Source organism: Erinaceus europaeus, chromosome 2 (assembly GCF_950295315.1).
Source record: "Erinaceus europaeus chromosome 2, mEriEur2.1, whole genome shotgun sequence".
In the NCBI taxonomy this organism is placed as follows: Eukaryota; Metazoa; Chordata; class Mammalia; order Eulipotyphla; family Erinaceidae; genus Erinaceus; species Erinaceus europaeus.
Window position 1 is genome coordinate 9,146,942 of NC_080163.1, and position 71,635 is coordinate 9,218,576.

A 71,635-nucleotide genomic window follows, 5' to 3' on the forward strand; every position below is an offset into this window, starting at 1 on the left:
CTGACCATTGGGAAACTTCCTGCAGGGCCGGCCCCTGGCCCCCACACAAAGGACAAACCCTGGGGCTATCAGGTTTGTCCCTCGGGCTCCAGCCCAACCGCTTCAGCCGCTTCCCCCTTCCCAGCCAACTCCCAATGCCACCACAGATTGGTCTCTAGTCTCTGGAGAGCCACCGCTTGCAGCTCAGGACTGGACCTCTGTGCCACCTCCCGCACAGTATTAACCCCTGACACAGGCCCTCAGACCATAAATACTGGAGTTTTTGGCCCTCTCCCTCCAAATTTGTTTGGCCTCATACTAGGAAGAGCTAGTTCCACCCTCCGAGGTCTACATGTGGTCCCCGGAATTGTTGACAATGACTTCACTGGAGAAATTAAAGTTATTGCCTCCACTCAAGGAGGCACACAGGTCATTCCACCCGGTGAGCATTTAGCACAGTTAATATTACTTCCCTTACAACACCTTAATAATAATTTACATAAACAGTCCCGTCTCAATGACCCCCCTGGGTCTTCAGACGTATATTGGGTCCAACAGGTTTCTCTCAAAGATTGTTTCTTCACTATTCCCTTACACCCTGATGACAGGCCCCATTTTGCCTTCAGCATACCCCAAATGAATTTTCAGGGCCCTACGCCTCATTATCAGTGGAAAGTATTACCACAAGGTATGGCCAATAGCCCTACCCTTTGTCAAAAATTTGTTGATCAGGCTGTTGCTCCAATTAGATAAAAATGGCTTTCCATATATATCCTACATTATATGGATGGCATACTTTTGGCTGCTCCCCAAAAAGACAGCCTGTTTCAATGTCTAGAAGACCTGACAGCCAGCCTTTCAAATAGAGGACTTCAAGTCCTCTATTTGAAAGTACAAATAGCTGACCCTTATACTTATTTAGCATATGAATTGCTTCACCACCATGTGCTAACCCCTCGAATTCAACTACGCACCTCCCATCTACAGACCTTAAATGACTTCCAAAAACTTTTAGGTGATATTCAATAGCTTAGACCATATTTAAAATTGCCCACTCATGCCCTGCTCCCCCTAAATGAAATCCTTAATGGTGACCCAAACCCATTGTCTCCCAGAAAACTTTCCCCTGAAGCCCAAGCTTCCTTAACTCTTATAAACCGCTCTATACAAGAACAGACTGTCTTTCAAATTGACTATAATACACCCCTGCTGTTTGTTATCTGTTCCACTTCTCATACACCCACTGGTGTTTTCTGGCAAAACTCACTTAAAGCCAAAGATATGGGGTACTCCCTACTATGGGTTCATCTGCCAGCTTCCCCTCAAAAAGTGCTTGCCACATATCCATTTCTGGTTGCACAGCTGATTATAAAAGCATGAAAATTGAGCCATCAATATTTTGGGAAAGATCCTGACTCTCTTATCTTATCCTACACTAAAGATCAGCTTGAGTGGTTGCTCCAAGCCTCTGATGACTGGCCTATTGCATGTGCCTCCTTCTCAGGCACCACTGATAATCATTATCCCAACAATCCCCTGCTACAATTTGCTGCTGTGCATCCCTTTGTGTTCCTCAAAGTAACAGCCACCCAGCCTCTTGATAAGGCCTCCTTGGTATTTACTGATGGCTCTGCTAATGGAATTGCAGCCTACATGATTGATGGGAACCCTGCCTCCTGCCTCTCCCCTTACACCTCAGCTCAGCTTGTTGAGCTTTATGCTATCATCAAAGTATTTCAAGAACTGCATTCCCAGCCCTTCAACCTATATACAGACAGTGCCTATGCTGCTCATTCAGTGCCCTTGTTAGAGACTGTTCCTTTTATCAAATCCTTCACCAATGCTTCTCCCTTATTTCTAACATTGCGCTCCCTAATTGTTGCTTGAACCTGCCCTTTTTTCATAGGCCATTTGCGTGCACACACACTGTTACCTGGTCCCCTCTCTGAAGGAAACGCACTGGCAGTTGCTGCCACTCAGCTAACTTTCCCTGTACTTACTGATCCCGTTTCCCTAGCACAACAGGCCCATTCTCTCCAGCACCTTAACTCTCAGACCCTTCGCCTTGCAAACAAGGTTACCCGTGACCAAGCTCGTGAAATTGTTAAAAATAGCCCTGACTGTTCTGTCTCACTCCCAGTCCCTCACATTGGAGTTAATCCACGTGGACTGGTCCCGAGTGAAATTTGGCAAACGGATGTTACTCATTTTAATGAATTTGGAAAGCTTAAATACATTCATGTTACTGTTGATACCTTTAGTGGCTTTATCTTTGCCTCCCTTCATACAAGAGAGGCCTCAAAAAATGTTATTGCTCATGTCCTTGAATGCCTTTCAGTCATAGGCAAACATAAAATTATCAAAACAGACAATTGTCCGAGATATACTGGGAAAAACTTTCAGTCCTTCTGCCAGAACCTCTGTATTAAACATATCACTGGCATCCCCTATAACCCTCAGGGCCAAGGCATTGTAAAACGAGCTCACCAAACGCTTAAGGCAACTCAAAAAGACTTCCCTCTATGAAACTCGTGGAGCGTCACGTAATATCCTCAACCATGTTCTTTTTGTTCTTAATTTTCTCAATCTCGATGCACAAGAAAGATCTGCTGCTGACCGTCTCTGGCATCCTGAGACCCATAATAGACAAGCCAGGGTCAGGTGGCGTTACCCTCCCTGACCTCACAATGGAAGGGGCCCGACCCTGTCCTCATCTGGGGACTTGGCTCAGCCTGCATATATGAAGGAGCTCCTAGGTGGCTTCCTGAAAGACCTGTTAGACAAGTCAATGGAATCTCACCCTCAAGGGGAGATTGACCTGATCTTCTTAAAAACAGTGTTGATACACTTCCCTAAAGCCCCAAGAATTACTAATGTATTCCGTGCCCAAGAACGTAAGTTCCTGAGGCCTTTTTTCTCCTCTTTTGTTTTTCAGGAAAACACTAAAATCTGAAGATGGTTCTAAAGAAGTCCAGCCATGTGATACTTCCTTGTCTTCTCTACATGCCCCTAATATTGGCCATTCCCACCTGCACAGCTCTTGTTTATCAGTGGGAACTCTGGGTTAGAGAGACACAAACTAAAGACTCACACACTACAGTTCAAAACATTGGCACAGCACGCTATTCTCCTAAAGGTTCCTGGGAGACTGTTGTTATTAATATTTATCCCAAGACTATATCTAGCACCCATCGGCCTTATGCCTGCTTTCCCTTTGATAATAAACACAGGAGCGGATGCCTTACTGATGTTTCCACTTGTGGAGGCCGCCGCTATTGGTCCTGCATTCTTCATGATGCCCACTCACCAAAAACCAAAACAGGAAAGCCCAGTATTCTCAGATTACAAGGGTCCCAGTTTACTATTCAGATTTCTGATCCCTGGGAGACCCGTTGGCAAGAGGGAGTTACAGGTAAATTATATAATGATGGATACTCCACATATCCTACAAGAACTATACATATCTCCCGACAATTGGCGTTGGCTGAACATAGAGAACAAGTAAATCAAGTCATTATAGAAACAGAAAATAAGCTCCATTCGGCTTTCCAAACAAATTCGGCCATGGAAGTCACTAAAAAATGGGCTACCTGGCCCCTATATCTCCAATATGCAATTAATCTTTTAAATTATTCTCAGATTGTTCTCAACACTTCCCGTTGCTTGCTGTGTGCATCCCTTTCATGACCCATTCTTGCAGCAGCACCTTTAAATAACACGCCTCCAGCTTTCCAGGAGGCCACCACAAAAAAAACCCTATGGGGAGTCGGGCTGTAGTGCAGCGGGTTAAGCGCAGGTGGCGCAAAGCACAAGGACCGGCGTAAGGATCCCGGTTCGAACCCTGGCTCCCCACCTGCAGGGGAGTCGCTTCACAAGCGGTGAAGCAGGTCTGCAGCTGTCTGTCTTTCTCTCCTCCTCTCTGTCTTCCCCTCCTCTCTCCATTTCTCCCTGTCCTATCCAACAACAACAACAACAATAATAACTACAACACTAAAACAACAAGGGCAACAAAAGGGAATAAATAAAATTAAAAAATTTTAAAAAAATTTTTAAAAAACCCTATGGGGCCCCATCCCTCCGTCCCCTCAATCCTGCTTTTTCTAGAACACACAGGCAATTCATTCATACTGATGTGCCTTTATACCAGCAACTCTGGCTCTGTTAATTTCACTTGCACCCGTAATGTCTCTGTAAGCACTGTCCATACAGCCGCCCCCCATTAGCTTACTTCTGGTGCTTTGGGACACTTCTGACTAGCATAAATACCACTACCCCTGGACCCTGACTCATAGTAGCTATAGTCCCCCAACTCACTTTATATGAACCTGACGAGTTTGCATGGCTCTTACACTCCACTCATAAAAGAGCTGTTTTCCTCCCATTGATAATTGGCATAGGCTTAGCTACCTCTACCGGCATAGCTGGTGGGGCACTAGGACATTCTATTTACTTCTCCCATGACTTTTCTAACAAATTACAGCAAGTCATAGACTCCACCACAAATAGTCTAGAGTCATTACAGAGACAGATCACGTCACTGGCAAAGGTTACTTTACAGAACGGGGAGCTCTTGACCTTTTGATGGCAGAAAAGGGAGGAACCTGCCTAGCTTTACAAGAAGAATGTTGTTTTTACATTAATGAATCAGGAGTTATAGAAGAAAATGTCAAAAACCTACAAACACTTAGTCGAGATTTGAGAAATAGATATGACCCTTCCTTTACACAATCATGGATGAATTCCCCCTTCTTTACTTGGCTGCCCTCAATCGTAGGACCCTTGATTAGTCTTTTGTTAATGATTACCTTAGGACCCTTTATTTTCAATAAGATTACTGATTTTATAAAATGGGAGATTGACTCCTTGGCATCAAAACCTTTGCATATACATTATCACAGACTTGATTTGGCTGATAGAGGCCTGGCTGAACCTGAGGATGACAGACCTCCCTTTCAGATGGCATAAAACTCAGAACTATGCACTGAGACATCCAACCTTGGCAGGGCAAGGATACCAGTAAGGCAAAAGCACTGCAGGGGGAGGACCCTATAGTCCGCCTCTGAGTCCCCCGTGAAGCAAACCTGATTTGCATGGAGGTTGGTGTCAGCACCAAAAATTGTTTCCCTGGAAATTGTGGCTCTGCCTCCCCTCCCCAAAAAGACACCAAGAGCCTTATAAGATGCGGGAAGATTGGTTTCACATTTACTCTGTGGGAGGAATCGGGTCAATGCATCTTCCCTCTGGTTAATGCCCACCAAAACTGCTGTCAAGGTCTCCACCCCTCACCCCTGATTTCCTGCCTCAGTTAAATTATAATGAAAGGAGGAGATGCCAGGAGACTTTTCTCTGCTTGATAGAAGATAAGCTTTGAAACAATGGAAGCCCTCGAGACAAGTTTCCAATTTCCCCCTGGGCAGGCCATTTCCCCTCAGGTAGACCATTTATCAGAAATCAAGTGACACAACACATAGTTGTGGTAACAAACATGGTTTCGGCCATTGTATGTTGCAAGGAACATTCCACTTTAAAGATTGCTCCCCCTCCTCCTCCTCCAGCACTTCCCCCTTTCCCCAAAGCCTTATAATGCTTGTGAACACAATAAAATTTTGCAGCTTGATCAGAATCCTGTCTTGCTGTCGTTCTTTCGCGTCTCTTTTCCCAGTCATTCCAGGTCCCGAGGTTCCTAGGCCCTGTTCACCACCCCGCTGGCCGGGGCATCAACTCTGAGTTCTTTATACTTCACAGTGCACTGTGTTCTGTGAGGGATTTATACAAAGTGTTATTGAGAGGTCACTAATATCAGTGGTTAAAACTTTACCAGGAACCAGTAAAATAGTTCATTTAGACATCTGCTTTGCCATGTTGTGATCTAACTTTGAGCCTGGCCCCTGCTTCAGTGCAGGAAACATCAGTGCTGTGACACCTTTCCCTCTTCCATGTCTGTTTCGGTCCCTTGCTTTGTATCTGTAAAAGCCTGGAGCTTGATTTGGGCTGCAAACTTTTATTCTACCTTCACAGGGTCGGCAGGGGGGTTTCCATGGACACCACCTGCCCTTGAGTGTGTGTCAGATGGTCACTATCAGCCGCTGGACCTCCAGGTGGGCCCAGCACAAAGACAGGGCTGCATACAACACTGAGCAATACACTGTCCTGACATGGATACTCAGCCTTTCTCTCAATCTTGTGACTACTCTAAGAATTTGCAGGAGTTCAAACAGTGAAAATATCACAAATAAAATTTCTTGATTATTGCTCTGTGACATTTCAAGATGGATTGTCAACCCCACTCATTAAAGCACTGTTCTCAGTCTCTGACGTGCTGTCTCTGGGCCTCATGACCTGGGCCAGTGGCTCCATGGTCTCCATGCTCCACAGGCACAAGCAGCAGGTCCAGCACCTTCACAGAGCTCATGTCACCCACAGAACTTCCCCTGATACCAGGGCCTCCAAGAGCATCTGGTTCTGGTCAGCACCTTTGTCACCTGCTATGCCCTCTCCTCCACCTGTCACCTCTGCATTGCTCTGTCAAAGCATCCCAGCTGGCTGGTGTTGAACTTCTCTGCTCTACTGACTGCATCTTTCCCCACTGTCAGCCCCTTCCTCCTCATGAGCTGTCGCTCCAGGCTGTATGGGCCCTGCCATGTCTGTGTGAAGAACACTAACCCCCAGTATAGTTAGGAAAGCATCACTGATGTGCTTTGGTGCAACAATGCTTCTTTCTCCTCTTCCTCAGAACTGTCAAGATGAGCACTGATTGCGACACAGTCAAGCAGTGAAGAAGCAGCTTTGCTCCCACTAGAAAGCATTGAAGAGTAAGAGTGACAGCAAGGGGGACAGTTCATTCTTGTGTCAACATAGCTGAAGTTTAACAAGCTCGATTGTAAAACGGGCCTACCTCTGGTTTAAGAAGACAGGTCGTCATAAAATATTCTCGGCGTGATGATCTGTGTGGGCTGCAATGTAACAAACTGAATCTTGGCATGTCCTCTCTCATGGACATTGTGGAATGGAGGGGAGCCTGTGCAGTGGTTGTCCAAGGTGCTGTAGAGAGACTGAGCCCTCAGAGCAAGGAGGAGTCCTGGGGCAGCATGGGAGTCACTTCACAGGTGGTGCAGCAGGTCTGCATGTGTCGGTCTTTCTCTCCCCCTCTCTGTCTTCTCCTCCTCTCTCAATTTCTCTCTGCCCTATCTGTCAACAATAATAACTACAACAATAAAAAATAAAGAGCAACAAAAAAGAATAAATAAATATTAAACAAAAGAAGAAGTTTGACCCAGACTACAGCAGACACTGCAAGGCAGCTTTCCAATTAAATGCATCAGGTTCACTGTAAAAACTGTGAGTTGTTTGGCTCACATGTGCTTTGTTTTCAGGTCTGTAGATGATTCCTTTTTTTCTTTATTTTTATTTATTAAAAGGAAGCATTGAGAAAAACATAGGATAAGAGGGGTACAACTGCACACAATAACCACCACCAGATCTCGATATCCCATCCCCTCCCCTGATAGTTTTCCTATTCTTTATCCCTCTGGGAGTATGGGACACAGGGTCATTGTGGGGTACAGAAGGTGGAGGGTCTGGCTTCTGTAATTTCTTTCCCCCTGAACATGGGTGTTGGCAAGCCCAACCAAAAAGATATGTGTACATCTATGTTCATAGCATCACAGTTCACAATAGCTAAAACCTGGAAGCAACCCAGGTGCCCAACAGCAAATGAGTGGCTAAGAAAGCTGTGGTACATATACACAATGGAATACTATGCAGCTATTAAGAACAATGAGTCCACCTTATCTGACCCATCTTGGACAGAGCTAGAAGTAATTATGTTAAGTCTGCTAAGTCAGAAAGATAAAGATGAGTATGGGATGTCCCCACTCATCAACAGAAGTTGAGAAAGAAGAACAGAAAAGGAAACTAAAAGCAGGATCTGATTAAACTGAGAGCAGGGCACCAATGTAAAAACCCTGTGGTGAAGGGGAGGGTGGCCATTGGGCTTCCTGGTGTGACAGGGGTTGGGAGGAGGGGGTGGGTGGGTATGGGACACAGTCTTCTGGTGGTGGGAATGGTGTTTATGTACATTCCTTTTAAGGTGTAAACACATAAACCACTATTTAATTCATATGAGACGGGAAAAATTGATCATATGTCTTGAACTTTCCTAGCTCACAGGACACCATTTTGGGTGGTGCACTTCCTGACAAAGTTACAGAACCTGGATATAGTCTTGTCAATACTTCCATTTTATATATCTAAAAAAAAAGATCAACAGAAAAATAGATTCCTGGGGGTAACACTTGTTCTGCACAGGCTGGGGGTATGGATTTACCTGCCACCACCCATGCCAGAACTCCCTACTTCTGCAGCCCACCCCCCAAAAAAAATTTTTGGTCCCTACACCTAAAGGGGGAGAAATGTGAGGGGAAATTGAGCAGAGGGCTCTGAAACCCAATTCCATCAGGACCCAGAGAGAGGAAAGGAAAAGATGAAGGACATTCAGAAGTATCATTAGGTGCAGCTGTGACTTAGGAAGAGAAGGAGGGGGGGAAGACAGATCATGGTTCTGCAAGAGACTCTTCTGCTGAGGCTATGAGGTCCCAGGGTCAATCCTCAGCACCACCAGAAGCCAAAGCTGAGCAGGGCCCTGGGAAAAGAAAAGGGGTGGAGGGCCAGTCCGGGTGGTGTTGGTGCACCTGGTGGAACCAACAGATCATAAGCGCTAGGACCTGGGTTCAAGCCCACACCAACCCCCACACTTCAGGGAGGAAGCATGGAGCAGGGCTGACAGGGAAACAACACACCATCTCGGCAGAAACACTTGGTGAGGGTGAGTGCACGGAGAAAAGCACAAAACGCCGGGAGAGCTTCAGAGAGACAGCAGTTTATTGAGTGCACAGCTGAGCAGATACACTGTCAAGCAGGAGGGTGGGCTGAGGCCTCGCACCAACCCCAAACAAACACGAGAGGTGGCGAGTCCAGTGCAGACTGGAGAGGGCACCATAGAAGGTGTGGCCGTGGGAGTCTGGCGGTAGCACAGCGAGTTAAACGCACATGGCACAAAGCAGGAGCACCAGCATCAGGATCCTGGTTCCAGCCCCGGGCTCCCCATCTACAGGGTAGTCGCGTCACAGGCAGTGAAGCAGGTCTGCAGGTGTCTCTCTTTCTCTGTCCCTCTCTCAATAATAACTACAACAATAAAACAATGAGGACAACAAAACAGAAAATAAATAAATTATATATATATGAAGGTATGGTCACCCGTGTGTCAAAGGCAAGAGGTGGGAAGTGAAGGGTCATGGCTTCTATCCCTATGTGGTGGGGCAGCTATGAGGAAGTTGGGGAAGGGCCATTGGCAGGGTTGGAATGAGGAAGCTGGGGGAGAAGCCTTGGCTTGGAAATACTAGGGGCCACTTTAGGTCCACGGGGCAAGAGAGGACTCTCCTACCTCCCTCCAGAGGAGGGGACTCGGGGTCGGCTCACTCAGGCCATCGGGGAGTCCAGTGGGGTAGTTTCTTCCAGACCATGGTCCCTCCCCAGAAAGTTATTACTACTACTAATTCTACTTCTAACAATAAAAATATTGTTAACTAGCAGGTGAAGCAGGTCTGCAGATGTCTCTTTGTCTCCCTCTCTATCTCCTCTTCCTTCTCTGTATCTCTCTTTCCTGTCAAATAGAAAGAAAAACATGTCAAAGTGTTTTCCAGGAGTTGTGGATTCACAGTGCTGGCACAGAGCCCCAGCAATAACCCTGGAGGCAATTTAAAAAATTAGAGAGAAGATGGAATCATTTGGTAAAAGCTATAAAACAGTCAAGAAAGGGTTGATACCCATAATTTTTTCAGTCGTAGTTGGCAGTTGTAATTTTTTAATTTTTATTTATAAAAAGGAAACACTGACAAAAACCATAGGATAAGAGGGGCACAACTCCACACAATTCCCACCACTGAAACTCTGTATCCCATCCCATCCCATACCCTGATAGCTTTCCTATTTTTTATCGCTCCGGGAGCATGGGATAGAGGCTTATTGTGGGATGCAGAAGGTGGAAGGTCTGGCTTCTGTAATTTCTTCCCCGCTGAACATGGGCGATGACAGGTGGATCCATATTACCAGCCTGCCTCTCTCTTTCCCTAGTGTGGTGGGGCTCTGGAAAAGCAGGGATCCAGGACACATTGGTGGGGTCATCAGCTCTGAGAGGTTGTTGGCATCATGGTAGCATCTGGAACCTGGTGGCTGTAAAAAGAGTTAACACATTGATCCAGACAAATTGTTGACTAATCATATTCATAAAGGATGGAAGAGTTTATATGAAGAATAGTTTATATGAAGGTAGTTAGTAATTTTAAATTTTTTACTAGTGATTTATTGTTAATTTACAAGATTGTAAGATTACTGTGGTATAATTCCATACATTTTGCACCATAAGAGTTCCTTTCTTTATTGTTATATTTTTTAAGAGTGGTTCAACTCCACACAATTCCCACCACCAGAACTCCATATCCCATCCCCTCCCCTGATAGCTTTCCTAATGTTTAACATTCCTGAAGCATGGACCCAGGGTCATTATGGGTTGCAGAAGGTGGATGGTCTGGCTTCTGTAGTTTCTTTCCCCCTGAACATGGGCATTAGCAGGTTGTTCCATACTTCCAACCTGTCCACCCTGAGAGTTCTGGGCCCCATCCTGTACATTGGATATTTCTCTGTTCTTTATAACTCTGGGGTATGGACCAAAATTATTTTTAGTGGTGCAGAAGGTGGGAGTCTGCATCTGTAATTGCTTCTCCACTGGATGTAGCAACTGGAAGTTCTATTTGATACATACCCTTAACTTTTTTTTTCACTTTTTAAAATATTATTATACTAGTGATTTACTAATGATCAACAATATTGTGAGATTAGAGAGGTATAACTCTAGGGCCAGGTGGTGGCACACCTGGTTAAGTACACACATTACAGTGCGCAAGGACACAGGTCCAAGGCCCTGGACCCCAACTGTGTGGGTGGTGGGAAGCTTCACGAGTGGTGAAGTAGGACTATGGGTGTCTCTCTTTCTCTTTCCCTCCCTACCCCCCTCACTCTCAATTTCTCTGTGTCTCTATCCAACAATAAATAAAATACATTTTAAAAGAGGGATATAGTTCCCACCACCAGAGTTCTGTCTCCTAGCCCCTTCTGTATCCTGTCCCCTGCCTGGAAGTGTCCCTACTCTTTACCCCTCTGGGAGTATGGACCAAAGATCTTTATGAGACGCAGAAGGTGGGAGGTCTGCCTTCTGTAATTGCCTCTCAGCTGGCCATGGGTGTTGAACAGCCAATCACTACTTCCAGTCTCTGTCATTTTCTTTTTCTTTCCTATTTTGTTAAAAGGGAGAAACTGCCAGTGAAGCCTGATGATGATGACGATGATGATGATGATGATGATGATGGCCCCTATCTACTTATTTCATTTCCCCTGCAGGTTCATGGGCTCTGAGCTGTGTAAAGAACCAAATGATTGTAAAGATCTTCAGTGATGACTGTTCATCCCATGACTTGTAGCACAGAAAACACCTTATCTAGCCTGGCAGGTTCCAAATACCTGCTCATCACCTAAGAGTTGGACTCACTCAATGGGACACAGATCACTAAGGTTCTCAGCAGAAGACAAGTCAGCCCAGCAGAGAAACCAGAGCCGAGGAGCCATCAGCTCCTGTCAGAGCCCAGCCCTTTCTGCTCCTCTGAGGAGCCCCTGCTGCTCCAGGGAAACTGGGAGGACAGAGCCCCTCTCCCCTGGGCAGTGGTCTCTGTGGGGGCCATTGTGCAAAGTGTGTCACTGTCCTCACAGCCAGCACCTGGGCTCTTTGCATCAGCGTCCCCAGTCCCCAAAGCTGCCCTGTCACTGCCATTCCTGGTGACATGCTCACTGGGGCTCAGCAGGGAGATGAGGTCACTGATCACAAGGCCATATCTCAGGGTCTGGCGGCATCTGCTCACACAGGCAGAGGCCGTGGCCCCTTTCCACTGAGTCCCCTGTCCCTGCAGCTGCAGAGAGTCGGGACCTCCTGTGCCAGCTCAGGGCAGAGTCTGTAAGGAAGGAGGTACAGCAGGAGTCTGGTGAGTGACTGTCAGATAAGGGTTTCTGTGGGGCTGGGGCTCCAGTTCCAGAGACCCAGGGTGGGAGGTTCCTAAGACTGGAGCTGGGCTGGGAGGAGAAATGGGGCTGCAGACTACACAGCTTGTCCCAGCTGCAGACCATGCTGGCAGGAACTGCTGCCATTATTTCAAACACAAATAACACGTGAATGGCTGGCAAGGTGACACAGGGGATAAACCTTGGACTCTCCAGCATGAGGCCCTCAGCTGGACCCTGGCATCATATGTGCCCAGTGATCACCAGTTCTCTTTCCCTCTCTAATTCTCTCATAAGTATGTAAACACATTTGAAAAAACAAATGATGTTTGACTTTCAGATATTTAGTATTTACTGTTTGAAAATCTAACTTCAGTAATTCTTACAGAAACTGAACATCCCTTTTCAATTTGAGAGGAGGTTCCTCTTAGTCCCCCTGTAAAGAGCAGGAAGGACCTACTGCCTTCCAGCAGCAGCTAGTTCAGTCTATAGTGGGAGCATTCATGTCTGAGGAGGAAGATGAGACTGTTTGCTTTCTGCAACTACAAGGTAGGACATTTTGAAAATATATTTCAGAAAGTAATTTCAAGCAACAATATACCTGATGGTAACTTGTTGTTGTTTATATCCATCTCAATTTTACCTGGCATTTCTATACATGTCCCTTTCCCACCTGTGAAAGCTGTCGTGTTTACCTCCATTCTGCCTCTCTTAAACTAGGGAGGAATTAATACACTCCAAAGAGTGTGGTAATCTGAAGTCTTCACTGCTGCATTTGATCTAAGACTTGTGTGTGTTGTCACATAGTCAGTGTGTCACTAGGCTGCATGAGAACAGGATATTCCTCTCAGATCCGCACCCTGTGACGTGGCCCCTGGGGTTTTGGTAGAAGAGCCAGTGGGGCTTTTCAAACATGTATCAGCACGTGGACATTCAGCTGACCATGGTCAGAGGAAGCTGCCTTTGCAGTTGACAGCAGCAGCTCAGCTGGGCTCACCAGGGATTTTCAGCTCAATTCAGAATTGACTGATGAAAAACTTGATGCACTATAAGAACAGAATCTGGAAGCTGTCAAAACTGTCAGGAAGTCCTGTCAAGTCACATGGAATGTATAAGAGACAGTGAGATCACAGCCTAGCACTCCTGGTGCCCCAGCTGTCCTGACTGAGGAGTGTGGAGAGGGGCTGAACGTCCTGCCTTTGCCACAAGCTGCCCCATTCTTCCCTGAACCATGTGTTTCTGACAGAGGCTTCCTCATCCATGTCTCATCTCTGTCCCTCTGCCCAGAGAAGTGACAGGAGAGCCCATGTCTCAGCTCTGAGTTCTTTATACTACACAGTGCACTGTGTTCTGTGAGGGGTTTATACAAAGTGTTATTGAAAGGTCACTAACATCACTGGTTAAAACTTTACCAGGAACCAGCAGAATAGTTCACTTAGACTATACACCTGCCTTGCCACGTTGTGATCTAGATTTGAGCCTGGCCCCTGCTTCAGTGCAGGAAACATCAGTGCTGTGATATCTTTCCCTTTTCCATGTCTGTCTCTGTCCCTTGCTTTATATCTGAAAAAGCCTGGAGCCTGAAGTCCCAGCAGCATATTAGTGGCTTCCAGCGCCCATGCTGCCTGCACAGCCTGTCTCCCTGCTGCTCTGAGCATGAAGGGGAACGGCCATCATCTGGAAACCAGAATGTCCTCTGGGCATGTGGCAGTGGGACTCGTCTTTGCATTCCAGACCTTAGTGGGGTCTCTGGGGAACTGCTGTCTGCTTTTCCACTACCTCTCCCTCCACTTCTCTGAGCTCAGGGAGAGGCCCACAGACGTGATTCTCAGACACCTGACCATCGCCAACTCCATGGTCATTCTCTCCAAAGGAGTCACACAGACCATGGCAGCTTTGGGGGTGACAGACTTCCTCAGTGATTTGGGCTGCAAACTTGTCTTCTATCTTCACAGGGTGGCCAAGGGGGGTTCCATGGGCACCACCTGCCTCCTGAGTGATGTCAGATGGTCACCATCAGCCCCTGGACCTCCAGGTGGGCCCAGCACAAAGACAGGGCTGCCCAGAACACTGAGCACTACACGGTCCTGACCTGGATCCTCAGCCTGTCTCTCAATCTTTTGACTATTCTAAGAATGAGCAGGAGTTCAAACAGTGAAAATATCACAAATAGAATATTTCTTGATTATTGCTCTGTGACATTTCAAGATGGATTGTCAACCCCACTCACTGCAGCACTGTTCTCAGTCCCTGACACGCTGTCTCTGGGCCTCATGACCTGGGCCAGTGGCTCCATGGTCTCCATGCTCCACAGGCACAAGCAGCAGGTCCAGCACCTTCACAGAGCTCGTGTCACCCCCAGAGCTGCCCCTGAGACCAGGGCCACCCAGAGCATCCTGGTGCTAGTCAGCACCTTTGTTACCTGCTACGCCCTCTCCTCCACTTGTCACCTCTGCATTGCTCTGTCAAAACATCCCAGCTGGCTGTTGTTGAACTTCTCTGCTCTACTGACTGCATCTTTCCCCACTGTCAGCCCATTCCTCCTCATGAGCTGGCGCTCCAGGCTGTGTGGGCCCTGCTGTGTCTGTGTGACAAACACTAGCCGCCCAGTATAATCAGGAAAGCATCACTAATATGCTTTGGTTCAACCCTGCTTCTTCCTCCTCTTCCTCAGAACCCTCAAGATGAGCACTGACCACGACACAGTTGAGCAGAGAAGAAGCAGCTTTGCTCCCGTTAGAAAGCATTCAAGAGTAAGAGCAACAGCAAGGAAGGGGGACAGTTCATTCTTGTGTCATCACATCAATGAATTTTAAAAAGCTCGACAGTGGAAATGGCCTACGTCTGGTTTAGTAAGATAGGTTGTCATAAAATATTCTGGGCGTGATATTCTGTGTGGGCTGCAATGTGACAAATTGAATCTCTGGCATGTCCTCTCTCATGGACTCCCTGGAATGGAGGGGAGTCTGTGAGATGGTTGCCCACTGCGCTGAAGTGAGACTGAGCCCTCAGAGTAAGGAGGTGTCCTGGGGCAGCTAGAGGGCAGCCTCACTGCGGGGCAGCAGAGATGTTGTGGTGAAAATGCAGAATGTGTGCAGCTAAGTGTGCAGTGTGGAGGGACTAGAGTGTTATCTGACGGTCATGTGGAGATGACCACAGAAGTTAGACCCGGGGGTAGTTGGTCGGTAGTGCAGCAGGTTAAGTGCAGGTGGCGCAAAGCCCAAGGATCCTGGTTGGAACCCCCGGCTCCTCACCTGCAGGGGAGTTGCTTCACAGGTAGTGAAGCAGGTCTGCAGGTGTCGATCTTTCTCTCCCTGGCTCCATCTTCTCCTCATCTCTCGATTTCTCTCTGCCCTATCTGTCAATAGCAATAACTACAACAATAAAAAAAAAAAGAGCCACAAAAGAGAATAAATAAATATTAAAAAAGAAGAAGAAGAAGTTTGGCCCAGACTACAGCAGACACTGCAAGGCAGGCTTTCTGATTAAATGTATCAGGTTCACAGTAAAAACGATCAGGTGTTTGGCTCACATAAGCTGTGTTTTCAGGTCTGTAGATGATTTTCTTTTTTTTTATAAAAAGGAAGCACTGACAAAACCATAGGAGAAGAGGGGTACAGCTGCACACAATAACCACCACCAGATCCATATCCCATTCCCTCCCTTGAAATCTTTCCTATTCATTATCCCTCTGGGAGTATGGACCTAAGGTCATTGTGGGGTGCAGAAGGTGGAAGACCTGGCTTCTGTAATTGCTTCCCTCTGCCGAACATGGGCATTGACAGGTTGATCCATACTCCCAGTCTGCCTCTCTCTTTCCCTAGTGTGGTGGGACTCTGGGGAAGCAGAGCTCCAGGACACATTGGTGGGGTCGTCTCCCCAGGGAAGTCTGGTGGGTATTTTTTTTTACTCCTTTTGGGATTGACTCTTAGCCATGTCGGTAAACTGAGTGTCTGGGGGCATTCTTGATCTTCAGCATGAAGGAGCTTTATGAAGTGCATTCCCTCAAATTGAGGACATATTACTTGTAGCTGTGTCTCAAGCAACATTACCTGACTTGCAATACTGAGCCCTCAGGACAGAGAAACATTCAATTCTCCTAATTGCATGTGATGTTTGTTACTGCACATAGGATGTAAGGATGCACATAAAAGAGACACATCTTCAGAAAGATCTCCTGTGAAATAGGAGCACTTGTTATGGGCCAGCAAGTATAAAAATTGGGAAGGGATCTGGTTTGTTCGGTTTTTTTTTTTAATCTTCCCCCTTTATTGGAGGAATAATGTTTTATATTCAACAGTAAATACAATAGTTCGTACAGCATAATATTTCTCAGTTTTCCACATAACGAAATAATCCCCACAAGATCTTCTGCCAGCCTTTTCCTGGACCCATACTCTCCCACACACACCCCAGAGTCTTTTACTTTGATCCAAAACACCATCTCCAGTGTAGGTTCTGCTTAGTGTCTTCTCCTCTCATCTTGTTTTTCAACTTCTGCCTGTGTGGAAATTGTGAGGAGCCTCACAAAGCACCCTGCATTCTGATACTATGGCCTATCTACATAACCATCGTTTTGCATCACAGATCCCCACCCATTCCATTCCTTTGATCTATCTTCTTTCTACCCTCAAGACCCTCCCTGCATGCAGGCTAATATTAATCCTACCAGTTAAAACCCTTGCTAAGGAAGTTTCTACTTTCCCAGCCCCTTTTGCCTTTCTCTGCCCCTTTCTTTTCCAACTTGCCACTTCGAGGTCTGCCCTTTAAAAGCCTTGGCTCTCTGGTCAATAAAGATATTGCATTAGCTTATCTCCATGTGTTTGATTCCTGAGTCATCTTCCTGACTGAGGAGTGTGGAGAGGGGCTGAAAGTCCAGCCTTTGCCACAAGCCGCACCCCCACACACACTCTGCTCCTGAACCATGTGTGTCTGACAAAGGCTTCCTCATCCGTGTCTCATTTCTGGCCTCTGCACAGAGAGATGACAGGAGAACCCATGTCTCAGCTCTGAGTTCTTCACACTACACAGTGCACTGTGTTCTGTGAGGGGTTTATACAAAGTGTTATTGAAAGGTCACTAACATCACTGGTTAAAACTTTACCAGGAACCAGCAGAATAGTTCACTTAGACTGTACACCTGCCTTGCCACGTTGTGATCTAACTTTGAGCCTGGCCCCTGCTTCAGTGCAGGAAACATCAGTGCTGTGATATCTTTCCCTTTTCCATGTCTGTCTCTGTCCCTTGCTTTATATCAGAAAAAGCCCGGAGCTTGAAGTCCCAGCAGCATATCAGCGGCTTCCAGCTCCCATGCTGCCTGCACAGCCTGTCTCCCTGCTGCTCTGAGCATGAAGGGGAACGGCCGTCATCTGGAAACCAGAATGTCCTCTGGGCATGTGACAGTGGGACTCGTCTTTGCATTCCAGACCTTCGTGGGGTCTCTGGGGAACTGCTGTCTGCTTTTCCACTTCATCTCCCTCCACTTCTCTGAGCTCAGGGAGAGGCCCACAGACGTGATTCTCAGACACCTGACCATCGCCAACTCCGTGGTCATTCTCTCCAAAGGAGTCACACAGACCATGGCAGCTTTTGGGGTGACAGACTTCCTCAGTGATTTGGGCTGCAAACTTGTCTTCTACCTTCACAGGGTCAGCAGGGGTGTTTCCATGGGCACCACCTGCCTCCTGAGTGTGTGTCAGATGGTCACCATCAGCCCCTGGACCTCCAGGTGGGCCCAGCACAAAGACAGGGCTGCCCAGAACACTGAGCGCTACACAGTCCTCATCTGGATACTGCACCTGTCAGTCAACTATGTTATTTTAGCATGTATGACTAGTACACTGAGAAGCAAAAACATGACACAAAAACAGGATTTTGGATATTGTTCTGGCATATTTAAAGTTGGAATCGAAGGTTCACTCTACAGAGTACTGCTTTTAGTACCTGATGTGCTGTCTCTGGGCCTCATGACCTGGGCCAGTGGCTCCATGGTCTCCATGCTCCACAGGCACAAGCAGCAGGTCCAGCACCTTCACAGATCTCATGTCACCCCCAGAGCTGCCCCTGAGACCAGGGCCACCCAGAGCATCCTGGTGCTAGTCAGCACCTTTGTCACCTGCTACACCATCTCCTCCACCTGTCACCTCTGCATTGCTCTGTCAAAGAATCCCAGCTGGCTGTTGGTGAACCTCTCTGCTCTACTGGCTGCATCTTTCCCCACTGTCAGCCCCTTCCTCCTCATGAGCTGGCGCTCCAAGCTGTGTGGGCCCTGCCGTGTCTGTGTGAATAACACTAACCCCCCAGTATAGTCAGGAAAGCATCACTGATTTGCTTTTGTGCAACCCTGCTTCTTCCTCCTCTTCCTCAGAGCCCTCAAGATGAGCACTGATCGCAACACAGCCAAGCAGTGAAGAAGCAGCTTTGCTCCCATTAGAAAGCATTCAAGAGTAAGAGTGACAGCAAGGGAGGGACAGTTCATTCTTGTGTTGTCACATAAATGAATTTTAACAAGCTCACAGTGGAAACGGCCTACGTCTGATTTAATAAGACAGGTTGTCATAAAATATTTTTTGCATGATGATCTGTGTGGGTTGCAATGTAACAAATTTAATGTCGGCATGTCCTCTCTCATGAACACTGTGGAATGGAGGGGAGTCTGTTAGATGGTCGCCCACGGTGCTGGAGACTGACCCCTCAGAGCAAGGAGGTGTCTTGCGGCCGCTAGAGGGAAGCCTCACTGTGGGCAGCAGAGATGTTGTGGTCAAAATGCAGAATGTGTGCAGCTAAGTGTGCAGTGTGGTGGGACTGAGTGTGTTATCTGACAGTCATGTGGAGATGACCACAGAAGTTTGACCCAGACTATAGCAGACACAGCAAGGCAGACTTTCTGATTAAATGGATCAGGCTTACAGTGAAAATAAACTGGTGTTTGTCTCACATGAGCTGTGGTTTCAGGTCTGTAGAAAATTTCATGTATTCCTTCTAGGATTGACTCTTAGCCATGTTGGTAAACTGAGTGTCCTGGGCATTCTTGATCTTCAGCTTGAAGGAGCTTTTATGAAGTGCATTCTCTCACACTGAGGATCTACTAGTTGTAGTTCTGTCTCAAGCAATATTGTCTGACTTGCAATACTGAGCCCTCAGAACAGAGAAACATTCAATTCTCCTAATTACATGTTACGTTTGTTACTGCACATGTAAGGATGCACATAAAAGAGACACATCTGGGCAGGGGTAGATAGCATAATGGTTATGCAAACAGATACTCATGCCTGAAGCCGTGAAGTCCCAGGTTTAATCCCCTGCACCACTATAAGCCATAGCTGAGCAGAGCTCTGGTAAAAAAAAAAAAAAAGAGAGAGAGAGAGAGACATCTTCAGGATTATCTTCTGTGAAATAGGACCACTATTATGGGCCAGCAAGTTCCCCAAACTGGGAAGGGATCTGGTTTGTCCAGTCCTTGAATCAGGTCTCAAGCCCTCCCTCAGTGCCCTGGCAGAAGCTTCGGCACTGGCCGACATCTGTCCCTCTCTACTTCCCTCCCTTTCAGTCCTTTGCTTCTGATACAGCCAATCAGGTTTTCACTGGTCTGTTTCATCCCTCCCCTTTTTTCCTTCCTTCCACCTTCCTTCTTTATGACTGTATGGTTTCACCAGGAGCAGTGACCAATTTTTCTGTTTTATGTCATTGGACAGAGAGTAAAAGACAGAGAGAGGGGGGGAGGGAGAGTGCTAGGTACAGGGACTGAGAGGAAAGACACAAAATGGATGGAAGCAAAGTTCCTTCCATTGTGAACCTTCCTCTCGATACTGGGTCTTCATACACGGTGATGTGTCTTCTACCTGGTGAGCCACCACCAGGTCCTTAAATCTTTCAGTCTGAAGAAGTTGTCTCAGAAAAGTGAAGTCCCAGCAACCGCAAAGAAAAAAATAGGTAGGAAGAGAAGACTAAAGGATGAAATGAAAATAGTAATTTATATTTGGCTTAGTTCCACAATGAAAATCCAAATTCTTTTGGAAAATATGAATATATGGTGGAAATTAAAATATAACATTTATTCCAACTGTTACCAAATATCTAGCTAAATGTTTTGTTGATTTTTGTTTGCTTGTTTTGTTCTGTTTTCCTTGACCAGAACACTGCTTGATTCTGGCTTATGGTGGTGCTGGGGATTGAACCTGAGACCTCAAAGCCTCAGGCTTGAAAGGCCTTTGCATAACCATTATGCTGTCTCCACAGCCCTATCACAGGAATTCTAAACAAGGTAATGTCTACATAAGACAGAGAGCAGTGCGCAAGGTAAGGAACCTCCCGTCAGGAGATGATAGATTTGATGAATGATCTGACTCAGCTCTATCTGTGCCTATGAGATGATCTAACATCATGTAGTTCAAGAACGTTAGTCAGCAGCCAGAGCAACATCTTGATTGACAGACAATTGAAGTCTGATGCCTATGTCTATCTCTGGGAAGAGATGAGCCTGCTGGGCAGGTGTCAGGGAGAGGAAGTTGCTTAAGGATTCTGCCTCAAAGTTGTACAGACCATCTGGCAGGTGACCCACTGCTCATGACAGGATCCTGCTGTGACTAAAATAAAAAGGCCTTTGGCTGCGTCACATCAAGGACTCCGCTGTGGGGTGGCTAGGAGTGGGTTTAAACTATCAAAGCTCTATTATGGTGGTGCAGTAGTACAGAATATTATTATTTTAGGTGTGGCATGATAAGCAATAAATCGACAGGCTTAAGATTCAGCTAGTCACATAAATCCATGAATTCGTTTCCCAGAATTCAGCCCCACATGTTCATATTATTCTAGTTAGCAGCAGGGTGGACAGTCCTGGGAAGCCTCAGCTGAAAACACTAGGAAATAAAAAGAGGACAGGCCCCTTCTGAAAGGTTAATTCCCAGGGTGTAAAATCACGTGTGTCCAAGCCCCAGGAAGAAACTGCCACCTGCTGTGACCATCTCTCTCTCTGGGGTTCACACCAACCATTTCCAGGCACCGCCCTCCACCCCAACGTCCAGTCACACTGTGTGTTCAGGCAGAGGCTGGAATTCCGGCCACTTGTGAGTTCAGTCACTTTTACTTCAGTCTGTCAGGCTGACATTGGCTCTAGCCAAGTATGTTCCAATGCCATGCTATGACACAAAAGGATCCCTCACAGCTGTACAGTCTTGAGACAGCAGCCAGAGGCCCTCTGATGAATTGAGAAATGAGTTTTGTTGATCCTTATTAATTAACTTTTTAAAATATTTTATTTATTTATGAATGAGAAAGATAGGAAGAGAGATGCTGGAGCTTACGCAGGGTGACTCTCAGCCAGGAAAGTAAGCTACCAGTTCTCCCTCACTAGCTCGATGACTCAACAATATAGACAAGAGACACCGGGGAGAATTGGAACACTCATTTATTGGCAGGTGGGCTTGGGTTTAAATAGGGATTCAGACAAAGGACATTTTTCAAATACGTCAGAAATTACAGGTTTCTTAAAGGTCAGCTTGCCCCTATGGTAGGGGGCTGGTATGACAAGAATTGATGCAGATACATAAAGGTCAAGACAATTATTCTCCATGATGCAAATAGGTTAATTATCTAAAGGCATTTGAGAAGCATAGGGGTTAAACCAGCAGAGTGAGATGGAGAGAAGATAAACAAGCTTGATGTAAATCAAAAGATATAAGGAAATAGTGTTTTGGGGGCTTCACTTACTGATGTCAGGGTGGTGTTTGATGGAGTTTGTTCTCTTTAGTGATCAAAAGTGAGGTGGTATATATATCACAACTTGCTCAGCCACTCATCTGTTGTTGGACACCTAGGTTGCTTCCAGGTTTTGGCTATTACAAATTGTGCTGCCAAGAACATATGTGTACATAGATCTTTTTGGATAGATGTGCTGGGTTCCTTAGGATATATCCCCAGGAGAGGAATTGCAGGGTCATAGGGTAGGTCCATTTCTAGCCTACTGAGAGTTCTCCAGACTGTTCTCCACAGAGGTTGGAACAATTGACATTCCCACCAGCAGCACAGGAGGGTTCCTTTGACCCCACACCCTCTGCAGCATTTGCTGCTGTTCCCTTTTCTGATGTATGACATTCTCACAGGAGTGAAGTGATATCTCAGTGTTGTCTTGATTTGCATTTCTCTGACAATCAGAGACTTGGAGCATTTTTTCATGTGTGTCTCGGCCTTTTGGATCTCTTCTGTGGTGAATATTCTGTCCAAGTCCTCCCCCCATTTTTGGATGGGGTTATTTGTTGTCTTGTTGTTGAGTCTGGCAAGCTCTTTATATATGTTGGTTATTAAACTCTTATCTGATGTATGGTATGTAAAGATCTTCTCCCATTCTGTGAGGGGTCTCTTGGTTTGGGTAGTGGTTTCTTTTGCTGTTAAGAAGCTTTTTAATTTTATGTAATCCCATAGGTTTATACTTGCTTTAGTCTTCTTTGTAATTGGATTCGTTTCATTGAAAATGTCTTTAAAATTTATGCAGAAAAGAGTCCTGCCAATATTTTCCTCTAAGTATTTGATAGTTTGTAGTCTAACATCCAAGTCCTTGATCCACTTGGAATTTACTTTTGTATTTGGTGAAATACAGTGGTTCAGTTTCATTCTTCTGCATGTTTCAACCCATTGTTTCCAACACCATTTGTTGAAGAGACTCTGCTTTCCCCATTTAATAGTCTGGGCCCCTTTGTCAAAGATTAGATGTCCATAGGTGTGGGGCCTCATTTCTGGGCTCTCAATTCTATTCCACTGGTCAGTGTGTCTGTTCATGTTCCAGCACCAAGCAGTTTTGATGACAATGGCCCTATAATACAGTTTGAGATCTGGGAGTGTGATGCCTCCAGTTCTGTTCTTTTTTTCTCAAGATTGTTTTGGGAATTCTAGGTCTTTTCTGGTTCCAGATAAACATTTGTAGCATTTTTCTATTCTCCTAATAAAAGTGCTTGGGATCTTGATGGGGATAGCATTAAATTTGTAGATGGCTCTGGGTAATATATTCATTTTGATGATGTTAATTCTACCAACCCATGAACATGGAATATCTTTCCACTTCTTTGTGTCTTTTTCAATTTATTTGAGTAGTGACTCATAATTTTCAGTATACAAGTCTTTCACTTCTTTGGTTAGGTTTACTCATAGATATTTTATTGTTTTTGTTGCTATAGTAAAAGGAATTTATTTCTAGATTTCAATTTCTTCTAACTTAGTGTTTGCATAGAGGAATGCCACTGACTTTTGAATGTTAATTTTGTGGCCTGACACCTTACTGTATTGCCTAATGACTTCCAAAAGCTTCTTGCTGGATTCCTTAGGTTTTTCTGTGTATACTATCATGTCATCTGCAAATAAGGAGAGTTTGACTTCTTCTCTTCTAATCTGTATCCCTTTAATTCCTTGCTCCTGCCTGATTGCTATGGCAAGAACTGCCAACACTATGGTGAATAGTAATGGTGATAGTGGGCAGCCCTGTCTAGTACCTGATCTCAGTGGAAATGCTTCCAGTTTTTCACCAGTGAGTATGATGTTGGCTGTAGGTTTACTATATATAGACTCCACTGTCTTCAGGAATTTACCATCTATTCCCATTTTTTGTAGTGTTATGATCATAAAGGGATGTTGTATTTGTCAAAGGCTTTCTCTGCATCTATTGATATGACCATGTGGTTTTTGGTCTTGCTTTTGTTGATGTGGTGGATCACATTGATTGATTTACGTATATTAAACTAACCTTGCATGTCTGGGATAAACCCCACTTGGTCATGATGAACAATCTTTTTGATATACTGCTGTATCCGGTTGGCTAGAATTTTGTTCAATATTTTCGCATCTATGTTCATCAGAGATATTGGTCTGTAGTTTTCTTTTTTGGTTGTGTCCCTGTCTGCTTTTGGTATCAGAGTGATGTTGGCTTCATAGAAGCTGGCAGGGAGTATTCCAGTGTATTCAATCTTCTGGAAGACTTTTAAAAGTAAAGGTATTAGTTCTCCTTTGAAAGTTTTGTAGAATTCATTTGTAAAACCATCTGGTCCAGGACTTTTATTTTTGGGGTGATTTTTGATAACTGATTCAATTTCATTAGCTGTGATGGGCCTGTTCATGTTATCCACTTCCTCTTTACTTAGTTTTGGAATTTGGTAGGTATCTAGGAAATCGTCCATGTCTTCAAGGTTCTCTAGCTTGGTGACATATAGTTGTTCATAGAAGCCTTGCATGATATGTTGAATTTCTGCAGTGTCTGTTGTGATATCTCCTCTTTAATTTACTACCCGATTTATTTGGGTCTTCTCCCTTTTTTGTTTTGTGAGTCTGGCTAAAGGTTTGTCGATTTTGTTCACTCTTTCAAAGAACCAACATTTACTTTCATTGATCTTCTGTATGGTTTTCTTATTCTCAGTGTTATTTATTTCTGCCCTAACTTTAGTGATTTCTGTCCTTCTGGTTGTTTTTGGGTTCCTTTGTTCTTCTTCTTCTAGGTCTTTATGATGTGCAATCAGGCTGTTTATTTGTGCTTTTTCTTGTTTCCTAATGTGAACTTGTATAGCTATGAACTTCCCTCCTAGGACTGCTTTAGCTGTGTCCCAAATATTTTGATAGCTTGTGTCTTCATTTTCATTGAACTCTCGAAACATTTTGATTTCTTCCTTGATTTCCTCTTTGACCCAGAAGTTGTTAAGAAGTGTACTGTTGAGCTTCCACATTTTGGCACTGTTACTAATCTTTTGTTGATTGTTAAGTGTTAGTTTCATTCTACTGTGGTCTGAGAAGATGCTTGGGATGATTTCAGTGCTCTTGAATTGGCTGATGCTGTCTTTGTGGCCTAACATATGGTCTATCCTTGAGAATGGTCCATGTGGATTTGAGTAAAATGTGTATTCCAGTTTCTTGGGATGAATGACTCTGAAAATGTCCAATAGTTCTAGTTTATCTATCTCTTCATTTAGCTCCCTTATGTATTTGTTGATTTTCTACCTGGATGATATGTCAAGTTGAGAGAGTGGGGTGTTGAAGTCCCCTACTATGATTGTGTTACTGTTAATATATTGCTGTAGCTCTTTCAGTAGAAGTTTGATGTATTTAGATGGCTTCTCATTGGGTGCATAGATATTAATAATTGTTAAGTCCTCTTGATTGACTGATCCTCTGAGCATTAAGTAGTGTCCATTCCTATCTTTTTTAATCTTATCTATTTTAAAGTCTATCATGTCAGATATGAGAATAGCTGCTGCTACCCTTTTTTATGAGCCATTGGCTTGTATGAGTTTTCCATCCTTTCACTTTAAGTCTGTGTCTGTCTTGTTGAGTTAGGTGGGTTTCCTGTAGACAGCATATTGTTGGGTTGTGTTTTCTGATCTATCTTCCTACTCTGTGTCTTTTAATAGGTGAATTCAGGCCATTGGCATTTATTGATATCAAAGATTGAAGATATTTTAACGCCATTCTTGTAGAGTTTTAGAGTTTTTTGATATATGTCCTATTTGTGGTGGTCTGGTTGTTTATAGGAGACCTTTCAGAACTTCTTTCAGGGCAGGCTTGGTGATGGTTGATTCCTTCAACTGTTGCTTGTCTGAGAAGGTTTTGATGCTTCCATCTAGTCTGAATGACAGTCTAGCAGGATATAGTATTCTTGGCTGAAAGCCTTTCTCTTGAGCACTCTAGAGATATCTTGCCATTCTCTTCTGGCCTGTAGTGTTTGTATGGAGAAGTCTGCTGCTAATCTTATGGGTTTTCCTTTGTAGGTGACTCTTTGTTTTTCTCTTGCAGCCTTCAGGATCCTTTCTTTATCCTTATTCCTTTCCATTCTAAGTATGATATGTCTTGGTGTCTTTAGGCCTGGGTTAATTCTGTTTGGGACCCTCTGTGCTTCTTGAATTTTTATATCTTTGATGTTGTCTAGACTAGAGAAGTTTTCAGCTATTATGGCCTGGAAAATGCTTTCTTCCTCTCCTTCTCTTTCTTCCTCTGGTATGCCAATAATGCGTATATTGTTTCTTTTGAAGTCATCCCATAGGACTGTTGTTGTTTTCAGCATCTCTTTATCTCTTTTTGAGATCTCTTACTTCTTTTTCAGTTGTCTCTAATTCATCCTCAATCTTGCTAATTCTGTCTTCAGCCTCATTGATTCTATTCTCTCTGCCCTCTACTGATTTTCGGAGTTCATCTATTTTGTTGCCCTGCTCTGATACTGTTTTAGCTTGTTCAGCTAGTTGCATTCTTAGCTCAGTGATTTCAGCTTTCAGCTCTCTAATAACCATGAGATAATTAGTATTTTCTTCCATATTCTCATTTGCTGTTCCTGCATATCTGATTACAATTTTTTCAAATTCTTTACTCACTCCTATGATTATTTCCTTAGCTAATGTTTGGATGTTGAACTCATTATTTTGTGCTTCACCCACTGGAGGACTTCTAGCTGGACTCTTGTCCTGGTTCGATTCTCCAATATTTTTTCTTGTTGTTTTAACCATTTTATATATTATGTTATGAGTTCCCTTTATCAGTACTTTTCAAATTATTGATCACTATTGCCTGGATTGACTTGTGTCTAAGTAAGTTAATTAACGGGTTCACAGTGGTGGAAGTTAACAGTTGTTTCAATAGTATTTTAATCCCTGAGTTGGAGCTCAGTGGTTTAAAAGCCTCTTTTTTTTTCTTCCCTGTAGGCTATGGGAGCCTGAGGGCTTTTAAACTATCAACAGGCTTCTTAGCTTAATCACTGACTCCTGACCAAGAGATAAAGCAGGGTGTAGCAGAGATAATCCAGTGGTTATGCAAAGAGACTTTCACAGACCCTCAGCCATGCCACTGAGGTATAGGTCTTCTGAGTTTCCTGGTTAGATCTCTGTCCCCTGGTGTCCCTTCCTGTCGCTGCTCCAGATTGAGGGTAGTAGCAATGGAGACTCAGAGTTGCACTTGGTGAGTCTCTGGGGAGTCCTCTCCTCCCTTGCTGTCCCCTTGTTGGTGGAGCAGACTGGAGGTGGTGTCTCAACTGATAAACTGCTGAACTGTTAGCAGTCACTTAATCTCTCCTTAGGCCCCTCTCTCCTCTCTGTCACCAGCCACACGTGTTTGTACTCAATGGTTATTTACTGGGTTTCTCCCCGCAGAAAACCTGTTGTCAAGGGTCAGACCAGTGGCCACAGGATCTGGTGAGAAACACCACTTTATCACTAAATGGCTGAGCCACCCATGGCACAGAGAACACACATCACAGAGATGTTGGTTGTTCTACATCAGATGCTACCATACACTATCCTGACTTCCCTGGGCAGACCACCTCACCAATGTGTCCAGGAACCTCACCTCCCCAGAGTCCTGCCCCACTAAGGAAAGATAGAAACAGGCTCGGGGTGTGGATCCACCTGTCAACACCCATGTCCAGTGGAGAAGCAATTATAGAAGCCAGAATTCCAACCTTTTGCTCCCCATAAAGATATTTGGTCCATAATCCCAGAGGGATAAAGAATGGAAAACTTCCAGTGAAGGGGATGAGATATAGAACTCTGGTAGTAGGAATTGTATGGAATAGTACACCTCTTATCCCACAATCTTGTTGACCATTATTAAATCACAAATAATAAAAATAGATAATGATTAGCATGTTCCCATGTTCCCCAAGAACAGTTTCTCACCATCCTGTCACATTTTAGCTTTCACTGAGGTTCATTCCTACATTTATGAATATATTTGAGGAATCAAAATGTTTACAAAAACCTTTACTCATACTCTATACAAAAAGTTTCTTTTGGAACTCAATTTATATGAATAATGTGAAATGAGGTGGCATCTTTAATGAAGAGGGGCATAACTTTAAAGTTTAATCCTATGACCATATGACGTGAGTGCATTTATTTTGTAGTTTCTTGTGTTCTGATACAAATTGGTACATGTTCCATCTTGAACACCAGTGATAGATCTGAAATTCACAACTGTCTAAAAGTCACTTTTTTCTTTAATAAGTAAAGACTACATATACTTTAAATCACATACCAGTGAAATCACACTTGTACTCATGTATACTTACTTCACATCTATTACTCCACAACCCTAAGAATAATTATGATTGATGATATGCTCTCTCCCCTGACTACTTTTTTTTCATATGATAATGGTGTTGTTGACATAACCAACTTCCATCTCCACTGAATTTAATGAATGTAGAAAAATATATTGTGCCGAGAAACACATGAAAAAATGCTCCAAGTCTCTGATTCTCAGAGAAATGCAAATAAAGACAACACTGAGATATCACTTCACTCCTGTGAGAATGTCATACATCAGAAAAGGGAACAGCAGCAAATGCTGGAGAGGGTGTGGGGTCAAAGGAACCCTCCTGCACTGCTGGTGGGAATGTCAATTGTCCCAACCTCTGTGGAGAACAGTCTGGAGAACTCTCAGTAGGCTAGAAATGGACCTACCCTATGACCCTGCAATTCCTCTCCTGGGGATATATCCTAAGGAACTCAACACATCCATCCAAAAAGATATGTGTACATATATGTTCTTGGCAGCACAATTTGTAATAGCCAAAACCTGGAAGCAACCCAGGTGTCCAACAACAGATGAGTGGCTGAGCAAGTTGTGGTATATATACACAATGGAATACTACTCAGCTGTAAAAAATGGTGACTTCACCGTTTTCAGCCGATCTTGGATGGACCTTGAAAAAATCATGTTGAGTGAAATAAGTCAGAAACAGAAGGATAAATATGGGATGATCTCACTCTCAGGCAGAAGTTGAAAAACAAGATCAGAAAAGAAAACCCAAGTAGAACCTGAAATGGAATTGGCATATTGCCCTGAAGTAAGACTCTGGGCTGGGTGGGTGGGGAGAATACAGGTCCATGAAGGATGATGTGACATAGTGGGGGTTGTATTGTTAAATGGGAAACTGGGGAATGTTATGCATGTACAAACTATTGTATTTACTGTTGAATGTAAAACATTAATTCCCCAATAAAGAAATAATTTTAAAAAAATAAATAAGGACTTCCGGAGGCGGAGCTACGAGCAGCAGATCGCTTTCTCTCCTCTCCTCTCCTCTCCCGGATCAACTAGGAATACCAAAGGAGACCACCCGGACCGAAACAAGACAGGACTAGAATGACCACAGAAACCCAGTAAATCACCCGTGAGTACAAACACGCGTGCCTGGTGACAGAGAGGAGAGAGGGGCCTAAGGAGAGATTAAGTGACTGCTAACAGTTCGACAGTTTGTAAGTGGAGACACCACCTCCAGTCTGCTCCACCAACAAGGGGACAGCTGAAGGGAGGAAAGGACTCCCCAGAGACTCACCAAGTACAACTCTGAGTCTCCATTGCTACTACCCTCAGAATCTGGAGCAGCAACAGGGAGGGCACAGAGATCTAACCGGGAAACTCAGGAGAAGACCTATACCTCAGAGGCATAGCTGAAGGGCTGTGAAAGTCTCTTTGCATAACCACTGGATTATCTCTGCCACACCCTGCTTTATCTCTTGGTCAGGAGTCATTGATTAAGCCAAGAAGCCTATTGATAGTTTAAAAGCCCTCAGGCTACCATAGCCTACAGGGGAAAAAAAAAGGGCTTTTACACCACTGAACTCCAACTCAGGGATTGAAAAAACTGTTAACTTATATAAAATGGTTAAAACAACAAGAAAAAATAATGGAGACTCGAACCAGGACAAGAGTCCAACTAAAAGTCCTCCAGAGGGCGAAGCACAAAACAACGAGTTCAACATCCAAACATTAGCTAAGGAAATAATAACAGGAGTGAGTAAAGAATTTGAAAAAATTGTAATCAGAACTGCAGGAACAACAAATGAGAATATGGAAGAAAATTCTAATAATCTCATGGTTATTAGAGAGCTGAAAGCTGAAATTGCTGAGCTAAGAATGCAACTAGCTGAACAAGCTAAAACAGTATCAGAGCAGGGCAACAAAATAGATGAACTCCAGAAAGCAGTAGAGGGCAGAGAGAATAGAATCAATGAGGCTGAAGACAGAATTAGCAAGATTGAGGATGAATTAGAGACAACTAAAGAAGAAGTAAGAGACCTCAAAAAGAGATTAAGAGATGCTGAAAACAACAACAGAGTCCTATGGGATGACTTCAAAAGAAACAATATACGCATTATTGGCTTACCAGAGGAAGAAAGAGAAGGGGAGGAAGAAAGCGTTCTCCAGGCCATAATAGCTGAAAATTTCTCTAGTCTAGACAACACCAAAGACATAAAGATTCAAGAAGCCCAGAGGGTCCCAAACAGAATTAACCCAGACCTAAAGACACCAAGACATGTCATACTTAGATTGGAAAGGAATAAGGATAAAAAAAAAAAGGATCCTCAAGGTTGCAAGAGAAAAACAAAGAGTCACCTACAAAGGAAAACCCATAAGATTAGCAGCAGACTTCTCCATAGAAACACTACAGGCCAGAAGAGAATGGCAAGATATCTATCGAGTGCTCAATGAGAAAGGCTTTCAGCCAAGAATACTATATCCTGCTAGATTGTCATTCAGACTAGATGGAAGCATCAAAACCTTCTCAGACAAGCAACAGTTGAAGGAAGCAACCATCACCAAGCCTGCCCTGAAAGAAGTTCTGAAGGTTTCCTATAAACAACCAGACCACCACAAATAGAACATATATCAAAACACTCTAAAACTCTACAAGAATGGCGTTAAAATATCTTCAATCTTTGATATCAATAAATGCCAATGGCCTGAATTCACCTATTAAAAGACACAGAGTAGGAAGATGGATCAGAAAACACAACCCAACAATATGTTGTCTACAGGAAACTCACCTAACGCAACAAGACAGACACAGACTTAAAGTGAAAGGATGGAAAACTATCATACAAGCCAATGGCCCACAAGAAAGGGCAGGAACAGCTATTCTCATATCTGACATGATAGACTTTAAAATACATAAGATTAAAAAAGATAGGAATGGACACTACTTAATGCTCAGAGGATCAGTCAATCAAGAGGACTTAACAATTATTAATATCTATGCACCCAATGAGAAGCCATCTAAATACATCAAACTTCTACTGAAAGAGCTACAGCAATATATTAACAGTAACACAATCATAGTAGGGGACTTCAACACCCCACTCTCTCAACTTGACAGATCATCCAGGAAGAAAATCAGTAAAGACATAAGGGAGCTAAATGAAGAGATAGATAAACTAGAACTATTGGACATTTTCAGAGTCATTCATCCCAAGAAACTGGAATACACATTTTACTCAAATCCACATGGATCATTCTCAAGGATAGACCATATGTTAGGCCACAAAGACAGCATCAGCCTATTCAAGAGCACTGAAATCATCCCAAGCATCTTCTCAGACCACAGTGGAATTAAACTAACACTTAACAATCAACAAAAGATTAGTAACAGTGCCAAAATGTGGAAGCTCAACAGTACACTTCTTAACAACTTCTGGGTCAAAGAGGAAATTAAGGAAGAAATCAAAATGTTTCGAGAGTTCAATGAAAATGAAGACACAAGCTATCAAAATATTTGGGACACAGCTAAAGCAGTCCTAAGAGGGAAGTTCATAGCTATACAAGCACACATTAGGAAACAAGAAAAGGCACAAATAAACAGCCTGATTGCACATCTTAAAGACCTAGAAGAAGAACAACAAAGGAACCCTAAAGCAACCAGAAGGACAGAAATTACTAAAGTTAGGGCAGAAATAAATAACATTGAGAATAGGAAAACCATACAAAAGATCAATGAAAGTAAATGTTGGTTGTTCAAAAGAGTAAACAAAATCAACAAACCTTTAGCCAGACTCACAAAACAAAAAAGGGAGAAGACCCAAATAAATCAGGTAGTAAATTAAAGAGGAGATATCACAACAGACACTGCAGAAATTCAACATATCATGTGAGGCTTCTATGAACAACTATATGCCACCAAGTTAGAGAACATGGAAGAAATGAATGATTTCCTAGATACCTACCAACTTCCAAAACTAAGTAAAGAGGAAGTGGATAACATGAACAGGCCCATCACAGCTAATGAAATTGAAACAGTTATCAAAAATCTTCCCAAAAATAGAAGTCCTGGACCAGATGGTTTTACAAATGAATTTTACAAAACTTTCAAAGAAGAACTAATACCTCTACTTTTAAAAGTCTTCCAGAAGATTGAAGACACTGGAATACTCCCTGCCAGCTTCTATGAAGCCAACATCACCCTGATACCAAAAGCAGACAGGGACACAACCAGAAAAGAAAACTACAGACCAATATCTCTGATGAACATAGATGCGAAAATATTGAACAAAATTCTAGCCAACCGGATACAGCAGTATATCAAAAAGATTGTTCATCATGACCAAGTGGGGTTTATCCCAGGCATGCAAGGTTGGTTTAATATACGTAAATCAATCAATGTGATCCACCACATCAACAAAAGCAAGACCAAAAACCACATGGTCATATCAATAGATGCAGAGAAAGCCTTTGACAAATACAACATCCCTTTATAATCAAAACACTACAAAAAATAGGAATAGATGGAAAATTCCTGAAGATAGTGGAGTCTATATATAGCAAACCTACAGCCAACATCATACTCAATGGTGAAAAACTGGAAGCATTTCCCCTCAGATCAGGTACTAGACAGGGCTGCCCACTATCACCATTACTATTCAACATAGTGTTGGAAGTTCTTGCCATAGCAATCAGGCAGGAGCAAGGAATTAAAGGAATACAGATTGGAAGAGAAGAAGTCAAACTCTCCTTATTTGCAGATGATATGATAGTATACATGGAAAAACCTAAGGAATCTAGCAAGAAGTTTTTGGAAATCATCAGGCAATACAGTAATGTGTCAGGCTATAAAATTAACATTCAAAAGTCAGTGGCATTCCTCTATGCAAACACTAAGTTAGAAGAAATTGAAATCCAGAAATCAGTTCCTTTTTCTATAGCAACAAAAACAATAAAATATCTAGGAATAAGCCTAACCAAAGAAGTGAAAGACTTGTATACTGAAAATTATGAGTCACTACTCAAAGAAATTGAAAAAGACACAAAGAAGTGGAAAGATATTCCATGCTCATGGGATGGAAGAATTAACATCATCAAAATGAATATATTACCCAGAGTCATCTACAAATTTAATGCTATCCCCATCAAGATCCCAAGCACACTTTTTAGGAGAATAGAACAAATGCTACAAATGTTTATCTGGAACCAGAAAAGACCTAGAATTGCCAAAACAATCTTGAGAAAAAAGAACAGAACTGGAGGCATCACACTGCCAGATCTCAAACTATATTATAGGGCCATTGTCATCAAAACTGCTTGGTACTGGAACATGAACAGACACACTGACCTGTGGAATAGAATTGAGAGCCCAGAAATGAGGTCCCACACCTATGGACATCTAATCTTTGACAAAGGGGCTCAGACTATTACATGGGGAAAGCAGAGTCTCTTCAACAAATGGTGTTGGAAACAATGGGTTGAAACATGCAGAAGAATGAAGCTGAATCACTGTATTTCACCAAATACAAAAGTAAATTCCAAGTGGATCAAGGACTTGGATGTTAGACCAGAAACTATCAGATACTTAGAGGAAAATATTGGAAGAACTTTTTTCCGCATAAATTTTAAAGACATTTTCAATGAAACTAATCCAATTACAAGGAAGACTAAGGCAAGTATAAACCTATGGGACTACATCAAATTAAAAAGCTTCTTCACAGCAAAAGAAACCACTACCCAAATCAAGAGACCCCTCACAGAATGGGAGAAGATCTTTACATGCCATACATCAGATAAGAGTTTAATAACCAACATATATAAAGAGCTTACCAGACTCAACAACAAGACAACAAATAACCCCATCCAAAAATGGGGGGTGGAATTGGACAGAATATTCACCACAGAAGAGATCCAAAAGGCCGAGAAACACATGAAAAAATGCTCCAAGTCTCTGATTGTCAGACAAATGCAAATCAAGACAACAATTAGATATCACTTCTCTCCTGTGAGAATGTCACACATCAGAAAAGGTAACAACAGCAAATGCTGGAGAGGATGTGGGGTCAAAGGAACCCTCCTGCACTGCTGGTGGGAATGTCAATTGGTCCAACCTCTGTGGAGAACAGTCTGGAGAACTCTCAGTAGGCTAGAAATGGACCTACCCTATGACCCTGCAATTCCCCTCCTGGGGATATATCCTAAGGAACCCAACACATCCATCCAAAAAGATCTGTGTACACATATGTTCTTGGCAGCACAATTTGTAATAGCCAAAACCTGGAAGCAACCCAGGTGTCCAACAACAGATGAGTGGCTGAGCAAGTTGTGGTATATATACACAATGGAATACTACTCAGCTGTAAAAAATGGTGACTTCACCGTTTTCAGCCGATCTTGGATGGACCTTGAAAAAATCATGTTGAGTGAAATAAGTCAGAAACAGAAGGATGAATATGGGATGATCTCACTCTCAGGCCGAAGTTGAAAAACAAGATTAGAAAAGAAAACACAAGTCGAACCTGAAATGGAATTGGAGTATTACACCAAATCACCAGGTTCCAGGTGTTATCAGGATGCCGGCCAGACTTCCCTGGATTGAAGACACCACCAATGTGTCCTGGAGCTCAGCTTCCCCAGAGACCCATCCTACTAGGGAAAGAGAGAGGCAGTCTGGGAGTATGGACCGACCAGTCAACGCCCATGTTCAGTGAGGAAGCAATTACAGAAGCCAGACCTTCTACCTTCTGCAACCCTCAATGACCCTGGGTCCATGCTCCCAGAGGGATAGAGAATGGGAAAGCTATCGGGGGAGGGGGTGGGATATGGAGATTGGGCGGTGGGAATTGTGTGGAGTTGTACCCCTCCTACCCTATGGTTTTGTTAATTAATCCTTTCTTAAATAAAAATAAATAAATAAATAAATAAAAATAAAACTTCTGAAAAAAATAAAATAAAATAAACAAGTAAATAAACAAAAAAAGAAAAATATATTGTGTGAGTGGTGCACGATCTATTCCAACAACCTTTTTACAACTCAATAAACACTGTATTTAAAGTATGAAAATGCATTATCAAAATTCAGAAAGTATCTTTCATTAAGCAGATACATCAGGTCAGAAGGCAACACATATTTCTATCTCAAATGTTTCTGGTATAGTAAATTGATGGGCAAGTCAATTTGGTAATGATAATTATCTTCTTCAATAAGACAGAGTAGTGGATCTGGGACACTTTTCACTCCTTTACAACTTCACTTTGCTTATCTGATACAAATTGAGATCATAGATTATATTCTGAACAGCCTTGGTCACATTTGATTCTTTATCCTAGAGCTATCCTGCAAACAATGGCAGCTTTATATTAAAACATTTTTTGAGTAATGTTAAATACAAACTTGTCTTCAGTTTACAGAGTGGTCAAAGAGATTTCCTTGAGTGGCTCTCATGGCATTTAAATGACCCAGGATCTCTGTGTGGTTGTTCAGATTTTAGTCACCAAAATGCATTAGCTTCTATGATTTTCTGGACCCTTCAAATCTTGCTAAATGACTATAATCCTTTGAAAATAAATGACACAAGAATCAGCAAAACTACATATGCAAAAAGGAATTATAAATACTATTCCCTAATATGGTAGACAGATAACTCAGTTTATTACTTGCAGCTATATAATCTACCATTGATGTTATGTGTGGGGTTCCTGATATTCATTAGTGTGTACATGACCTTGTGTTTAGATAGGACAAGCATGTTCAACGCATTCATAACATGTTATTTCCCCTGCCAGCAGACCTTTTTAGGAAATTAGAACCAAATACAACCTCTTGATGCCAGTGAAATCCACCATTTGCTTTAATGGCTCTACTCCATTTTTATGCTTTGTGTTGTAACTGTAAATCCAGAACAGTGACTGATAGATGCACTTGTGCTAATTGTTTTATGTTTCCCATCAGCAGTGACACCCATGTCTCTCTTTGATTTATGCACCAGTAACAATCAAATCGCAAGGCTGGGGTAGATAGCATAATGGTTATGCAAAGAGACTCTCAAACCTAAGGTTGCATATTCCCAGGTTCAATCCCCTGCACCACTTATAAGCCAGAGTTTAGCAGTAATCTGATAAAAAAATTTTAATTGCAGTTAATCTTTTATTTTATTTTTATTTTTATTTTACCCGGATGGAATTCTTAGGTCCCTAACTCATACATTCAACAAACTTTTTTTATAATTTATTTCTTTATTGGGGAATTAATGTTTTACATTCAACAGTAAATACAATAGTTTGTACATGCATAACATCCCCCAGATTCCCATTTAACAATACAACCCCCACTATGTCATTCATCATCTTTCATGGACTTGTATTCTCCCCACCCACCCACCCACCCCACAGTCTTTTACTTTGGTGTAATACTCCAATTCCATTTCAGGTTCGACTTGTGTTTTCTTTTCTAATCTTGTTTTTCAACTTCGGCCTGAGAGTGAGATCATCCCATATTCATCCTTCTGTTTCTGACTTATTTCACTCAACATGATTTTTTCAAGGTCCATCCAAGATCGGCTGAAAACGGTGAAGTCACCATTTTTTACAGCTGAGTAGTATTCCATTGTGTATATATACCACAACTTGCTCAGCCACTCATCTGATGAGCAGCCAACAACAGATGAGCAGTTAATCTTTTATGATCTGCAGACAGATCAACCATTGTTGTTGCATTACAATTCCTGAGATGATACTCATTTGTTGTACAGTACTTCTGTTTGCTGATGCTGCTTTACAACTAAAATTTGCTACAGACTACTCATGGGGAAAAACAATCTGGACCACTTCACAAATCTGCATGTCATTCTCATTCATAGGGTCATGTTAATCTTCTTCTTCAACATTAGTACATGTGCTGCAAAGCTGAGAACACAGTTATTACCCTTCTCTATAAAATTAGGAGATTGTTAGGTCCATAATATTCTACAAGGAGTCTGGTAAACAATGATGAGGATAAATATGTAAATGGGAAAGAAAAATGTTCACAAATTATACTGAACTCACTCAACCTAACTATACTTCATTATCTTGTGGAGAGTCCTGAGAAAACTTTCAGTAAAGAAAAAAAAATAAAATTGGAGATTTAAAAAATTATGTCACAATGAACTTTGTTTCGTATATGGACACCTAGAAGACACTGTGATTTTTTCAACTGCATTCAGAACCAACACTTTCTGCTGGGGGAAAAAAACTACCCACTAAGATTCCTATAGTTTTATGATATAAAGATATTCACTCTTTGAGAGTTAGAAGAGGACAAATTACAGTGTGTAATGGGAGTACACATTAATGATAGTTATAGATATGGAAACATTTGTAGATAAAATTAAAAGAGGCATATTTCACCTAATTTGCTGCAGTCTTCAAAACAAACCTGCATGATCTTGGTTTACACATTTTTTTCTTTTAGATTTTTTTCCACTTTATTGGGGAAGCAATGGTTTACAGTACAGTGGTTGACACATGGGTACATCAAGACCCTATATACCATTTTTTATTTTAATTTTATTATTGGGGAATTAATGCTTTACATTCAACAGTAAATACAATAGTTTGTACATGCATAACATTTCTCAGTTTTCCATATAACAATACAACCCCCACTAGATCTTCTGTCATCCTTATTGAACCTGTATTCTTCCCCCACAACCCAGAGTCTTTTACTTTGGTGCAATATGCCTCAAGCCCCTATATACCATTTAAAATTCCCCTGAAGCCTACAATCTTGCATCCAGTAACATGATTCTGCTGAATTCTGGCTACCGCAGCAAAAGAATTTTTTGTCAGATGTGAAGTAGAAATTCCACAAAGAAGTTTTCAACACTATGAGAAGTAAAACAATTCATCTTGTCCCCAGAAAAACTGGAAGATGTCATAACTTCATGCATTCTTAGGGTGTCTTCAAAGGCCGCACAACATCCTGGCATCCAGTTTGCAATTAAGGACCACAAAGCTCCATAGAGTTCCCTAGCAGAGCTTGGCTAGTAACACAAACCTGCACAAATCTGAACAGAGCATGATTTTCTGATCTCAAACCACACCCTCTATGAAGAACAAATAGAGGAACTCTTACAAAAGATTTTCACCCCTCATATGGGGAGAGCCCATCCTACTATCAAACTCTCTTACATAACAGAATGTCCAAAATCGAAAGTGAAGTAAGAAGATATACTATCATATAAGCCAGTTAGTTGTGCACCAGGTAATTTGATGGAAAATGAAAAAGCACATCAAAGGCTGGGGAGACAGCATAATGGTTTTGCAAAAGACTTTCATGCCCAAGGTTTCAAGGTCCCAGGTTTAATCCCTAGTTCATCATAAAGCAGAGCTGAGCAGTGCTCTGGACATTATCTCTGTATTTCCCTCTCTCATTTAAAAAAAAGAGAATCATGAGACTAACCAAATTTCAAAAATGCTAGTTTTTCTGTGCAACCCAGAAGAAGTATGATAGAATTCTCTAAGTAAAAACAGGTTCTTCTCCATACTGCAACTAGTCATGAGGGTGGGAGGGTTTAGGTTCTGGAAGACAAAGGAGGACCTAGTGGGGTGTGAATTGCTATATAGAAAACTGAGAAATGTGTGGTCTGGGAGGTAGCTCAGTGGATAAAGCATTGGATTCTCAGCCATGAGGTCCCGAGTTCAATCCCCAGCAGCACATGTACCAGAGTGATGTCTGGTTCTCTCTTGCACGCACACGTGCGCTCTCTCTCTCTGCCTATCTTTCTCATGAATAAATTCTTTAAAAAGAAAAAAAGAAAAAGAAAGCTGAGAAATGCTACACATGTACAAACTATTGTATTTTAACTTACTGTTGACTGTAAACCATTAATTCCCCCCAATAAAGAAACTTAAAAAAATAATTAAATAAAATAAATGGCAGCACACACTGGGGTAGTGACTCATGCACACAGAGCACACCTGCTGGGTAATAGAGGTAAAGCAGCTTTTGCCACAGAAACTGACAGTGACATGAATATGCAAGATATCAAGGTAGGATAATGCAGTTCCCCAAAGTACTCTACAAATAAATTATAGGTAATCTCAAACTCTGGGTGTTCAGATGTATCAGGAACAATTCAGGTAGATTTCTTTACAAGATAAGCCTTTAGTATTATTATAACTGGCAGGGAAATGGCCTATTTCTTGAATATCTACAGGACTTCTTCTGGGTGAACTCATTGATATTAAATGTTTGACTCACAGACAAGATACTTCCCATATTCACCATACATACGAGGACATTTTCCAGTATGAATTCTCTCATGGAAGTTGGAACTATAAGAAGTTCCCTACAGTATGCATTCAGAAGATGTATTCCTCAGTGAATCTTTTGAGATTGGATGACCAGTAGGGTAATGTCGGAGTTCCTGTAGTTACCAGAGTCATAAGGCTTTTCCAAGTATAAGCCTTCAGGTGGCTAATAAGGTTCACTTTGAAAGCATAGTCAAGTGAAGGTGGGCCTTCACTTCACTCTTAGGGTCTTTCTCCAGTGCAAACTCTCTGATGTCATTTAAGTGTGGATCCCTGTCTGTCACAAGGAATTTCCTCACTGCACTCCTAAGATCTTTCTCCAGTATGAATTCTCTGGTGTTGAATAAATGTGGATCTCTGCCTTTAAAAATTTCCATTCACTGCACTCAGAAGATCTTTCTTCAGTGTGAACTCTGGTGCTGAATAATTGTGGATCTCTGCCTAAAAGATTTCCCACAATCCTCACACTCATAAGGCCTTTCTCCAGTGTGAGTTCTCAGGTGTCAAAAGAGCCCAGACATCGTCCAAAAGGATTTCCTACACTCACTACACTCGTAAGGCATTTCTCCAGTATGAATTCTCTGGTGCCGTCTAAGTATAAATCTATGTATAAAGGATTTTCCACATTCACTACTGTCATAAGGTTTTTCTCCAGCATGAACTCCCTGAAGTGAGGATTTCTGCCTAACAGATCTTCCACATTCACTGCACTCATGAGGCCTTTCCCCAGTGTGAACTCTCTGGTGTTCAATGAGTGTGGATCTCTGATAAAGAACTTCCCACATTCCTGACATTCATAAGGCCTCTCTCCAGTGTGAATTCTCAAGTGTTGGAAGAGCACAGACGGTGTCCTAAAAAATTTACCAGTCACTGCATTCATTAGTTTTTTCTCCTTTGTGAACTCTGTGGTGTTCAATAAAGCTAGAAATCCAGCTAAAGGATTTCTAGCTATCATGGGAGGGGGTGGGTTATGGAGATTGGTTGGTGGGAATTGTGTGGAGTTGTACCCCTCCTACCTTATGTTTTTGTTCATTAATCCTTTCTTAAATAAAAAATTAAAATAATAATAATAATAATAAAAGATTATGCAAAGACTTTCATGTCCGAGGCTCCAAAGTCCAAATCCCCCACACCATTATAAGTCAAAGCTGATCATTGCTCTGGTAAATAATAATAGCATATATAACTAAGTAAACCATTTTGATACTCCCCTTCTTTTCATATTTATTTACTTATTAGGTGAAGACAGAAAAATTGAGAGGGAAGGGGGAGATAGAGAGGGATACATTTGCAGCCCTGCTTCACCATTTGTAAAGCTTTCTCCCTGCAGGTGGGGACTGGGGGCTTGAACCCAGATCCTTGTGCACTGTAATGTGAGCATTTTACCAGGTGTGCCAAAAAGTTCTTTTTTTAAAAAAAGTTGGCTGTGGCTTCCTAAGCATCATATCTTTCCATCTCCCTCTCCCTCTCCCTCTCTCTCTCTCACACACACACACACATACATGCCACAGTGAATATTTTCTCCTTTACCTGTTTATGATGCCCAATCAGAGGCCCAACTCAAGATGTCCAGTGCTGAGTGTCAAGTCCACTTCTTGGCCTGATATATATTATTATCACAACCAGAATATCCTCTAGTAAACAGAACCACAGCTTCACCCAGTCCACACTTGTCTACCACTTTGTGGATATGTATCTCTCGTGGAACCCTGTCTGAGCAACAGTTGTGTGCCAAGCTTGTCCTTAGCATTGCCTAGATCTCAAATATCTTACACTCTGAACACAGCCATCACCAACACTCCTGAATCTCCAAGGAGATTCACTGCCATTCACTCCTCATCTCAGCTATTGAGTTCCCATCCTCCCAGTTAGTAAAAACAAAAAATCTGGAGTCAGACCCAACTCCTACTTTTCCCTTGCTTGCCATCCAAAGCAGAGAATTTGCACAAAAACAAAATACACAGTAGTAACAAAACAAGGATATCTCAGCAGACATTTTCTGAAAACAGATCTGGGACTGAACCAGTTCTCCCACCTTCATGCTGGCCCAGCCAGCACCAGTCTCAAGGCAATCACTAGGTACCAACTCTCTTGTCTTTTGCCTTCCTCTCTCATACCTGGAGGGTATTATACTCTGGCTGCAGTTGTGGGAAAGCAGGTATGTCTGATCACTTCTATTCTCTGCATCCCTTCAAGATAGATGACAGAGTTCTCAGGGGTCCATTCCAGGCTGGACTCTACCTCTCTCTGCTCATAGCCTCGGCCCCAGTTCAACCTCACTCCCAAACATTTGACCATCCTGACAACCCTTCCCCCCGGGGGGGGAACACACACACACACACAAAGCTCTATACTTCACTGCACTGGTCGCTCTGAGGAACCTAGGCTTAGGGTTCCTTCAAATTCCCTAGCCCCAGTAATTTGAAGAACTGAAGAGGTCCCAAGACATTGTCATGCATGACACTTACTGAAATCATTTCCTAGGAACAAGATGGAGTCAGTCCTGCACAGGGAGAGCCATCTACAAACCAGAAAAGACACCACTGGTGTCCCCTAAAAGGCTCTGTATAGCCAGTCACTCCTCAGATGTGGAGCCATCACTGGATCTTCCTCTCCCCAGACAAGACAACTCACAGACCCCAATGAGCTGCTTACCTGAGCCAGATCCCTCAGGGTAGCTGCCACCACAGGGAGTGAGCAGGGCTGTGGCTGGTGGGTGAGGGGGCCTGGGCATTTCCTCCACTCCTTCAATCTGGGTACTTCCGGTGAGGGCTCTAAGTCCCCTGCTGTTTGTTCTGGTGAGTTTACCTGGTCCTACATCTGCCTTTCAGTGAACTCCTTGTCAGCAGTACATGAAGCTCAACAGCAAATGACACAGACAGTAGAAAAAAAAATTGCTATCCCTTTGAGGAATTCCACAAAACACACTGAATCCTGACTGGAAACAATTCACTTTCATACACACCTTTCTGCAAGATCTTTGAGAAAATGGCACTAGTACCATATTTTATATTTCTTTCTTTTTTACTACCCCCCCAGTACCTCCATATTTTATATTTCAAATGCTTGTATGAGCGTTCTTAGAACTATGTAAGACTGGATGTGAGGGCAATCTGGCTGCAACATGTCACCCCATTGACCGCCAGGGTTGATTCGGCTGCTCTGGCTGGCTAGATGGGTGTCCCCTTCCTCCCTCACCCTTCCACGTGCGTTCCTCCTTAAGCTGTGAGCTTGGTCGAAGAGGACAGCCTTCTCCAATAGAGATGGACAGGTCTCAGTTGAGAGTCTGTGAGTAGCTGCGCTCCCCTGCTAGAACCTCCAAACTCTCAAGAGCTATGAAAGACTCATGGTCCAGGAGGTGGTGCAGTGGATAAAGCACTGGACTCTCAGGTATGAGGTCCTGAGTTCAATCCCCAGTAGCACATGTATCAGAGTGATGTCTGGTTCTATTTTTCTCATAAATAAAATCTTAAAAAAAAAAAAAAGGAGGAGAAAGAGGAGGGGGAGGAATTATTAAAGACTCCACTGGAAACTGGAGAGAGGTTGTATCCAGAACCTAAAGTAAAATGCTGTCGTATAATTGCTGGGAGGAAAATGGAAAATGAGAGCAACTGTGACAGGACCACGCCAGATGGAATATCAGGGAGAACTCACCGGACAGACATCACTATCCAGCTGAGCATAGTTGGAAGTTTTATAATAGCCCCAAGGCAAAAAAGAAGTCATGTGCACAATGAAAGCTAGCTGAGTGGAGCATGGAAGATCAGTGCAGACCAGTACGCAGCATGAGGAATGAATGTAGCATGAAGCAACAGTTTGAAAAAGTAAACATTTTGTGATTCCAGCCACATGGAAGTCTATAGAATACTTATCTCCTGGGATTCGGGTGGTAGCAAAGCGGGTTAAGCGCACGTGGCACAAACCGCAAGGACCGGCCTAAGGATCCCGGTTTGAGGACCCGGCTCCCCACCTGCAGGAGAGTTGCTTCACAAGTGGAAAAGTGTTGGTATGCTTCTAAAAACCCCTTCTGTTTCATTAGTTTAATCCCCCCTGCTTAACACTATTCTATTAACATAAGCACTTCATTCTATTTACATAACCTCTGTTAACAAAGCACCACCTTCCCTCCAGGGCATTGGTGGTTTAGTGGTAGAATTCTCACCTGCTCTGCCCCCTCTCCTTGTCATACCCTGATTTTCACCAGTCACTTTTCTCTCCACCCTCTCTATGTCACATCCTGTTCACACCCTATTTGGGAAGTATATATAAAGACAACATTGTTCATTTTAGTTTTGAGTGTAGCGTAGCTCAGCTTAGATTGCCCTGCATCCTGCAAGAATAAAGAGATACTGCGTACAGCTCAACCATGAGTCCCTGGTCGTCTGTTACCCGCCCGTGAAGCCAGCCCGGCGAAAACAACAGAAAAGCAGGTCTGTAGGTATCTATCGTTCTCTCCTGTCTTCCCCTCCTCTCTCCATTTCTCTCTGTCCTATCCAACAACAGCATCAATAATAACTATAACAATAAAACAACAAGGGCAACAAAAGGGAATAAATAAATATTGAAAAAAAAAAGAATACTTATCTCCCGTGAAAATAAACTAGCGTCCAGGTGAGGGCAAGAGACTTGGAAAGGGCATAAGGTAGGTATGTTCATCATCATAATTTCATTTTTAAAATGTTACATTTATTGGATAGACAGTCAGGAATCAAGGAAGGGGTGACAGACAGGGAGAGGGGCCGAGGGGGGTGTTGCACAGCACATTAAGTACACATGGTACAAACCGCAAGGACCGGTACAAGGATCCCAGTCTGAGCCCCTGCCTCAAACCTGCAGGGGGTTCGCTTCACAGGCAGTGAAGCAGGTCTGCAGGTATCTGTCTTTCCCTCTCTCTGTCCCCCTCCTCTCTCGATTTCTCTCTGTCCTACCCAACAACGACAGCAATAACAATAACAACGATAACAAGGGCAACAAAAGGGGAAAAAATGGCCTCCAGGAGCAGTGGATTCGTAGTGCAGGCACTGAGCCCCAGTGATAATCCTGGGGGTTGGGGGGAAGAGAGACTCCTGCAACACTGCTTCAACACTCACAAAGCTTTCCCCTGCATGTAGGGACTGAGGGCTTGATCCTGGGTCCTTGCATATTATAATCAACCAGGTGTGTAACCACCCAGCCCCCATCATCATTTTTGGGGTCTCATGGTGACAACCTATGTTTCATACTGTGAGAAACAGCCCAGTTGGTTATAGCCTTTTCACTGATGTTTATCAATCCAGTCTTACTACAGACTCCTGACCCTTACACTACGTCTACGTGACTACAACCAAACCTTTTCTTCAAAATTAGCTTAGACTTCCTGCCCGCCCCCTTCACTCTTCCTTTCTCATTATAGTCACATTGTAAGCTTAGACCCCCAGACCCCTCCTATCTGGCCCCCACTTCCTGAACATGGTTAGATTGTGAGCCAATTCCCTCTTGCCAAAGAGGAAGAGGACAGGTTGTTCCCATGTCCAATAATGTATAAGAAGGCCCTAAATATTGCACCAAGGTAAAGGACTCTGGGGTGGGTGGGGAAAATACAGGTCCATGAGGGATGATGAATGACATAGTGGGGGTTGTATTGTTAAATGGGAATCTGGGGAATGTTATGCATGTACAAACTATTGTATTTACTGTTGAATGTAAAGCATTAATTCCCCAATAAAGAAATAAATTATATACATAAAAAAAGGCCCTAAAGATTGTCCTTGGTGTGCTTGCTGGCTTACACCCTTGCACCCATATATATGCAAAACTTTTGCCTTGCTCATGACTCTCGGTGTCTCTGTCCTTGTTTTAAGGCATAGACAGAGTGCGTTTTTGCACTGTTTCCTACAGTACTGTACAATGTGAAAGAGTGCAGCTTATGCCACATCAGTTATGCCTTAGCAGAGCTTTGTTAAGAAATGGCTTCACAGAAGCCCAGACTTGTCACAGCTAGGGGATTAAAAGCCCCATGTTGGCTCCACCATCTCGTTTTCACACCTTGGCAAGGGAAATATGGACAAAATTATCCTGAGTTAAGTCAGAAACTGCTGCTGGGTCACAAAAGGGATGTCCCTGAACTAGTCTCCCTTTAGTCTATTCTCATATTACAATGGTTCTAAGAAAACTTTTTCTTTTTTTGCCTCCAGGGTTACTGCTGGGGCTCGGTGCCTACACTATGAATCCACTGGTCCTGGAGGCCATCCCTTCCCATTTTGTTGCCCCTGTTGTTATCATTGTTGTTGCTGTTGTTGGATAGGACAGAGAGAAATGGAGAGAGGAAGGGAAGACAGAGAGGGGGAGAGATAGACACCTGGGTGGGGGAAATAGCATAATGGTTATGCAAACAGACTCTCATGCCTAAGGCTCCTAAGTCCCGGGTTCAATCCCCTGCACCACCATAAACCAGAGCTGAGCAGTGCTCTGGTGATTCTGTCTCTCTCTGCATCTCTCTCAAAAATGAAATAAAAATATTTTTTAAAAAAAGATAGTTACACATGTACAAACTATTGTATTTTACTGTTGACTGTAAACCATTAATCCCAATAAAGAAATTATTTTTAAAAAATAAAAAATAACAGTAATAACTTGTCAGTGTTTCCAAGGGAAAACATACCAAATTATCTTACTGCTTTATTTTTTCCTGTAAGTTATTAAAATATTAAATATTAAAGTGTATCACACTTAAAAAAAAAAAAGACACCTGCAGACCTGCTTCACCACTTGTGAAGCTACTACCCCCCTGCAGGTGGGGAGCTGGGGGCTCAAACTGGGATCTTTCACCAGTCCTTGCGCTTTACACCACATGCATTTAACCCACTGCGCCACCACCAGAACCCCCAAAACAGCTTTATTTTCCTATGGCTTTGACTACAAGGAGATTACAGGTTGGAGTAGACACATCCTCCTTGCACAGTCAGTCTGAGAACTGTGGACACTGTGTTTAGAAGAGGCACATCCTCTCTACTTGTAGCTTCTCCTCCAGTGTGTATTAATCACCCCGTGTCTAGATGTGGTTTCATCCTGGCCCCTGCAGTTTTACAACCAAACACAAAATAAACTTGCCCTCTAGATAAAAAGGGACGTGATTCCTGTACAATACCCAGGGAACAGACTTCCTGCAATGATGATCAGCATTTTGTAGCATCGTAGGGAAAGGAAACCAATCTATACTTCTCAAGGAAGCTCTACAGGATAATTACCACATCATGTCATAGCCTGTCATGACAACCCTCCCTCAGTATGACGTGTGGCTCCACAATAATCTTCTCATTGCAGCCCAGGAGGTGGCACAGTGGGAAGCAGTGAACTCAAGAAAGAGGTCTAGAGTTCAACCCATGACATCGAATGGGTACAAGTGAAGTTCTACCCTTCCCCTTATATGAATATATCTTTTAATTAAAAAAAATCTTGCCATCGAGGCTACTGATTAGGACCCAAAGCCTCACTGCCTCTCCTAGAAGGACCTTTGCCACAATGCAAGCTGGGCCCACACCATAAAGATCAACATTCTTGTCAAGCTGCCAGCAGTACCCACACTGATCCTGGCCAAAACCGGGTCTGAAATAATGGCACCCTGAAGACTTAGTCTTGGTGCTCCAGAAAATGATAAAAGAACAGAAATATCTGCTTCCTCTGGTTCCACTAGGGTAAGAGGGTAACACACACTGACAAGGCTCTGCCTGGAGGCAGAAGTGAGATAGAAAGTAGCAGGGACTTCATTTGGAGAAGAAAACAAACAGGCTGGCAGCAACAAGACTTTTCAAAGCTCCCACAAGCCTGTAACTCAGGGAACTTCCTATTGCTCAGATGTGTACAGTTCAGCTGCAGACACGGGGCTCTCACACCTAAGCCTACCATACTGAACAAAGAAATATAATGCTCCCTGCAAGTCTAAGGCCTCTTTCCTGTCTGGACTTTTCGGGGCTGAGAAAGGTTAAACCCTGAGCTGAAGGCCTTTCCAAACTTGCTGCATGAATCAAACAAATCTGGGCTTGCATTAAGTTTCATGTTTATTTACATGAATAGACATGAAGGTTTTCCCAGTGTTTGTTTTGTTGTTTGCATTGCTGTTATCTGGTGTGCAATTTTCTGTGTTGAATGATGTGGGAGCTTTGGCTGAATGCTTTTCCACATTCCCCACACTCATACGGCCTTTCTCCTGTATGAACTCGCCGGTGCTGAATCAGGTTGGACTTCTGGCTAAAGGATTTCTCGCACTCGCTGCACTGAAAGGGTCTGGCTCCAGTGTGGGTCCTCTGGTGCTGGTTGAGAGTGGAGCTGTGGCTGAAGGACTTGCCACACTCACTGCACTCATATGGCCTTTCTCCAGTGTGGATCCGCAGGTGCTGGAGAAGTTTGCATTTGTAGCTGAAAGTCTTTCCACATTCACTGCACTTGTACGGTCTCGTTCCACTGTGGATTTTCTGGTGCTGGATGAGGTTGGAGCTCTGGCTAAAGGAGTTGCCACACTCAGCACATTTGTACGGCCTGACCCCACTGTGCACCCTCTGGTGCTTAATGAGTGTGGAACTGTAGCTAAAGGCTTTCCCACACTCGCTACACTCATATGGCTTCACTCTCATGTGGGTTTGCAGGTGCTGGACAAGTCTGAACTTGTAGGTGAAAGCTTTGCCGCATTCACTGCATATGTAAGGCCTGGCCCCATTGTGGATTCTCTGGTGCTGAAGGAGCTTGAAACTTTGGTTGAAGGATCGCCCACAATCACTGCACTCGTAAGAGGGTGTGCCTGTGTCCTCTGCCGGACAGCTACTGAGGGCAGAGCTCTGGCTGAAGGGCTTCTCACCGTCATCACAGCCACCACCACCACCGCAGTAACGCTCTCCAGAGTGAGGCTGCGGGTCCTGAAATGGCTTGTGTTCGCAGCTGAAGCAGTCGCCATACTCACTGCACTTGTGATCACACCTCCCACTGTGGGGGGCCTCCCCACACTGCAGGCTGCTGTGTGACTTGGTCCCTTTAAGAGTGGCCTGGTGCTGGAGAAGGCCCAGCATCGCCAGGATGTCCTTCCCAACGTCCCCACAGGTGAAGGGCTTCTCCAGCACATGGAACTGGAAGCCCGTCACCAGTGAGGTCCTGTCTATGTCCCTCTGGAATGGCTTTTTCTCTTCACTGTGTTTCTGGTGCTGGTGAAGGTGCGGACTGAACCAGAACTGCTTCCCACATGCTTCACAGATGTAGGCTTTCTGTCCAGAGTGCAGTCCTGGGTAGTCAGTCAGGTACAGGGTGTCTCTCTCAACCAGGATACACTTTTCACAGGAGGAAGCAGTTTTGCCCAGAGGCATTTTTTCTACAGAAACAGTCTGCACAGAAAGTCTCTCTTCATCCTCCATTCCAAACCAGCAACCTGCAAGTAAAGAAATGCTGGTGAAGGCAAGTCGCCTGGCGGGGCGAGGCAGCCCTGTCACAAGGGCAACACTGACACAGGGTCCACTGCGTCGTTTACAAGACAAAGGACGTGAGAACCAGGCTGATAAATGGGCTGCTTGGCAACAGGTATCAAGAGTGACACAGGAAGAGGCAGGGTCTCCAGTTCATTCTCCCACGGTGATGGTGGTGTGGGAATGCTGTGTGGGAGGCTGTGCCTAGACCTCAGGAAAAGTCAGCTACAACTGACTAGACCATGTCTCAAGAATAAGCACATGTGTACTCCTTGCACAAGCTTGTGCGGGTTCTGGAATATTAACTGAGAGGAACCAGTAGAGAAAAGGTGAAATGTGGGGGAACAACTGTGAGGAGAGTGGTCCTGGGGGTGGTGCAGTGAATAGAGCACTGGACTCTCAAGCACGAGGTCCCAAGTTCAAACCCCAGCAGCTCATGTACCAGAGTGATTTCTGGTTCTTTCTCTCTTTCCTCCTATCTTTCTCATAAATAAATAAAATATAAAAAAAGAAAAAGAAAAAAAAATGTGAACACAGTCAGAAAGTAGATGAGAGAGAGAGAAATAGAAGCAGTACCAAGAATGGGGAAGGAAAGGTAGCAATGAGGTGGCATGGCAGACAGGGGACAGGTTCATGACGGGAACCCAGCCTGACCCTCCCAGCTGCCACCCACCAGGGTCAGTTACTCAGCCCAGCCTGGGAAGCACCCAGGACTCTCGTCCCTAATCCACAGATGAACCACCACTTGGGAACTGCATGTCCTGAGCAAGGATACAGCAAGTGAGGGGCTGGTCCTGACCTAGAGCACATGTTAAAACATGTGCCAAACACTGGGTTAAAACCAAGCCCAAACACTGCAAAAAGAACCTCACGAGAGTATCTTAGAAGAACTGTCCAAGGTGCCCCAAATAGCCACCTGACCAGTGAGGGCAGCTTCTGGCAGCAAGGCAAACAGAACCCTGGGTACAGATGCCAAGGCCTGGACTCGGTCAACCAGCCAGGGAGAAGGAGAGAGAAAGCAAGGCACGATCTACCAAGCTCACTTGCGACTCGGAGTGCTTTCCCATGAAGCTTCAGGGCAGCAGACTCGGGGACTGCAGGCCTGAGAAGTGGGCAGTCTCAGGCCAACCTGACCAACCATAGTGCCTGCCCAGAGAGCTGGGAAAGAAAGGGCACCTGTGTCCTGAGTGGGACAACCACATGACCCAAGAAGAAAGGCAAAGGAGTAGAGTCTAGCCTGGGGCACCAGGGTGAGTGTGAGGGTCTTACCCAGTGAGGTCACGAGCGCAAAGTTGTCCAGCATCACATCGTGGTACAGGCATCTCTGAGCCTCATCAAGGAGACCCCACTCCTCCCAGGAGAAGTACACAACCACGTCTTCAAAGGTCACACTATCCTGCCATGATGGGGAGAGATGAAACCACAAGCAGCCCCTCTCTCGAGGACCACATTCCACCCCTCCCCCCAACTTCAGCCCCGTGCTCATCTTCCTCCAAGGCTCCCCAATTAAGGAGTCAGCATGCCCTGGTACCACTGGTGTCACCCTCACCTCATGGCTCCACTAATGACTGGTCGTGCCTCAATGGGGGGGCCTGCTCTGACACACCTCACCAGTCCTGACCAGACAGACAGCTCCCGGAGATACTATGGAGTGAACCTGTACTCTTGGATACCTGGTAAAGAAAGGTCAAGGGACCATCCGTTCACTCCAGGAGTGTCTCCCCATGTCACACATCCTATGATGGACACAGCAGTGGGGAAATGAAACAAGGCCACCACAGGACTGCCAGAGTCCCCTGTGAAGGCTCCCTCTTAGCCTGAGACCCAAGGTCAGCTTCCTCCCCTGTGTGACACTTCCTGTCCTCTCTCCAGTTACAGCTTCTCTTTCCTTCACCCCTTACTCAAAGTCCAGCCTCAGTGGTCCTCTCTCTGGGTGTTGGTTCAGGAAGCTATAGCAAAGTCTCACATGCTACACAGCATAACAAAAAAAAACTTTTCCTGATATTGAAAAGAAAGCCTCCTAATTAAGGTGTCAGTAGAGTTGGTTTCTTTTGTGGTAACTTTCCTGGTCCCATAAGGGTGGCTGTCATCTCCCTCTGAATCCTGGTCTCTGTGTGTCTACGTACTTCCCCAGATTCCTTTAAGGTTTCAGATGGACACCACTACACTGGAGCTGCCCCAGTGCCATGGCATTCCCATGGGGCATTGGGCCTGACCACAGGCTGCCAGTGTGGCAAGGCACACACCCCGCGAGGGGAGCTGGCTTCTGGTCAACACCCCCCATTGCCTATTCCTATAAGGACACATATCTCACAGGATCCGGGCCTGATTTCAACTAACTCTCTCTTTGAAGATCTGTCTCCAGCTGCCAAGAAAGTGGTTCAGTGAGGAGACCGCTGGATATTCGTCTGTGAGGGCCAGGCTTGATCTCTGGCACTGCATAAGACAGAGAAATGCTCTGGTCTGTTTCTCTCATTATCACCATCATCATCATCTCCAAATGCAATCACCTCCTGAGATACTAGGGATTAACACTTTAACACAAAGACTTCGAGGAACAGATCTCAGCCTTTGACGCCCAGTGGGTGGTTCATTTGCCCTGAGCTCATGGGCCGACCTGACTGAAGTACCCCAGACTCCAGAAAAGGTCCTCATCCAATTCTGGTGAGTCCAGTGACAGTGACTGAGCAGGAGCCTCAACCTCAGTTGCTCTCATGTCTCTCTCTCAGGTCCACTCTTCCCTTGGAAGCCCTGGCACCTGCCAGTCACTACACCAGCTCAACCTCACTTTGCGGCTACCTCTTGATGGATAACATCCTCAACCAGGTGAATGCTAGGCCTGTTGACAACTTCATCATGACAATTCCCCTTTGATATAAAACTACACACTGTCCACAGCCTGCCACTGGCCAGATGGGTCTAAAGTGGAACCCTGCCTCCAATGTCCAGGGCTACACATCCTGCTGCTCACATGAGCCCTCCATTGTGTTTCTGAAACATGTCAGACTCTCAACATGACCAAAACCAAAACTGAAACCATCAATGAAAGTTGCTCCTACTACTGACTTTTGACTCCAACTGCAAGTTACAAAAACTCTGGAAGTCACCCTGACAACTTCTATTCCCGCCATCATTCTACCCCTAAAAACTCAACTGGCTTTACCTTGGAAATAATGTTATGTTTCAGCCTGGAGAAAAGGAGAATACAGTGGCCACTATCTTCTATGAATCCAAAATCAAGTAACTTCTACCTCTGTACTGTAAACGTAGAGCCATCTCCCCTGAACTGACTAGGGTAGCTTCCTCCCTCGTTCTCCCCATCTGTTCTCCCTTGACATGAGCAGAACACCTCCATCTTGTTATGATCCAAACCTGCCTTAGCTCCCGTCACCTCCAGAAAAGAGGCTTGGCCATGCCTCCTGCACCTTTCTGTTGTTGCTGTCAGAAGGAGTCACACTACCCTCAACTCAACAAGTGAAGCTTCTATCTTCAAACACTTTGTACAGACTGGCACTCATGCCCACAACACCCTCGTATTACCGATGACCAAGACAGGGGATGCCTCCGCATCACCACCAGCCTGGTCTGGACCTTTTCCAGAGCCCTCAGACACCCTCTGCTTACTGTGACAGCATCGAACCAGTGGGCAGAGATGACCCAAGAGAGGCAGGTGGCAACAGTGGGTGTCCCCTGTGCCTCCACCCAGTGGTAGCCAAAGACTGAATCCCTTGGGCGAAGTGTCTCAACTCTGCGATTCAGCCCTTGGCGCTGACTCTTGCCAACTGTGCCACCTGCAGTGACCCAAGCTACAGTCTCTAATCTGCTCTTCCTTTATACCACCTCCTGGGAGAATTTTAGTCATGCCTTGCTGGAGAATTGCTTCTGCCAACTTGGTCTCAACAGGCAAGTCCATCTCAGTGTGAATAAAGATGCTCACAGGGTCACGGACCTTACCCACAACTTTTTCCTCAGAGTTACCCCCACAGGCCCTGGGGATGGCTGTTTACCTGAGCTGGATCCTTCCGTGCAGTGGCCGCCATTGGATTCTGAAAAGTGGGGCAGACTCAAGAGAGGCCCCGGGCTTCAGGTCACCTCTGTGCAGTAGGGACAACCGCTCCCACACCTTCTCGATTCGATTCCGTCACCTTGGTTCGGATCCCTTGCTCTGCAGATGGTGATCCAGCAAAAAGACCTGAGGGCCGTCAAAGTGATCACCAGGCTGAGGATGCTGGAAGTCCCGCCCCAATGTGATAGTATGCATAGAAAAACCCCTTTGCTGGACCTTAACAGGCTCAGAGCTGACACGAGTAGGTCACTGTGGTTCTGTAAGCTCCACACTGGACCTTCTGCAACAAACAGCAATGGGAACTGGAGTCCTGGCTCCAGGCATTGGGGGGGGGGGGGGGCGGAGCCTTAGTCCTAAAAAGGGCCTCACCCACTTCCAGGGGTTTGCCTGCAACTGATGACTTGTGTTGAGGCATTTCACACTCCCTGCTTTTCAGTAAGCTCTCACTGTCTCAGAAGTTACAGGGATCACTGCTAAAGGCAGCACTTGCAAATAAAGTAACATCCCATGGAGTCACACAGTATGTGACGTACAGCTGAGAACTGACTGTTCTGCACAATCACTCAGTCCTGAAGCAAGAAGTGCATTCAGCATAGTGCTCAGGGAAAAGCAAAGCCTTTTGAGTGGTGTACTGCATCAAAGCAAAGGACCATGGGCAGTAAGGGAGAGTGAGACAGAAAGGAACTTTGGGGTCCTGATGCATAATGAAATTATGCGCATGTTGTGGTCCAGGAGGTGGCACAGTGAATAGTGTTGGACTCTCAAGCATGAGGTCCTGAGTTCAATCCCTGGCATCACATGTGTGGTTCTCTCTTTACTCCTATCCCTTTCGTTAATAAATGAATATATATATATATTATCTTTAAAAAATGAAATTATATTCATGTCTCAATGACTGCACTGTAAAGCATTAACCCTCTCAATAAAAAGAAAAAGAAAAAAGGGAAGAAAGTAGGCCTTTGAGTACATTGCAAACAATGTCCTAGTTTTCCCCACAGGTTATGCCCCAGACTTTTCCAACACCTGAAGGCAACTGTACTGTGCATGTTGTCTGGTTTCCTAATCACTCACAGAGGTAGTATGAGTCAGACACTGTCAGTTTCACAGCCAGGACACAGGACACACTCAGAGAAAAGTGATTCTACAGCTCAATGTGAGGCTTACTTCACACGGCGACAAACCGTGGATTCTTGATAGCTATGGATTAAAATGTAAAGTTCACATCACATCCCCCACCCCCGTTTTTACCAACCGATGTATAATCATGGCCACACAAACACTGGTGGTGCTCACTAGTTAACGTGGCTTTTGAAAATGACCTTTGTTTTTGTTTTCATTATTTTGTTGACGTAGCACCCACTCAACCAGTGTAAGGAGATATTTATGCAGGGCTGGATGTGGAAATACAGAAGGCCTGAGCACCAACCGTGTCTCACTCCTAGAGTGAGGCAGTCAGTTCTCAGTCCCGATGGCAAGTAAAAGAAAGCAGCAAATAAAACCCGTGTGTTGTATCTACTCAGGAAGTTTAAGCAGATGAAGGTAGTCTTCACTCTGTAAAAATCACCCTGTAATCGCAGTTTGCTGATCTGCACAAAGACATCACCTGACATGAAAAATGTCAGCCAGGAAATGGAGGGGGCAGCAGAGGACAACTCCAGCACACACAAAGGCTATCTCCAAAATACATGACTTCTTGAGAAGACACAACAGGTGCATCAAGGGTACTTTCTAGGCTATGAGCAGACGTTGCAGAGATGCTAATTTTCTAGTGGGAGCAATTCAACAGGTCCACTACTTCACGTAATAGAGACCTATTCAAGGGACTCTCTAGAGAAGTCACTACACGCTTATGTATGGCATATAAAGAATTAACAGCTTAGAAAAGACATGAAGGGTCTCAACTCATTAGGTAACAGAATCTCACTGAATAGCTATGCCTCCGACATGAGCAGTCGTGTTTCCAGTAAATTAAAGGCAAATGCCTACAGAGTATCACAGCACCACTCCAACATGAGGGTTATTCTGAGCTGCAGACACAAGACAATCAGCAATGCAGCAAGAAGGCTTCCGAGAGGGCAACTTACCTGGCTGAGAGCAGAAGCGTTTACAACACGAGGACTATAAATACTCCTGCTTGGAGGAGCGTCGTGGCCATGAAGACAAAAAACACTGGAGCTGCGGAGCCCCTGCACATAGCCCTCTAGATCCAGTGATTCCATTACCTTTATCTTTTGACCAGAGCACTGCTCAGTTCTGATAATGGTGCCGTGTGCACGCCGGGTGTTGGGTCTGTTTCACACAACACTGTACTATCTCCCTGCCCTGGTTTTTGTTTGTGTTTATTTTGCCACCAGGCTTATCCCTGGGGCTCGATGCCTGCAGAATGACTCCACCTGGGGCTGGGAGGGGGACTGTTAAATAGAGACAGATACCTGCAGCACTGACCCACCGATCCTGAAGTTTCCCTTCTGCAGGTGGGGACCAGGGACTTGAACCTGAGTCCTGATCCATGTTAACCTGTGTGCTCTCCCAGGTACATAACCCCCAGCCCTGTCCAGGAGTACTTTATGCTTTTCCACAGCTTACAGCGCTTGGAGCTTTAAAATCCCCTCACATCTTTATAATGTAAACTCCTTGTTCTTTTATTTTGATGCAATAAAAGGCTAAATCTTAAAGACATCATTCAGTGACTCATTACTGAGTTCTTCCAAGTGGGTGAATCACTCAGTTATCAGCACACTGCCTCTTGTTAATCTCCCTTTGATAAATCTCATCTCCAGAACCTAGACGCATGGAAAGGGATTTTTTTTTTCTTCCGCTACAAGAGCAACATAATTTATTTGACATGACTTACCATCCATAGAATGATTCATCAATTTAGAATCAGCAATCCATGCCACCTAAGTGTACTAGATGAAAAGGCTACTAAGAATTTAGAGATTCTGGGAGTCAGGCGGTGGCGCAGCGGGTTAAGCGCAAGGACCGGCGTAAGGATCCCGGTTCGAGCCCCTGGTTCCCCACCTGCAGGGGAGTCTCTTCACAGGTGGTGAAGCAGGTCTGCAGGTGTCTGTCTTTCTCTCTCCCCTCTGTCTTCCCCTCCTCTCTCCATTTCTCTCTGTCCAACAACAACGACATCAATACCACAACAATGTTAAACAACAAGGGCAACAAAAGGGAAAATAAATAAATATTTAAAAAAAAAAAAAGAATTTAGAGATTCTGCTCAAAGGCCATGTGCATCCCCTCAATTCAATGAATCCCTCAGTTCATTTTTCCTCCATTTGAAACATTCTTCAGTCATTATGGTTCAAAAATAAAAGCCTTAAAGCCGGCTTAGAATCTAAATCAACATCAGTCAGAGTTATGGTTCAGATGCAGAGTGTAAGCCTTGCATGAATCAGGACCTGCACAGTCTGGTCCAGGCACAGAAAAAATTTATTCAAATCACCACTGTCAGTTCCTTGAACATGACGGTAGAGGACCCAGTGGAGGTTGGATTGTTATGTGGAAAACTGGGAAATGTTACGCATGTATGAGCTATTATATTTTACTGTCAACTGTAAGCCATTAATTCCCCAATAAAGAAATTTTTTTAAAAAATCACCACTGAACTCTTAAGACAAACCCTCACGTTCTGAAAAAAGCCAGACGTAATATTCTCTCGGCAAATTCTCTGTAGTGATATTACCCAATTTCAGAGCAACATCTTAGAGTAGTTACTTATACAGTAATTTCTTTCGTATCCTACAAGAGCATGCTAGCACAACACTGAAAGTCAAATTCCAAGACTTATGGAAATAAGTTCTAAGAGGTAAACCAGGCTGGGGAAATAGCATAATGGTGATGCAAAAAAAAAAAAAAAAAACTTTCATGCCTGTGGGTCTTGAAGTTCCAGGTTTAATCCCTAACACCACTATCAACCAAAGCTGAGTAGTGCTCTAGTGAAGACAAAAAAAAAGACTGTAAAGTTGAAAAAAGATTAAACATTCTAAAGGGAACTTGGAGTCCAGAGATTTTTATATGGAAAAGAAGATATTTTTGATATTTTCCTTGTCTGTCAGGCAAAAAAAAAAAAGGACTGGGAGGCAGCATTGTCCCTGAAAATGAGTACAAAAGATGAAAAACTCAAGAAACACTACACGAGATGAGTTCAGGGTTGTCCCAAAAGTCAAAACAGAAACAAGCAAAAGGAGTCAAATGTGCTCACCAGGATCAGAACAGTACACAGGATTCTGGCTTCTTGGGAAAGAACATACAGGACTTGCTGCTCCTATCTGTGAACAGAGATGACGGTGCCATCAGCCCAAACACATCATACCACTTTCAAAGATGCCAGCTTAAGTAGTCCCTGAGACTCCCAGCCCGTCTGAACTATCTCAGGAAAATATGCGTGCATTTTGTTTCCAGACTAACTGATTGATTGACTGATTATGATTTTTACCAGAACACTGCTCAGCTGTAGTTTATGGTGGTGCGGAGATTGAACATCCAATTATGGAGCCTCAGAAAGGACAACATCTTTACATAACCACTGTGCTATCTACCCGCAGCCAGATTTATTGTACTGCTCAGCAAGGAAATTCTCAGTCTCATAGGAGTGTTGATACAGCCAAGAGTTTCAGGATCCAGAAAAGGAAGCAGCAGAAGTCGACGTACTTTGGGGATGAAAGTTTAAGAGCCAACAACAGAAACATGAGCAAAGCTTCGTGGCCTAAAACTACTCAGGACTTGCAGGGGGGAAAGCCCACGTCCATCCTGTGAAATACAGGTATGCATCTAGCACTGCTCAGTTCAAAAGCTGCCATTGATAAGTCTTTGAAAACACACACACACACACCCAGGAGATGGTGGGAGTCTTAGTATATAAAACAGAATATAATTAAAAGACTCATGACTGAGGCTCTAGTGTCCCAGGTTCAATTCCCAGGTGCTCTGGTAAAAAGATAAAATAAAAAGTAAATAAATAAGAAAAGAATTACTGGGAGTCAAGCAGTAGCGCAGCGGTTAAGCGCACGTAGTGCAAAGCGGGTTCGAGCCCCCGGCTCCCCACCTGCGGGGGGAACTGCTTCACAAGCGGTGAAGCAGGTCTGCAGGTGTCTATCTTTCTCTCCCCGTCTTGCCCTCCTCTCTCCATTTCTCTCTGTCCTATCCAACGACAACATCAATAACAACTACAACAATAAAATAGCAAGGGCAACAAAAGGAATAAATCAATAAAATATTTTTAAAAAGAAAAAAGAATTACTTAAATCTTAAAAATAATAATAATAAAATTAAAAGAGATAAACAGATAGGGTGGGGGGGGTGGAAGACTCAGGAGCAGAGAGCATGCTTCACATGTGTGTGGCCCTGGGTTCAATGCCTGGAACACAGGAAATCCCCTTTACTCACGAGGTCAAAGGTGCCCCAGTCCCTCAGACAGCTCCAGCGTGACAAGCACTCTGGTTCCCCAGCCTGGACGCTCTCCTAGGCACCTGCAAAGGTCTTTATGGGGCTCATTACACAGACATGACAGAAGAGATCACTGGCAAGGGAACTGAGAGCCTCACTGGCCCCTCTCCACTCCCAGAAAAATCAAGGGGTAGGGCTGAAAAGGTCCACCCACTATTTGTGCTGGTTTCCCTGGCAGCCAGGCCTGGCTTACTCAGTATTATGACAAGAGAAATGTTCACTCTAATCACTCAGGAAATCCCAAGGCTAGGGAGAGCAATGAAGCGAAAAATAAACCAATAAAATGCTGCCACTGCACTAACAGCTCAGGGAATATTCAGTTTGGGAAGCTGTGGGTAAAAGGCAAACATACAAGAGCAATACCACGTGATCCACTGAAAACACACACGTATACACAAGTAGTGGAGAAACTTAACCAACATTTTGATTTCCTGGCATCGCCAAAAGTTTTAGTCAAGAATTACCACCCTGGGGAGAATACAGGTCCATGAAAGATGATGAATGACATAGTGGGGGTTGTATTGTTAAATGGGAAACTGGGGAATGTTATACATGTACAAACTATTGTATTTACTGTTGAATGTAAAACATTAATTCCCCAATAAAGAAATAAATTATTAAAAAAAAAAAAAAAGAATTACCACTCAGGGCTGGGGAGACAGCATCATCATTCTGCAAAAAAAAAAAAAAAAATTCATGCCTGAGTCTCTGAGGTCCCATGTTCAGTCCCCAGCACCACCATCAGTCAGAGCTGGGCAGGGCTCTGGGCTCTCTCTACCTTTCACTTTCTGGTCTCCTTCTCTAGACACATCTGGTTGAGCACACGTTACAGTGCACAAGGACCTGGGTTCGAGCCCCTGGTCCCCACATGCAGGGGGAAAGCTTCTCAAGTGGTGAAGCAGAACTGTAGGTGGTCTGTTTCTCTCCCTCTCCCTCTTCCCTTTCGATTTTTGGTTGTCTCTATTCAATAAATGAATAAAGACTGGGGGCCGGGTGGTGGTACACCTGGTTGAGACCCAGGTCTGAGTGCCCGGTCCCCACCTGCAAGGGGAAAGCTTCACGAGTGGTGAAGCAGTGCTGCAGGCGTCTGTCTCTCTTCCTCTCTATCCCCCCCTTTCCTCTTGATTTCTGGCTGTCTCTATCCAATAAGAAAAGATAAAAAAAAAAATTTTAATGAATAAAGACAAAAAAAAAAAAAAGAAAAAAAAGCTTCTTTAAAGTGTTTAAAAGTAATAATAATAAACAACCAGAGAGGGAAGGAAGCTGCTGGAGCATGGACGCAACTTAAGTCCAAAAGCAGAACTTGGCACGTTTTAAGCAATGAATGGCTGGGCTCTTCTGAGAATTCTGAAGAGTTCATATTTAGGATGATTATCAAGGCTGTTCAGGCTAGGTCCTTGCCGATGAATAAGGAGGCAGGTTCTCCTCAGATACAGAACCTAGCAATGCTGGTGGCCTTCCTGACCTGGGATTCCTACTCTCTACAGCAGTGAGAAGTAAGCTGGGGGGTTGGGGGGAGGAGTTGTTAGCATTTGAACTTAAGGGAAAAGGGAGAGGGAGACTGGCATTTCTACTGCTTGGCCTCTGTTGAATGGCCCGCTGCAGCAGGGGCAGGCGTCTGCCATGGCCTGGGTAAGACCGTCTCCCTCCTGGGGTCTAAACCTCACGCCTTCGCCTCCAGGACAGCCAATAGTCTCCTGCTCTTTTCCTAACTCCTTCAATAAAAAAGTAAATGAGGGGGCCAGGTGGTGGTGCACCTGGTTGAATGCGCAAGGACCCAGGTTTGAGTCCCCAGTTTCTACCTACAGAGGAAAAGCTTCACAAGTGGTGAAGCAGTGCTGCAGGTGTCTCTCTGTCTCTCATCCTCTCTATCCCCCACTCCTTGACTTCTGGCTGTCTCTATCCAGTAAATAAATAAAGATTAAAAAAAAAAAAAAGGGAGTCGGGCTGTAGCGCAGCGGGTTAAGTGCAGGTGGTGCAAAGCACAAGGACCGGCATAAGGATCCCGGTTCGAACTCCGGCTCCCCACCTGCAGGGGAGTCACTTCACAGGCGGTAAAGCAGGTCTGCAGGTGTCTGTCTCTCCTCCTCTCTGTCTTCCCCTCCTCTCTCCATTTCTCTCTGTCCTATCCAACAACGACAACTACGACAATAAAACAACAAGGGCAACAAAAGGGAATAAATAAAATAAAATATTAAAAAAAAAAAGGTAAATGAAATAAAAAGGCTTGGGTGGGGGTAGACAGCATAATGGTTCTGCAAAGAGACACTCGTGCTCCAGGCTCCAAAGTCCCAGGTTCAATCCCCCACACTACTGTAAGCCAGAGCTGAACAGTGCTCTGGTAAATAATAATAATAGTAGACAGTGCACAAGAAACTGGTCGCCACCTGCAGGGGGAAAGCTTTGCAAGTGGTGAAGCAGATCTACAGGTACCTCTCTGTCTCTCTCCCTCCCTATCTCCCCTCCTTTCAATTCTGGTTGTCTCTACCCAATAAATAAATGAAGATAATAAAAAATTTTATTTTTTTATTTTTTAAATTACCAGAGCACTGTTCAGTTCTGGTTTATGGTGGTACAGGGGATTGAACCTGGGACTTTGGAGCCTCAGGCATGAGAGCCTCTTTGCATAACCATTATACTATCTACCCTGACTCCTAAAATATTTATTTAAAATATTTATTTGTCATTTCTCTGGAGAAGGTCATGTCATTGGCTAGTAGTGTAACAGACACAGTAGGTAACAAGTTATATGCATTAAAAATCCACTTTGCTGGAGTTGGGAGATAGCGCAGCTGGTTAAGCGCAGGTGGCACAAAGCGCAGGGACCAGCCTAAGGATCCCAGTTTGAGTCCCCGGCTCCCCACCTGCAGGGGAGTCGCTTCACAGGTGGTGAGGCAGGTCTGCAGGTGTCTGTCTTTCTCTCCCCCTCTCTGTCTTCCCCTCCTCTTTCCATTTCTCTCTGATCTATTCAACAAAAAAAAAAATAATAATAATAATAATAATAATAAAAGTAAATCAATAAATTAGCTTTAACTTCCTCCAGGCAGCCAGCTGGCTTTACCCCCAAGGACGTCTGCACCTTGGTACTCCCGACCTGGGGGAATGAGGCCCAGCACACTGCAGCGCGTGTCTCCACTTTCCTGGATGAATCTAAAGTCCCTTTCTTTTCCTGGATGAATCTAAAGTCCCTTCCTCAATTCCGGAGCTGATGTGTGTGTGACAGACAACACCCGGCTCCAGACCCCGGGCAGGGCTTTCTCCGAGGTGCTGGGGGGCCGGAGACAGGGAAACACCTTGGGGACACCAGGGGCAGGTCGCCAGCACAGCCCCTGCACAGGGACCCCGGGGCCGCTGCTCTTTGCGCTGTTGCCACAGGCTGAGCCCGGGGGTGCCGCCTCTCAGTGTGGGGTCCCCAGTGGGTGCAGGCTCCGTGTGTGGGGTCCCCAGTGGGTGCAGGCTCCATGTGTGGGGTCCCAGTGGGTGCAGGCTCCGTGTGTGGGGTCCCCAGTGGGTGCAGGCTCCGTGTGTGGGGTCCCCAGTGGGTGCAGGCTCCGTGTGTGGGGTCCCCCGTGGGTGCAGGCTCCGTGTGTGGGGTCCCCAATGGGTGCCGGCTCCCGTGTGGGGTCCCCAGTGGGTGCAGGCTCCGTGTGTGGGGTCCCCAGTGGGTGCAGACTCCATGTGTGGGGTCCCCAGTGGGTGCAGGCTCCGTGTGTGGGGTCCCCAGTGGGTGCAGGCTCCGTGTGTGGGGTCCCCAGTGGGTGCAGGCTCCGTGTGTGGGGTCCCCCGTGGGTGCAGGCTCCATGTGTGGGGTCCCAGTGGGTGCAGGCTCCGTGTGTGGGGTCCCCAGTGGGTGCAGGCTCCGTGTGTGGGGTCCCCAGTGGGTGCAGGCTCCGTGTGTGGGGTCCCCCGTGGGTGCAGGCTCCGTGTGTGGGGTCCCCAATGGGTGCCGGCTCCCGTGTGGGGTCCCCAGTGGGTGCAGGCTCCGTGTGTGGGGTCCCCAGTGGGTGCAGACTCCATGTGTGGGGTCCCCAGTGGGTGCAGGCTCCGTGTGTGGGGTCCCCAGTGGGTGCAGGCTCCGTGTGTGGGGTCCCCAGTGGGTGCAGGCTCCGTGTGTGGGGTCCCCAGTGGGTGCAGGCTCCGTGTGTGGGGTCCCCCGTGGGTGCAGGCTCCATGTGTGGGGTCCCAGTGGGTGCAGGCTCCATGTGTGGGGTCCCCAGTGGGTGCAGACTCCGTGTGTGGGGTCCCAGTGGGTGCAGACTCCGTGTGTGGGGTCCCCAGTGGGTGCAGGCTCCATGTGTGGGGTCCCCAATGGGTGCAGACTCCATGTGTGGGGTCCCCAGTGGGTGCAGGCTCCATGTGTGGGGTCCCCAGTGGGTGCAGGCTCCGTGTGTGGGGTCCCAGTGGGTGCAGGCTCCGTGTGTGGGGTCCCCAGTGGGTGCAGACTCCGTGTGTGGGGTCCCCCGTGGGTGCAGGCTCCATGTGTGGGGTCCCAGTGGGTGCAGGCTCCATGTGTGGGGTCCCCAGTGGGTGCAGACTCCATGTGTGGGGTCCCCAGTGGGTGCAGGCTCCGTGTGTGGGGTCCCCAGTGGGTGCAGGCTCCGTGTGTGGGGTCCCCAGTGGGTGCAGGCTCCATGTGTGGGGTCCCAGTGGGTGCAGGCTCCATGTGTGGGGTCCCCAGTGGGTGCAGGCTCCATGTGTGGGGTCCCCAGTGGGTGCAGGCTCCGTGTGTGGGGTCCCCCGTGGGTGCAGGCTCCGTGTGTGGGGTCCCAGTGGGTGCAGACTCCGTGTGTGGGGTCCCCAGTGGGTGCAGGCTCCATGTGTGGGGTCCCCAGTGGGTGCAGGCTCCGTGTGTGGGGTCCCCAGTGGGTGCAGGCTCCGTGTGTGGGGTCCCCAGTGGGTGCAGGCTCCGTGTGTGTCCCCAGGTGGGTGCAGGCTCCCGTGTGGGTCCCCAGTGGGTGCAGATCTCCCTCCAGCTCCCGCATCCGCGGCCACAGGCACCCCGCTACACCCCGGAGCCGGCTTGGCGGCTGCAGGCCCCGGGTTCGAGCCCCGGCCCGGTCTCCCGCCACCCTTGGGATCACTCACCGGCCGTCAGCGAGGCGGCCGCCCCTTCCGCCGACCCCGGCGCCGACTGTAACCGCGGCACCGCTGAGCCCCGCTCGCCTTCAGGCGCCCGCCTGGCCGGCCTCTTGGTCGCGGCCGCCCACCCCGTCAACTTCTGCCCGGAGGAGCCCAGCCTAGCACCCAAAATGACCGCCCGGACGTGGACGCCGGAAGTTCCGCCTCGCCGCTGTAGCCACGCCCCATGGATCCTCCGCTCGGAGCTTTCATTGGCTGCAGGGTGCTGTGGTTGCCGCGGAGCATACCGGGAAACGTAGTTCCTGCGGCTTCCAGAAGGGACGTGACCTGGAAGTGAACTCCGGACCCGGGACGTGGGACCCTTAAAGGGACAGGACTCGGGTTTCTGGGGCTGGGGTGTGGGCCAGCAGCAATCTACCAAAAGGTTCCTGACACCTGGAAGCCCAGCTGGCGCCCACAGGCTGAATGCTCCTTTAAATGCTTCCAAAGGTTGCAGAACCAGATGAACACCTTCCCCTGGAGCCCTGCGGACACACTATGTTCTCACATGCTCATTTTAAATGAGACTCTGTGAGGGGCCTGGCAGCAGCTCAGCGGGTTAAGCCCACATGGCGCAAAGCATAAAGACCTGCTCAAGGATGCGGGTTCGAGTCCCCGGCTCCCCACCTGCAAGGGAATCTCTTCACAGGCCGTGAAGCAGGTCTGCAGGTGTCTGTCTTTCTCTCCCCTTCTCTGTTGTCCCCTCCTCTCTCCATTTCTCTCTGTCCTATCCAACAACGACGACAATAATCATAAGTACAACAAGAAAAAAAATCTTTAAAAAATTTTTTCTAAACGCTACTCTATGAGCTGGGCAGGTTGAGCAACAGTGCGCAAGGAGCCGGGTTCAAGCCCCTGGTCCCCGCCTGCAGGGGGGAAGCAGGGCTGCAGGTGTCTCTGTCTCTCCCTCCACTCCCACGTTTCCTCTCGATTTCTCTGTCGCGATCATCATCTCTGGCATTATGCTATTCCACTGCAGAATACTGTGCCCCAGTATGGTTCCGTAGCCCCCATGTCCACTTGGTCGATTCCAAATTATATTCCTCCATGAGGATAATTTCTGGAACCATCCGTTCCACCCCGGTTCCATGGCTGCCAGTTCTTAGCAACATCGCCCCACCAGATATTCGACGGGATGCGGCATCATCTAAGTTCATTTCCCACATCTCCGCTCGACCGGACCTGCCAATCTACGCGGATATCTTCGCCCACCCTGTCCAACGCTTGACGTCTCGTCACCCAATCTGGTCCCCTACGCCTATACTGAACTTCTCTGTTCCAGACTCTTGGAAACAGAGCTGGCAGTCAGCTGAGGTAAAGAACAAACACCTCATCACAGACTCCTGCGAGCGTCAACCCGGCTTTGACCTAGCACGTTATGACTGGGCCCTCCTCCATCGCTATCGAATAGGCCATGGCCGGTGCGCCGCTATGCTCCATCGCTGGGGAGCCAGAGACGACCCGAACTGCCCCTGCGGCTACAGACAGACTATGACCCACATAGTCAACGACTGCCACCTCTCCAGATTCAAAGGAGGTCTCGAGGCTTTGCATCAGGCTCAACCTGATGCTGTTGACTGGCTACGGAAGAAGGGCAAACGCTAGAAGAAGAATCCAGTAAGTTAATATTTTTTCAAAAGCCACTCGCTACAAAGTCTGATTCATTTTTCGTAAGATTTCTTTATTGCACAGAAGACGGGAAGGGAGAGCGCGGACGGAACCGGGGGTCACAGCAGCTCCTCGGTTGAGAGGCCAACATTCCACCCTCCTGCCACCTCGCTGGAGGGCAGCAGCCAGAGCCGGAGACCTCGGCTGCCTTAAACATGAAAGGCTCTTGCATAAGCAACGTGGTGTCATGTCATTCTTATCTGTCCCCTCGTGTTCAGCAGGGTCTGAAGAAACGGCATTCCTGAGAGGACCACAGCACAGAAGGAATGTGGATCCACCTGTCAACACCCATGTTCAGTGGGGAAGCAATTACAGAAGCCAGACCTTCCACCTTCTGCATCCCACAATGACCTTGGGTCCATGCTCCCAGAGGGATAGAGAATGGGAAAGCTATCAGGGGAGGGGATGGGATACGGAGATCTGGTGGTGGGAATGGTGTGGAGTTTTACCCCTCTTATCCTATGGTTTTTGTCAGTGTTTCCTTTTTATAAATAAAAATTATTTTAAAAAATAAAAAAGACAGACGGCAAAAAGATGCTGGGCCAGCCTGAAGCTGCTGTGCTGGTGTATCTCTTGTAGTGACCACACAAAAATATTTCCCCTGGGAGTCAGGCGGTAGCTCAGTGGGTTAAGTGCACGTGGCACAAAGCACAAGGACCTGAGTAAGGATCCCGGTTCAAGCCCCCCCCACCTGCAGGGGAGTCACTTCACAGGCGGTGAAGCAGGTCTGCAGGTGTCTGTCTTTCTGTCCCCCTCTCTGTCTTCCCCTCCTCTCTCCATTTCTCTCTGTCCTATCCAACAATGATGACATCAATAACAACTGCAACAACAACAACAAAGACAAGGGCAACAAAAGGGAAAATAAATAAATAAAATTAAAAATATATATATTTCCCCCGAATGGGTAGCCAATTCTCCTATCCAATTTAGTGAATAACACTTTTCTTAATTTGTTATCTCTTCTGTGTGACCTATAAGTCACTGCATTCTGGGAATACGACCCCATTTTCAAAGATTAAACAGAGGGAGTTGGGCAGTAACTCAGCGGGTTAAGCGCACATGGGGCAAAGCACAAGGACTCGAGTAAGGATCCTGGTTCGAGACCCCGGCTCCCCACCTGCAGGGTAGTCGCTTCACAGCCAGTGAAGCAGGTCTGCAGGTGTCTGTTTTTCTCTCCACCTCTCTGTCTTCCCCTCCTCTCTCCATTTCTCTCTGTCCTATCCACCAACAACGACATCAATAAAAAACAATAGGGCAGGGGTAGAACGAAGAAAAAGAAGGGGAAAATATAATTTTTTTTAATTAAAAAATTAAAAGTCAAAAACTGGGCTGGGAAGACAGAATATGCATGGACCCTGAGTTCAATCCCTGGCCCTGTATTAAAATCTTGCGTTCACTGAAGAATTACAATACACAAGGTCCATCCATGAAGAAATGGGTAACAAAACACACGGTGCATGCACGCAGCCTTTTACAGAACCACAAAGGGAACAAAAGAAAAAGGGGTCTAGGGCCAGTAAGACAACTAGCTCACCTGGATGGCACACCTGCTTTGTCAAGTGCAAGACCCAGGTTCAAGGCTGGCACCCACCTTAGCGGAGGAAGCTTTGGAGCTGTGGGACTTCCCTTCTCTCCCTCTGTCTCTTTCTACCTGAAAAAAACAGGCTTGGAGAAGTCCAGCTCCAGTGATGATTTCAAAGAGGGAGCTTGGTGGTGGTATACCAGGCAGAGCACACACACTACCTTGCACAAGAACCAGGATTCAAACCTCTGGTCCCCACCTGCAAAAGACAGGCTTCCTGAGTGGCAAGGCAGGGCTTCAGGTGTCTCTTTCTGTTCCTCTCTTCCTCCACTTCTCTCTGCCCTATCAGTTGTAACTAAAATAAGCCCCAGCACATACACCCCACACACACCTGCTCCACACTCGCTCCCCTCCAGAGCTCCCGACCTCAGAGGAGCTGAGGTCAATTTCTCTCCGTCCTATCAGATAAAATCAGAAGAAAAAAAATTAAAAAGCTATTGAGGGGCAGATTCATTGTAGAGGCACTGAGCCCCTGCGATAATACTGTTGACAGAGAGAGAGAGAAAGAGAAAGAGAAAGAGAAGGAAACAGAAGGCAGGGAGATGAGAACAGCCGAGGGGATTTAGAGGTCTGAGCCCACAGCCTCAGGGGCCCCAAGCAAGCAAGTCACTGATTATATATATATTGTTTGCTTGCTTGCTTTTTCCTCCCAGGTCGGGGCTGGGCTTCCTGCTCAGGCATCCAAAGGCTTTGCAGAGCCCTTGCTGCCCCTCCAGGCCCCAGGTGAGGCTCTTCACAGGTCCAAGCAAAACCCAGAAATTCCCACGGGGTCACACCACCGCCCCCTTACTGTCACCCATGGGTCAGACCCAGCCCCCACCCCGTGACACCCACCCCGTCACCCATGACACCCACCTGCCCCGTCACCCATGGGTCAGGCCCAGGGTCCCCCACCCCATGTCATGCACCTGCCTCCCATGACCGTCACTCATGGGTCAAGCCCAGCCCCCACCCCATGTCACCCACCTGCCCCCTGTCACCCATGGGTCAGGCCCAGGGTCCCCCACCCCATGTCATGCACCTGCCCCCATGACCGTCACTCATGGGTCAAGCCCAGCCCCCACCCCATGTCACCCACCTGCCCCCTGCCACCCATGGGTCAGGCCCAGGGTCCCCCACCCCGTGACACCCACCTGGCCCCCATGACTATCACCCATGGGTCAGGCCCAGCCCCCACCCCATGTCACCCACACCTTCACTGTCACCCATGACACCCACCTGCCTGGCCACCCATGGGTCAGGCCCAGGGTCCCCCACCCGTGCCACCTACCTGCCCCCCATGACTGTCACCCATGAGTCAAGGCCATCCTCCACCCCGTGTCACTCACCCCCATCACCCACCTGGCCCCTGACACCCATGGGTCAGGCCCAGCTCCCACCCCATGACACCCACCTCCCTCGCCCAGGGACCTCACACCCCTCGGGGGCCCCAGGACAGGCTCACCTGAAGGGGGGTGGGAGGAAGGAGGGGGGCGAGGCCGCTGGCATCAGAGCCCAGGACCGAGTGCAGCTAAAGGGGAGGGGGGTAGCGGAGCTGGAAGTCCCACCCACCCGTACAGACCTGAAGCGCTCAGTAGCAGCACGTGCTCACCTGAAGGGCCGGGTCCCCTGGATCCCCCCATCGCTGCGGGGTTCCGGCTGCAGAAGGCCCTACCAACCCCTTCCCGCTGGGGTCCGGGTCCAGGTGGCCTGATGGGGGCAGTGGGAAGAGCACTGCACACAGGGGCAGGGGGTCCCCAGTTCAGTCCCGGGCAGCTCTTCCTCTCACCAAGCAATGGGGGGAAAAGGAGAGAGACAAGAGAGAAAAAGAGAGGAGACATTCAGACAAGGAGGAAAGAGCTGGACAGACTGCATCAAGTTCTACTAAAACCTCTCCTTTCTGAGGCTCCGAGGTCCCAGGTTCAATCCCCAGCTCCACCATGAGCCAGAACTGAGTAGGGCTCTGGGCTCTCTCTGTGCAGCGCTCTTTCATGAAAAAATAAATGCAATTTTTTAAAAAGGAAGATAGGAGCTAGGTGGTGTGCGTCCCCTCTGGTTGAGCACACGTTATAGTGTGCAAGGACATGGGTTCGAGCCCCCAGTCACCACCTGCAAGGGGAAAGCTTTGCAAGTTGTGAAGCAGTGCTCCAGGTCTATTTCCCCCTTCCCTCTAGATTTCTGGCTGTCTCTAGCCAATAAAGACCATATATATATTAAAAGAAAGGGAATCAAACAAGTTTTTTTTAATTTATTTATTTATTTATTAATGAGAAAGATAGGAGGAGAGAAAGAACCAGACATCACTCTGGTACATGTGCTGCCGGGGATCGAACTCAGGACCTCATGCTTGAGAGTCCAACTCTTTATCCACTATGCCACCTCCCGGGCCACTTTTTTTTTTTTTCCTCCAGGGTTATTGCTGAGCTCGGTGCCTGCACCATGAATCCACCACTCCCGGAGGCCATTTTCCCCCCCTTTTGTTGCCCTTGTTGTTGTAGCTTTGTTGTGGTTATTATTACCATTGTTGATGTTGTTCGTTGTTGAATAGGACAGAGAGAAATGGAGAGAGGAGGGGAAGTCAGAGAAGAGGAAAGACAGACACCTGCAGACCTGCTTCACCGCCTGTGAAGCGACTCCCCTGAAGGTGGGGAGCCGGGGGCTCGAACCAGGATCCTTACGCCAGTCCCTGCAGCTTTGCGCCACATGTGCTTAACCCACTCCGCCACTGCCCGACCCCCAAGTTTTTTTTTTTAAGGAAGAATTTTCCTTGTTTAAAGGGGACAAATCTGGTCTTGTTATATCTGTTTGCAGTTCTCTTTCATGAAAAATAGATTATAGTACACAAGGACCTGGGTTCAAGCTCTCAGTCCCCACTTGAAGGGGGAAAGCTTCACAAGTGGTGTCTCTCCCTCCCCACTTTCGTCTTCCCTCTAAATTTCTCAATCAAATAAAGTTTAGGCACACTAGAGTCTGCAGGCAGTGGCGTGGACTAAGTGCTAAAGCCCCACTTCCCCAGACCCCTGCCGCACTGGGGAAAGAGAGAGGCTGGGAGTATGGATCAGCCTGCCAATACCCATCTCTAGCAGAGAAGCAATTACAGAATCCAGACCTTCCACCTTCTGAACTCCATAATGATCTTGGGTTAGGGTCCCAGAGGGATAAAGAACAAAGAAACTTCCAATGGAGGGGATGGGATACAGAACTCTGGTGGCAGGAATTGTCTGGAACTGTACCCCTCTTATCCTACAGATCATTATTAAATCAACAACAACAAAAAAGAATTTTGGTCCAATTTGGGGAAAATACAAAGCAGAATTTGGACTGGAGTTGGTGTATTGCACCAAAGTAAAAGACTCTGGGGGGTAGGGGGCAGGGCACAGGTCTTGGAACATGATGGCAGAGGAAGGCCTAGTGAGGGTTAAATTGTTATGTGGAAAACTGAGAATATACAGACTATTGTATTTTACTGTTGACTGTAAATCATTAATCCCCCAATAAAGAAATAAGAGAATTTTAGTCCAGGGGCCAGGTGGTAGCACACCTGGTTGAGTGTACACGCTACAACAAGGACCCAGATTCAAGCCCCTGGTCCCCATTTGAAAGGGGGAAAGCTTGACAGGTGGTAAAGCAGGTCTGCTGATGTCTGTCCCTTTCTTACTCCTCTCTTCTTTACAATTTCTGTCTCTATAATATATTCTGCTCCATACTGCCAGAAGGATAAATGTTAGAGGAAGATGACCAGAGGGCTCTGAGCTCCAATTCCATCAGGACCCAGAGAGAATAGGAAAAAAGGAAGAAGCATTTGGAAGAAACATCAGGTATAAGTGTGACGTAGAAACAGAAGCCAGGTGGTCTGGGAAATGGCGCAGTGATAAAGCTTTAGACTCTCAAGCATGAGGTCCTGAGTTCAAACCCCGGCAGCACATATGTCAGAGTGATGTCTGGTTTTCTCTCTCCTCCTATCTTTCTCATAAATAAATAAAACCTTTAAAAAAAAAAAAAAGAAAGAGAAGACAGGACCATAGGAAAAACATGTGCCAATATGTGCAAATACAGTCATAGACATAATAGCGGGGGGGTCAGGTTGTGGCGCATCTGGTTGAGCACATGTATTGCAATGCATAAGGACCCAGGTTCAAGTCACCGGTCCCCAACTGCAGGGGGAAATCTTTGCAAGTGGTGAAGCAGGGTCGCAGGTCTCTCTGTCTCTCTCCCTCTCTATCACCCCCTTTCCTCTTGATTTCTGGCTGTCTCTATGCAATAAATAAAGATAATTAAACTCTTCCAATTCTAATGTAGAGAGACTTTCTTGGATTTGAAAGAAGAAACACGAACACTGTATATTTGTTTGCCCAGATCTTTATTGGTCATTTGAGGTCTATGTACTGAGGCACTTTAGTGAATGAAACAGAGGAACTCCTGCCCTCCTTAAACATTAAGACTCAGAAAACACACAGGACAGAGACCTGAGAGGGGGGCACAGTGGACAGCAGGTTGCCTTTCAAGCATCACGCGGTCCTGAACTTGGTCACAGGCACTGCGTGCACCACAGTGATGCTCACTACCCAATCTTCTGCTCTCAGTAGATAAAATCTTTGTTAACTTTGATTTCTTTAACTTTGTTTTATTTTACTTGTTTATTTTACTTTGTTTTATTTTTCTTTAACTTTGTTTTATTTTACAGAGAGGAGTTGAGAGAGACACCTGCAGCCCTGCTTCACCACTGCTTTCCCCTAGCAGGTAGGGGTTGGGGGCTTGAACCTGGGCCCTTGTGCAAGGTAATATGTACACCTAACCAGATGTGCCACCTGATAAAATCTTTTTATTTATTTTTTTTACCAGAGCACTGCTCAGCTCTGGCTCTTGGCGGTGCAGGGGATTGAATCTGGGACTTTGGAGCCTCAGACATGACAGTGTCTTTGGATAACCATTATACTATCTTACCTCAAACCAATAAAACCTTTTAAAATAGAA

General features: G+C 45.6%; 3 protein-coding genes and 1 pseudogene across 4 annotated transcripts in view; 2 read left to right on the forward strand and 2 right to left on the reverse strand.

Annotated features, from left to right (window-relative positions):
* Nucleotides 1-13,773: 13,773 nt before the first annotated feature.
* LOC132532723 (vomeronasal type-1 receptor 4-like) lies at nt 13,774-14,686 on the forward strand (annotated as a pseudogene).
* Nucleotides 14,687-17,465: 2,779 nt separating this feature from the next.
* LOC103128285 (vomeronasal type-1 receptor 4-like) lies at nt 17,466-18,392 on the forward strand. The gene has a single exon (XM_007539142.1). It carries the CDS (start codon nt 17,466-17,468, stop codon nt 18,390-18,392), a length of 927 nt encoding a protein of 308 aa, XP_007539204.1.
* Nucleotides 18,393-47,390: 28,998 nt separating this feature from the next.
* On the reverse strand, nt 47,391-63,536 carry LOC103127836 (zinc finger protein 501-like). Of its 2 annotated transcripts, none has more exons than XM_060176735.1 (5): nt 63,400-63,536; nt 57,071-57,137; nt 52,805-52,989; nt 50,067-50,188; nt 47,391-48,763 (listed from the first exon to the last, which is right to left on the reverse strand). In XM_060176735.1, exons 4-5 carry the CDS (start codon nt 50,098-50,100, stop codon nt 47,469-47,471), a joined length of 1,329 nt encoding a protein of 442 aa, XP_060032718.1. In that variant the 5' UTR covers nt 50,101-50,188; nt 52,805-52,989; nt 57,071-57,137; nt 63,400-63,536; the 3' UTR covers nt 47,391-47,468. The 2 variants fall into 2 exon arrangements, with proteins under 2 accessions (XP_060032718.1, XP_016050563.1); XM_016195077.2 differs by having other exon boundaries at nt 50,067-50,193.
* A 6,195-nt stretch (nt 63,537-69,731) lies between these two features.
* The window catches only part of LOC103127837 (zinc finger and SCAN domain-containing protein 4), a 5,170-nt gene continuing 3,266 nt past the window's right edge, over nt 69,732-71,635 (reverse strand). Inside the window, exon 1 of the mRNA XM_060176748.1 lies at nt 69,732-71,635. This exon is cut by the window's right edge and continues 3,266 nt beyond it. The gene's annotated coding sequence lies outside the window, so the exon portion shown is untranslated.

Coding starts and splice junctions, on each gene's coding strand:
- LOC103128285 (XM_007539142.1), top strand. CDS start 17,466: ATGTCCTCTGGGCATGTGACAGTGGGACTCGTCTTTGCATTCCAGACC.
- LOC103127836 (XM_016195077.2), bottom strand. CDS start 52,837: ATGGCGGCCACTGCACGGAAGGATCCAGCTCAG. Junction 50,194..52,804: donor CACGGAAGGATCCAGCTCAG/GTAAACAGCCAT, acceptor CCATCATGGCAG/GATAGTGTGACCTTTGAAGA. Junction 48,764..50,066: donor TGCGCTCGTGACCTCACTGG/GTAAGACCCTCA, acceptor CTTTACTTGCAG/GTTGCTGGTTTGGAATGGAG.